The sequence below is a fragment of the Cryptomeria japonica genome, chromosome 8 (assembly GCF_030272615.1).
Source record: "Cryptomeria japonica chromosome 8, Sugi_1.0, whole genome shotgun sequence".
Lineage (NCBI taxonomy): Eukaryota > Viridiplantae > Streptophyta > Pinopsida > Cupressales > Cupressaceae > Cryptomeria > Cryptomeria japonica.
Window position 1 is genome coordinate 709,744,225 of NC_081412.1, and position 72,089 is coordinate 709,816,313.

Sequence of the window (72,089 nt, forward strand, 5' to 3'; positions counted from 1 at the left end):
TCACATAGTTCTCAGACATCTTGGTTTTTGAATGGGCATCCATTATCGGTGATGATGGAACTTGGAATACCATATTTGCAGATCAGATAGTTTAGGATAAAAGAGGCAATTTATTTTCCAGTCACTGTGGTCATTGGGACTGCTTCTACCCACTTGGTAAAGTATTTTGTTGTAGTTATAATGAACTTGTGTCCATTTGAAGACGAGGGATGAATTTTGCCAACCAAGTCTAACCCCCACTGACAAAAGGGCCAGGATGTTGTAAATGGCTGCAGTTCCTATGCTGGTGCATGTATCAGATTGCCATGGATCTGGCATTTAGGACACTTCTTGGTGAAGTGGTAAGAATCTTTCTCCATTGTAGGCCAGTAGTATCCCATCCTTAGAAGCTTTTTAGCAAGAGTAGTCCCACTTGAATGTGTTCCACAAATACCTTTGTGAAGCTAGTGTAAAGCGGAATCAGAATCATTACGATCAAGGCAATGAAGAAGAGTACCATCTAGACCTCGACGGTACAAAGTATCAGCAGTAAGGGTATAACGGGCAGCTTGCTAGATAAAATTACGTTTCTGGTTATGGGATTGGTCAATGGGTAAGATGTTGTTCTTTAGATAATCATATATCGGTCCATACAAAGGGGAATCTGAACCAGTTAAGGCGTAGACGACATGGGATTCAGAGTGGTCATAGGCTGGGAAGAATAGTTGCTCTACCAGAAACTCGTAACGACTCTATTGCTCTAGAATTTGTAGTAATGAAGCAATAGTAGCCATGGCATCAATTGCTTTGTTGTTCAACCTTGGTATTTGCTTGAAGGTGATGTGTACAAAATACTGTTTGAAGTCATCCACCATTCATTTGTAGGGTAGTAGCTTGTCATCCTTTATTTGATAGTCTTGTTGATCTGATTGATGACTAGTTGTGAATCCCCATAGACCATTAACTCTGTGATTTTCCATTCTACGGCCATTTTGATGCCTATAACCAATGCCTCATATTCAACCACATTAATTATGCATGGGAACATAAGCCTATATGATCTTGGTATAGTGTGTCCTTCAGGAGTGATGAAAAGAATGCCAACACTTGAACTGTTTTGGGTGTAGGATCCATCAAAGTATAGAGTCCATTGCGTGGTAGAAATAGCAAGAACGTCCCTATTTGAAAATTCAATCTCCATAGTTTGTTTTCCTGGTAGTGGTGCTTTGGCTAGTTGATCTGCAATTGCTTGTCCTTTGATGGCTCTTCTTTCTATGTATTGGATGTCGAATTCACTGAGAATCATGACCCATTTAGCCAATCGTCCAGTAAGAGCTGCTTTGCTGAGTAGATATTTGAGAGGATCAATTTTTGCTACTAGCTTAATGGTGTGTGCTAGCATATAATGTCAGAACTTCTGAGATGCGAAGACCACTGTTAGACAAGCCTTCTCAATGAATGTGTAGTTGAGTTCATAGCCATTCAATGTCCTGTTGATGTAGTAGATGGCTCGTTCCTTTCCTTGTTGATCTTCTTGTGCCAATAGTGCCCCTAGCGATATATCTGTTGTTGAGATATATAGAATAGGGGGCTTTCCTGTGACTGGTGGTACTAGAACTGGTGGATTCATCAGGTACTGTTTGATTTGATAAAAAGATTCTACACACTTGGTTTCCCATCTGAAAGGGACATTTTTATGGAGCAAATGATTGAATGGTAGACTTTTATCAGCTAATTGAGCAATGAATCGCCTGATTGATTGAAGTCATCCTTGTAGAGATCTGAGTTGACTGATATTCTTTAGTGGTGGCATTTCCATAATGGCTTGTACCTTTGCTGGATCTACTTCAATACCCTTAGCTGAGATAATGTAGCCTAGTAACTTTCTTGATGTAACCCCGAAGACACACTTCTTAGGGTTGAGCTTGACTTGGAATTTCTCCAATCGATCAAAGATCTTTGTTAGGATGCCGAGATGTTCTGCTCTAGTGAAGGATTTAGCTAGTAAATCATCCACATAGTCTTCCATGAATGTGTGCATCATGTCATGAAAGATTGTTGTCATTGCTCTTTGATAAGTAGCCCCTGCATTCTTTAAGCCAAAAGGCATAAAAATTCCAGTAGTACATTTCCCAAGGACAGGTGAACGTGATTTTATCTTGATCTTCTGGGGCTATTTTGATTTGATTATAGCCTGAGAAACTGTCCATTAGTGAGAGCATTGCATGGCCCGCTGTGAGGTCTACAATTATGTCGATACTGGGCAGAGGAAAGTCGTCTTTTGGATAGGCTTTATTGACATTTCTAAAATCAGTGCAGATTCTGATACTGCCGTCTGGTTTTGATACTGGTACTATATTGGAAATCCATTCTGCGTAGTCAATGGGTCGGATGAATCCGACATCTAATAGTTTCTTCAGTTCAGCTTTGACCATGAGTGCCACCTGTGGATTCATCTTTTGTAGCTTTTGTTTGACTGGTTTAACTCCTGGAGAGACGGACAAGTGATGCATGATTTAGTGTGGATCAACTCCGGGCATATCGGCATATGACCAAGCAAAGTTAATTTGCTTTTCTTTAAAGAAAATGATAAATGCTGATCTTTCCTCCTCTGTCAGAGATTCTGCAAGGTGTATGTTTTTGACTGCTTCTGTGGTACCAATGTTGATTGATTGAGTGGGCTCAATCAATATGGGTGATCGCTCATGAAAGTGCTCTGGAAGAGTGTCAAGTCTCCCATCTTTAGGTGCCTTAAAAATGTTTTCACCCTCAGATGCATCCTTTATTTTTACTTTTTTGTGATCTAGAGCTGCCATTGATTGGTTTTCAGCATTAGATCTTTTACTTGGTTCATTTTTGCGACTGAGAGACTTGGCACTCCCTGATTTGCAGATATTGTTACTTTGTTCGCTGGTAGAGCCTGTCTCTGGATTAACGGTACATAGGTAATGGATAATAGATTCATCATCTAGGAAAATTGGTATATCATGTATTTCAGGTTCATCCCAGTCAATGAGGTCAGGAAAGACAAGCGGTAAGGAATCGTTTGGTGGATCAAGTTCTACTACTGTAAGTGTCAAGATAGAGGTTTCATCGTGATTGGTCTTGGTTTTAAAGAAGTTAAGGATTTCGTCGAGGTCTTCGATGGTATTATCTTCCGTATAGACTTGTTCATAATGCTTTTGTTCGCTTTCCTTGGCATCATAGATATTCTGCGGTCCAAATTCAAGAGGTCTATCTTTTGCATTATGTTCTTCCTGAGAAAGGGGTATGGTGCCAGTATTATTAGGGATATCTGCAGTAGCATTTGAGCAAGTGCCCCATTCATATTCATTGGAATCAGTTTCTGAGAGTTCATCCCAAATTCTATCAGTGCTATGAACAGGTATGTTGTATAGTGAAAACAAATCTTTGATGATGGATACTATTTTGATAGTTTGTGTTGATTCGGTGTCAAATCCTGCTTCTACTTTTTGTATTTGTTCATAGACTGTGTCTCCTCGGGGAGAAATACTGGTATCTGGAGATGATATTATTTGTTCTTGAGATATTGGTGTTTGAATATGAGCTACTGCTGCAGATATGGCCTTCTTGTGGCTTAGAAGCTTTTCCTGATGTAACTTCTGTTCTTGACATTCCCGTGCCTTGCGGATTGTTTCTGCTGACTCAAATAGTGTTTCCTACTAGGATTCTTCTTTGTACTTCTTCTTTTCTTTCCATTGAGGTTTTGCAGTTATGCGTGGCATCTTTCTTAATAGGAAAGTGAGCTTACAACCCAATCTTGTTTTGTCTCTACTGGGCTGTGAAGGAAGATCTATGGGTTCAGTGACTCCTTCTTTGCATTTTCCAATAGGTCCTTTACCGTCATATCCCATTTGCTGCATGATTAAGTATCCCTTTCCATATAGGTGTGTTGGTAGAACAATGTCCAGAGCAGCTGCTCTGTTATCTTCTTCCTCATCTTTGTATAACCAGCTAAGAATGTCCTTATCTTCTGATTCATGTGCTAGAGTCCCCAGTTGGATGAGGGTACCATCAAATTTGGTGATGGGCTAAGTTACCAGATGCATTGATGTAGTAGGCAATCTATGAGATTTGGGTGATGTTGGCAATTTGGCCAAACACAGGGTTTCCAAAGAGTATTCTCCCATACCTTGGTCTTTGATTTGCATTTGCTACTTGAAATCTCCAGATAATGAGTCGGGCTTTGCTGTTTGTAGATCTGATGTTGAGGATCTCTGCTTTTCTCTATTATGAGGAACTAAACTGTCCTGGGCTGCCCCCATTGCATTGCAATGTTGAAAGGGGTTGTGATCAATAGATATGGAGATCTCTTGTCTTTCATAAAGAAATTTGCAACACTGGTGATACATAGAAGGCACTGCTTGCATTTCATGTATCCAGGGTTGCCCTAACAAAATATTGTAGGTGAGATCTATGTCTAAGACCTGACACATAGTATCCTTTTGCACTGGTCCAACTTGAATGGGTAACATCACGGTTCCTTTAGATGACCTTTCCTCATCATCATATGCCTTTATGGTGATCTTCTTACGGAGATCAATAGACTCTTCTGAGAATCCTAATGCACGGATAAGCTTTAAAGTACATATATTAAGTCCAGCTCCTCCATCTATTAAGACTCTTTTTACTCAGTGTTTACAAACGATGACTTCAATATGGAGAGGAGTGTTATGCGGATGACTCAAGGAAGTATTATCATGCTCTGAGAAGGTGAGATTATGAGGTCCTGTCATATGGGCGACCATGGCTTGAAATCTGTCTGCATCCAGATCTTGAGGTACATTGGTTTCCAATAGCGCTTGTTCCAATATGTTTTTGTGTTTGGGTGATAGTTTCAGCAATTCTAGTATAGATATTGTATATTGTGAAAATGGATAATAATAATAACAATATTGAAAGGCTAAATGAATTCAACCACAAAACCCTAGCTTAATAACAACAAAGATTCACCATAACATATGAAGATTACCTAAGACGATGCAAATCAAATGAAATCACAAAGATTATACCATCACATGTCCAATAGGGTGTGAATCTCCATTGATCTTGCTTGATATATTTGCTCTCAGATTTTATGTGCACAAGAGCTCAACAAAGAACAGAATGTGGTTGCAAGTAGGATCGCCTATGTTCAAAAGCGTAGTGTAGTCAAGTAGTTAACAGGGGGGTTTGATAATGAAGGAAGCATCTCCTTATATAGAAGACACTATATGAAATGGAGGGATAAGATTGAGAGGTGTAAAAGGAGGTCGGCTATGATTAGAGGGTAGGTAAAAGAAATAATAAAATAATGAAAGGGGTAGGTAGTGTATGAATTAAGAGATGAATGACATGTGTCATGGGTAGAAAAGGCTAATGAATTAATTAAATAAATAAAGATTTATTTAATTAATAGAAGAAGTGGGATAATTAAATAAATAAGATATTTATTTAATTTAGAAAAAGGAAAATTTAAATAAATAAATGTATTTATCTAAATGAGAAATAAGGCTAGAAGAGGAGAAATGAATTAATTAAACAAATAAGGATTTATTTAATTAATAGATGAATTAGGCTAAAGTAATTAAATAAATAAAGATATTTATTTAATTAGATTGGACAGTTTTAGGTGTCTACATTTTGCCCCTCTTTGAGACAATGCAACTTGTCGCGTTGTTTCAAAGAAGATAATATGAACTGATACAAAGTTGCCCCAAGATGGGAATGATATGCCCCCTCGAGAGATTGGATGAAAAAATGTCTGAAAAGATCACAGCCAATCTCTTGATAAGAAAGATGGGATAGAATGGATTGACCGGATAAAGTGACAGAGTCATGGGATAATGAAGACTGACTCGGGAAACGAGGGCTAGGGCAGTCTATAAGATAGACCACAAGGGAAATACGTCCTCATTGTCATCTACACCTCCAAGAGATTAGAGTGCAGAGAGAGAAAAGAGCAGTAGTAGTTAGCAGCGATGGCTTTGGTTCACAGATTCGACCACATTCACCGATTCTAGAGGCTAGCAAAGGCAGGAGAGCCAGTAAGTACCACAAAACCTCCTTGTACTTTGATGCATTTATTGTTGTCATTAATGCATGCTAGGTAATGTAATAAATGCGTGTTTATGTCAGGAAAGCACGTTTGTGTCCAAAAATGTGAATTTGTGTCTTCTAGGTCAAATCGGCAGTTCTGTAATGAACATACACTGTCGATTGGATAAGCTGTTGAGAGGATACACTCAAGCAGGTCCTCTAGGGAAGACTAGGATAACAAATAGGGCTAGGATTGACAATTCTATGATAGAGCATACGTTGCCAATTAGGAAACTTCTCAAGAGGATTCATTCAAGCAGAGGCCCTAGGATAGGATAGATCAAGGTACTTTGTGATGAACAGTGAGTACCAAGATATAGTACTTTGTGATGAACAAGGAGTACTAAAATATGAACAACACTTTGTGATGAACAGTGAGTGCAAGTGTGAGCAGCACTTTGTGATGAACAGGGAGTGCAAGACACGTAGTACTTTGTGATGAAGAGTGAGTACCACTAGGATAAATAGCAACACTTTGTGATGAACAGTGAGTGTGACTAGGATAAATAGTGCCATATGATAAATATAAGCACTAGGATAAAGAGCAGCATTTTGTGATGAACAGGGAATGCCACTATGACTGACATAATTGATTTTCTTGACTGCAGGAGGATCTACCTATGCTGGAGTCACGGGAGAGGTTCCCTCTGACTCAGAGTTTGTGAGTAGAGATGACATTCGAGGATAGAGCGACCGTTGAGGCCATGGACTTGCGATACATTATGTATGTGTTTGATTTCGGGCGAACATGGGATTGCTGACTTTATTAGCTGAGAGATGGCACTTAGAGACTTGTAGTTTTCATTTGCCGATGGGTGAGATGACAATCACCTTAGAGGATGTGTACAGGATTTTGTGGATACCGATCGATGGGGAGCTGATTCCGTACGATCAAGATGGAGATAGGGAGGCCCTGAGATGAGTGTTTCAGGATCAAGGACTAGAGAAGAGGGTTGGACACGTGGCATGGGACACGATGACACATACAGGATTAGCACTACCAGTAGTATTGACAGGAGTGATCAGTGGGTTCCTCTGTCTAGATAGGGCGACACGAGGATTGGCTGCGGGATCGGGAAGGAGGAGGAGAGGAGGAGGATGAGACAACTAGGCTCAGGATACAGAGGGGACAGGAGAGATGATCATGGGGCGGGTCCTTCCAGGGCTCAGACTCTATCGAGGCCAACCGGCTCCGAGGGAGGGAGTTCATTGTAGCCGTAGAGGGCTCCCTATGTATCAATTTTGTGCCATTTTGTATGATGATATAGACACCTTCGGGTGATTGTAGCCATATGATTTTGACATCATTGTATCATGACACTTTATATATATATATATATATATATATATATATATATATATATATATATATATATATATATATATATATATATATATGAGAGATGATTCATCTTTGCGGCAGCTATATGCATGTGTACCTATGTGATGAGATGTTTAATGATGTATGTTTTATGTGATGCTTATGACATGGATGCAAATATATACATGAAATGCAATATTTTTGTTCTTTTATGTTTTTATATGTGTATGCATGATGCAAATGTGAATGTATGTAATGCAGATGAATATGATAATGCAAATGTAAATTGTGCTAACATGTGTTGTGTGCAGGATGTGATGCAGTTGTGATATCTATATGTATGTATGAAATGCTTATATGTGGTAATGCAGGTGCAACTACATGAAATGCAAATGTTTTTGGTGTGTCATTATACTCAGTCATGTGATAGCAGGCTACGCGGACTCGAGAAGGACGATGGAAGTCAATCAAGAAAGGGGGATGAAAGATAGAAGATATGAAAGTGAAAGAGCTTCTTGTGTGTTATCATCATTGAGCTTTATTATGGCAAAATAAGTTATGACAATCAAGGCATATGTTCGACCTAGAAAGTCATTGTACCTATTTGCATGGAGATAAGACAGTCACAAACAAAGAATGCCCCAGTTCATACTAGACTCACAGTGTCCTCATATCCTTGGACAAGTCATAGCATTACTAAGAGACAATCCACAGACAACAAATACAAATAGGTGACGATACCCCATCCTCGCCTTTCTAGTCAAAGACATCCTGGAGATAGAATCTCTAGTCAAAGAAATCCTGAAAAAGCTAAAAGACATGTCACCAAAAAGATAAAATCAAGAGAAAACCAAGACTCGACACCAACATCCAATGTAGTCTTCAAGTTTAGTGTCTCTTGTCACTTGTATAAGTCTTATTTGATTGTGGTCACAATGTTTACTTTCACAGAAATGATAGATAGCACTGAACCATATGTTGTCTGAGTCTGTTGAAAGATTTGATTTGTTGAAGCCCATTGTTGTTGCTGTGTCTCATCTGAAACTGACTAAATCCATGAAACTGATACATTATTGCGGAGAAGATGAAACTTTATTGCAGATCTATGATGCAAGTGTTGCTTTATTGTGGATTGTGTGTGGATAGACTGAAGGAAGCTAGAAGAAACTGTACTCCTCGAAACATGTGATGTTCTCAGTTCCACACCCATCACTAGACGTAGGATTTGCCTTAGCCACAGATAGGATTTGATTTATTATGAATGGAAAGGGGTGAAAAGGGAGGTTTATTATGAATGGCTAACCAATCTTGGGTAGATCAATAACAAGCCATGATGGGAATGTGTAAGTTTTATTGTGGATGAATTGTTCATGAGTGTGTGCAAAGTGAAGTGATGAAAGAAAATCTTGAAGGAGGGAGGAGCAATGTCTCTACGCATGGCGCCGGTGACCTGGTTTTCACCATGGTACTTGCCCAGGGCGCCACCGAAGTGATTTTCACTGTTGGACGAAATGTTTTTCTTTACTTTTTTTACTTTTTTTATTTTTTTGTTGTCACAAGGCACTTGTTTGCCAGGTTTTCACCAAGTAACGATTTTTTTGTTTTATGATTTTTTTTTTGTATTTTTGAATTTTTTGATTTTTTTTGTATTTTTTGTATTTTTGATTTTTTTTTTGTATTTTTGAATTTTTTTGATTTTTTTTGTATTTTTGGATTAGGATACTCTGAAGAGCTATGTGTAAAACCTGCGAAGGTGCATGCTATTGATAGGATCCTCCAAAGGTTCACCCTCTATGGTTGAGAGCTGATATGCACCAGATCCATATGCTGCTGTAACGATGTAATGACCAAGCCAATTTGGTTCGAACTTGCCCTTCTTCTCTCTGTCTTGTTGATTTTTAGGATTCTCTCTAAGAACCAAGGCACCCACCTCAAATGTGCGAGACTTTACCTTGTGATTGTAGCTGCAACATTCCTTGACTGAATGATGTGTATCTCGAGTTACTGTCTTCCTTGATAAAGGAACTGAGATAGAATTACTAGTGTGTGGACTACACAGGCCCGTATGCGTGTCACCTGAAGAAGTTTGGGCATCCCTGATAATAAAGTCCTTTGAGGAAGCTCCATTAAAGGTCCATGATGTATTGTCGGAAGGGAAAGGATGTGCGAAACAAGTGGCTGAGTTATGAAGGCTTATGATTGTGAAAAGAAGTGAAAGTAGGATTGCATGATGGAGACTTAGGATCAACAAGTGTTCTTTTTTACTTGAAATTTTAGAACTTTTGCCCCCAGTTATTTTGATATTAGGGGAGATCAACTCTTGTTGTTTTTCTTTCATAAGAATTTTATCCTTGACCTTGATTTTTTTAGAGTCCAATAGCTTTTGATTTTGATTTGGACTAAAGGACTTTTCTTTAGTTTTGACTTTTAGTTTTTTCTGTTCATAGCTTGATTTTTCATCCCCAATGAGTAAGGGCTTTTGTAATTCTTGTTGATCCAAGTCTAGGAGAGGAGTAAAAATGGAATGAGTGGATGATATGGTAAAGCTATGTGATTTCTCAAGAGGGTTGGTGATACACTCAATAGATTCTTCGTTGGAACCACTCTTAGCACTATTGATATCAAGAGATGCTTGCACCACTAGAGGAGATTTGCATTCAGACTTAGTAGCCACAACACTAGGTGGTTCACACCCAATTCCTTGGCATTAAAAATTGTTTGTAGGTTGTTCCTATTGACTGAATACCTTAGGAGATAGTGGGAGTTGATCAACATGAAAGATATACTCACCACATCCCAGGTCTTTAATCTTGAACTTTTCTTTGATCTCTGCTTGTTTTGATGTAAAAGCTTTCAAGGATTCTAGATCCACATATGCCGATGAAGGAATAGCCTCTCGATTGACTGGGATTGTTATTTCTGATCGAGGTCGTAGATTGTTGCAATATATGAATGGATTTGGATCCGCTTTGATGGTCACTTCGACTCCATTGTGTGGAAACTTGATACATCGATGATATGTAGATGGGACTGCACTCATCTCATGAATCCATGGACGTCCTAGTAATATATTGTATGTGAGATCTAGGTCTAGGACTTGACAAACCACATCCTTTGTAAATGGCCCAACTCTGAGAGGCAAGGTGACCGTGCCTTTGGATGAACGCTCTTCATCATCATATGCTTTGATGGTAATTTTGTTTGTAGAATTCACAGCTTTATCAGAATATCCCAATTGTTTAATTGTGCTCAATGTACAAATGTTTAGACTTGCTCCTCCATCTATCAGGACTCATTTTATTTGATTTTTATGTATGAAGGCTTCAATGTGTAAAGGTGCATTATGTGGCTGACTTACGGAGGCGTCATCGGCTTCTGTGAATGTAAGAGAGTGTGGAATGGAAAGGTATCCCACCATGACTTGAAACTGCTCCACGTTTAGATTAGTAGGAACGACAGTGTCTCTCAAGATTTTATCAAGAATGGCTTTATGTGCGGGGGATATGCGTAAGAGCTCAAGGATGGAGATGAGCGTGGGTGTTTTCCCTAACTGTTCTACAAGGTCATACTCAGGCTTGGTTGATGAGGAAGCAGTGTTTTTAGCTGGAGCACCTTGCAAAGTGAATTTACCTTTACGGGTTGTAACATGACATTCAAAGGTAGGTTCAGAAGAAGATTCAATTCCTTTTAGGACAATCTTGGGTCTCTGGGTAGAATTCTTAGGGTTTTTGTCCTTGATGATAATAGTAGAGACATAATTGTCCATTGAAATGTGATTGATAGTTGAATCATAGTTATAGGATGCTCTGGTATAGTTGGTTTGGTCATCTATGGCTGCAACTTTTCCCTTGTCATGCTTTGGGAATGGTTCCTTAAACATTTCATGTTCTTGATTGGATGAGTTCCCTTCAATCTCAATGTCACCTCTATCAATCAGATCTTGTATGATGTTCTTCAGTCGATGGCAATTTCCTATCTTATGACCTTCGCTCTTATGAAATTCACAATACTCATCATCATTCCACCAATTTGGTTTGACCTTTGGCTCATATGGAGATAGATCTGGGATTGTTATGATTTTGTTTGCCACTAGTTTCTTGAAAACCGACTCAAGTGGTTCTCCCAATGGAGTGTACTTCCTTCGTGATTTTGAAGTTGTTTGGGTATTCACTTGATTGTTTGTAGAGCTTGATCCCAAAAAAATGATTTTGGGTCGCACTGTATTGGCATCAACAACACCATCATTGACTGTGTTCTTGTTTTTATTCCAAAATCTTGGCTTGTCTTTTCCTTTAAAGTCCTCTTTGTTTTCCTTGAATATCTTAATGACTCCTTGTTCAATTAGGACCTTCTCTATTGCTAAGCCTTTTTCAATGACGTCCTTGAAGGTGGACAAACAAGCTTTCCTTAAGTCATAACCAATCTCTTTGTTAACATTTTGGGTGAACATTTCTACCATTTGTTTTTGTGGAATTTCACAAGAGCATCTGCTGGCTAGATTTCTCCATCTTTGTAAAAATGATGAAAAAGATTCTCCATCCCTTTGCTTGGTGTTGCACAAAGTAGTGACTGATATGTCTATCTCTATGTTGTATGAGAAATGTTGAATAAATGCCTCTGCTAAGTCACCCCATGACTTAATTCCAGGTGGAAGTTGGGAGAACCATTCCATAGCTTGATCACCTAAGCTTTGTGGGAATAATCTCATCAAATATGTCTCTTCTGCTGCTACCTCAATCCAAGCTGTGAAAAACTATCTTATGTGTGCCTTAGGATCCCCTTTGCCTCTGTACTTATCAAACTTAGGTGTCACAAAGTGTGTAGGAAATGGAGGCATTGGAATGCTCTTGTCAAATGGATAAGGACACATGTCTCTCATTGTGTAAGTTGGCTTCGGTGCATTTATGTCCTCCATTTTCTTTTGTAAGTCCTTGATTTGTTGTTCCAAATTGTTCTTAGCTGGAGATCGACTTCTTGGACCATACCCCTTGCTTGAGGCACCAATTGGAGGAGAAGCATGTTGCATATATGGATGATATTGATCATACACATGTTCATATGGAGGAGGTCTATAGTGATGTTGCATATATGGACCACTTGGTATAGATTCATGTTGAGGAACGAAATATCTATTTTGTCCATGTATACCATACTCTACAGTCATGTCATGTTCTAATGTGTTGCCCCCAAATTTGACACGGGGTTTCCTTGTGTCCAAATTTGAGCATGCCTTTGAATATCCAATTGCTTTGGTGGTTGATCTGTAGCATTGATATGTGATTGAGCATATTTCTCTGCATAAGACTTCCATAATGGTCTGTGAAGGTGAGTATCATATGTTTGACCATGTGTATGTGGGACCTCTGGTTTTTGAAACAAAGATGATGGTGATTCAGGCACCATATGTGGTCCTCTAATGCCTCCACTATTAGGCCTCCTTTGATCCATGTTGGAGTGAGTTTGTTGCAAAGGTCTATGTTCCATTATTTGAGACATGTCAAAATCATGAGGTATCTTGGCTCCACTTTGTGCCATCATTTGTAAGAAGTATTGTCTATCCCTCCTCATTATTTCCTCAACCAATCGATTGAAACGGGGATCCATAATGGATTCTTCCACATCTACTGAATGTACTGAAAAGTTGTCCATATCATCATTGTGTGTATCATTGTTGTTTGTAGTGTCCATGTTCTCAACATTTGGAATGTTTCTATAGGCATCCATGTCAGGTAATGTAGTATGATCAGAATTGAAAAAGATATCATTGTCATACTCATAAGAACTCATGTTTGCGGACTCTTGAGCCTCTGTAGTTTCTCTCCTAGATTTTTGAAGACGGGTTTCAACCATGAACTAGGTATTGACTAAGATGTGTGAGACTAGATGAAAATGGAAAAAGTATGGAAGACTAAGAGTTGGATGGAATGTAAATGAATCTGAGTTGTACTTGCAATGTCCAAAGTGTAAGACCAAGTATGTATGTAGTAGAGTAGGTGTGACTTCCAAAGAGAGGATAGTTTCTCTTGATGAGGTAAGTTGACCTTGACTCTAAGTAAGACCAAATGAGACCCAAAGGTGATAGACCTTGATGAGGGACCACTTAGCAAAATGTTGTTGTATGTAGTGTGTTGACAAAGTATGATGAGGACAAGCAAGTGACCTTTTGACTCAAGTTTAGATAAATGTGTATGTAATGTAAGGTGTAAAGCAATGATGGACTTTATGAGACACAAAGACAAGTTGAATACTAGATGAAAACCTGGAGAAACAACCGAGGAAGCTCAAGAATTCTAAAATTGATTGCTCTTGTTTGCTAGACTGTAAAATTTTTCCAATTTGTGAAGTTGTTGGTTGTGACCAAATCTGAATGTTTGACTGTTTTTCGTGACAAGAGGACACAATGTTGATGAAGACTCAATGTTTGCAAGTGTTTAGACTCAAAATGACTCCAAGAAAAGTGTGTTGTTTGATGTAAAAATGTTTTGCATACACTTGAAGACATAAAAGACACAATGTTTTGCTGTTTGGTCTTGAATGTTTTGAATGTTTAAAATAAGTCAAGCACAATTCTTATGGCTGGCCAAGACAATAGTTGTTGATCCCAGATGAGGTTTTACCCCCGAGGCTATGCTATTCAAAGCGGATACTTAGATGCTTGACCTCACTAGCTCCACCCTTGGCACTCACTTCTCGGGTCAGCCAAGCATCAGTCTCCACGAAAACTCCCTGTGGCAAACTTTGTATCTCTACTAAGAACCGTATGTGTGTGGGCCGCTACCAGAGGTCCGACCTCCTGTCTCAACAACTAGAAGGATTTTGGCTTCTAAAACAAAAAGGTGCTAGTAAGGGCATCCGCTCGTGTGGCCATACATGTGGCACTTTTAGCTCTGTAAATATAGAAGGCTCCCAGCCAGTAGGGGTTACACCCTACAACTGATCAAATAAATTTGATCAAACGGGTTTATGGGGAGACATAGTTTCGGTATGAACTAATCAGCACACGTTATCCATAGTTTTCACCATGAATATAGTTGTTTATAGTGGTTCGGAAGAGGTGGGTTTTCCTCGCTACCACTTGGGTCATTCTCTTCTCACTAGTAGTCCTAATGACCACACGGGAAGACAGGCCCTCTAAAGATTAAACAAAAAGAGCCTATTGCTCAAGACACAAAAGACAATGATTCAATTTTAGTGCACCAATTGAAGTGTTTGCTAGTCTATGAAAACAAGGCACACAATAAAAATCCAAAAACCCTTGCCAAGGACCTACAACAAAGATTTATTAGTAGTTTGGATTGTTTGAAATAATCACCCGTTCCTGCAAGCACACAAGTTAGGTAAATTTTAGATCCAAAAGACTTTGTGAAATAGGAGCCTTCAACAATGCATTTTGTTGACCAATTCAAAGATTTGATTCATCATAAAAAAAGACCGCTTGTAGAATTTCAAGAGATTTCCAGAAATGTAAGAAAATCCAAAAAAATTGCTAATTTGTTCCAAAAATTAATTTTTTATGAAAAATCATAAAAAATTCATATAAAATGCAAAATCGATCCAAAAAATTTGAAATTTTTACTAGAGAGTCCTAATGGTCTTCCAAACTTGCATAAAAAAATTTCTACAATAAATCCAACCAGTTTGTGAGATATAATTAAAATAATGCAAAACCCTAATTTTTAAAGATTTGATTTTTGAGGAATTATTTTGCATCAAATTTAAAATCACAAAGAATAGATCCTATGTATAATTTTGAAAGATTATCAAAAATGTAAGAAAATCCAAAAAATTTGCTCATTTTCTCTCAAAATTAATTTTTTATGAAAAATCATAAAAAATTCATATAAATTGAACAAGTGATCCAAAAAATTTGAGATTTTTACTAAATCCTTTTGATACTTTTCCTGACTTGCAAAAAAAAGTTTATGCCAAAATTGAAAGCTGTTTGTGAGATATGATTAAAATAAGGAAAAACCCTAATTTTTAAAGATCCGATTTTTAGGGAAATATTTTGCATCAAAATTAAAATCACAAAGAACAGATCTTGTGTATAATTATGAGAGATTTCCAAAAATTTAAGAAAATCCAAAAAATTGTCTGATTTGCTCTCAAAATTAATTTTTTATGAAACATCATAAAAAATTCATAGAAAATGAAAATATTCTCCAAAAATTCTGAATTTTGGATTAAGAGCTCCTGATACTTTCTTCAACCTGCAAAAAAAATTTGGTACAAAATGTCTAAGCTGTTTTTGAGATATGATCAAATCTCTCCAAGATCTTGATTTTGTGTCCAAAACCCTAGCTGCACAAGGTTTTTCTCCAAATTGTTTTACAAAATAGCAATATAGGGTTTGAAAAATCTGCAAAAAACACAGATCTTACAAAAATCCATGTCCCACGGGGCGTGCCAAAATGTATATGGTGAAAATGGATAACAATAATAACGATATTGAATGACTAAATGAATTCAACCACAAAACCCTAGCCTAACAACAACAAAGATCCACCATAACATATGAAGATTACCTAAGACGATGCAAATAAAATGAAATCACAAAGATTATACCATCACATGTCCAATAGGGTTTGAATCTCCATTGATCTTGCTTTATATATTTGCTCTCAGATTTTATGTGCACAAGAGCTCAACAAAGAACAGAATGTGGTTGCAAGTAGGATCGCCTATGTTCAAAAGCGTAGTGTAGTCAAGTAGTTAACAGGGGGGTTTGATAATGAAGGAAGCATCTCCTTATATAGAAGACACTATATGAAATGGAGGGATAAGATTGAGAGGTGTAAAAGGAGGTCGGCTATGATTAGAGGGTAGGTAAAAGAAATAATAAAATAATGAAAGGGGTAGGTAGTGTATGAATTAAGAGATGAATGACATGTGTCATGGGTAGAAAAGGCTAATGAATTAATTAAATAAATAAAGATTTATTTAATTAATAGAAGAAGTGGGATAATTAAATAAATAAGATATTTATTTAATTTAGAAAAAGGAAAATTTAAATAAATAAATGTATTTATCTAAATGAGAAATAAGGCTAGAAGAGGATAAATGAATTAATTAAATAAATAAGGATTTATTTAATTAATAGATGAATTAGGCTAAAGTAATTAAATAAATAAAGATATTTATTTAATTAGGTTGGACAATTTTAGGTGTCTACAGATATCTAAGCTGTAGTTTTGCGTAGTTGGTTAACCAAGTCATATTGGATCTTTGGTGTAGTAGTTGTAGGCGTGGTATGTCCTTTTAAGACATATTTCTAAGTTCAGGTTGTTACATCGACAGATTCATGATCACGCTGATCTCGGATGGTGATGATGTTTACCTGATGATCTTCAGCTGATATGTGATTGATGGTGTTGTTGTAGATATGGTTGATACGAGCTCCACGTGTATCGTTTGAGGTTGAAGCTCCATCTTTGTTGTAATTTGGAAGAGGATTTTTAAAGGCTCTATGGTCACCATTTGTTTTGAGACCATCTATCGTTAAGTCACCTCGATCAATCATGTCTTGAATAATGTTTTTCAATCTCATGCAATCGTTCGTCCGATGACCCTTGTTACGATGGAAATCACAATAGTGTGAATCATTCCACCAAGGTGGTTTGATTTGGGGTTCATAGTTGCTGATTGCAGGCAAGGAGAGAATCTTGTTTGCCAGAAGTTCTCTGAATGCTGATTCTAGTGATTGCCCCAGTGGTGTGAAGACACGCTTTTGGAAATTGTTTGTGTTGTCACGTGAATTGTTGTTAGGTCCTGGATTCGTGTTTTTGCTTTGAGTATCGTTGGTGTTGTTTGTGTTGAGTTGTCCTTGATTGGTGTTTGGTGCATAGGTGTTAGCATTTGGATTAGCACCTTTAGGATTCTTCATAACCTAAGGATTTTTGGATAATGCAAGCACTCGTTGCTTAGATTTTGGATCATGCATTTCATTGCTGCCTTCATTTTTGTTTCGAGTCCAGAATCGAGGCTTGTCCAAGTTGATGTTGTTTTGGTTATTGTAGTTTGATGAGTTTGTTCCTTCCTTGAAGAATTTGAGTGTTCCCTTTTTGACACACGCTTCCTCTACTTGAATTCCGTTTTCAATCAATTTAGCAAAAGACGGTATGCATTGGAGTTTGAGCCTGTAACTCATTTCACCATTCAAGTTATCGATGAAGATTTCCATTTTCTCCTTTTCGGGAATATCTCAAGGATATCGCGATACCATATGTGCCAGCGTTGAAGGAATATGATGAATGTTTCGTTGTTCTTTTGTTTGGTGTTGCAGACGTCTAGCATGGTTATAGCATGTTGAATGTTATAGGAGTATTGTGTTATGAATTTGTTAACCAATTCATCAAACGATCTGACAGGTGGCGTAATTTTGGATAACCATTCCATTGTTTGCCCTCCCAAGCTTCTTGGGAATAACCTCATCAGGTAGGTGTCATCATGAGAAAACTCAAGACTCATGGTACAAAATTCTCTGACATGATCACGGGGATCACTTTTTCCATTGTATTTGTCAAATTTAGGCACGTCTAAGTTTGGAGGAAAAGGGATCATGTGCAATCTCCTGTCAAAAGGATAAGGACAGATTTCGTTTAAAGAGTACCGTACTATTGTCCCTTGTTTCATGTCTTGCATTTGTCTTTGTAACATTTGCATTTGTTGAGTAAGGGCAGCCAAAGGCACATTGTTTTGCCAAGGGAAAAGTTCTTCCCTTGTATTGATCCTGGGTTGAAACGATGTTTGGAACGGTATGTTTTGCTCAGGAATGTATTGTCTTGGTGTATGTTGCTTTGGTATGTTTTGATCTGGGATATTTTGCATTGGTGTATGTTGCTTCGGTATGTTTTGATCCGGGATGTTTTGCTCAGGGTCACGTGCTTCCCTTTCCTGTTGTTGTTCTTGATATTCGTAATACTGAGGGTGTGTCCTAAACACATCTGTGTCAAGGTTTTCAGGAAGTTTTACTCCTTTACTTGTGAGCATGAGCAAATATTTTTCTTTGTCATTTTCCATGAGCCTTTCTACGAGCTTTTGGAATGAAGTGCTTTCCTGACACTCCTGAAGAAGCTCTTCAGAAATTTCAATATCCTCTAGGTGTGGACCTTCAAAAGGATTTGACAACCTTAGATTCATACTAGACTCTGTGTGTGTCTCGCTCTGTTGGTTTTGTTGAGAGCGAGTAACAGGCATTTTAGTAGAAACTTTCAATGACGAAGGGGACAAAATCCTCTTGGATATGTTGCTCGGGGGTTGGTGGTTCATGTCGGGGTGTGTTATAAGTGATACACTCATTGGGTAAGAATGCTGGATTGATCCTTCCTCCACGGTTTATGATTTGATTAAAAGCAGATTTTTGACAATATGCCCTAGTCTTTAAAGGCTCTTTGTCAAATTCGTTGGATTTGTTTTGGATATAACATTTGACGTGATGAAGGAATATTCGATGAGATTTGAAGAGTTGACGATTGATGTATAAAAACTTATTTCTCTTGATGAATTTGGAAAAACTAGGTTGTTGTTTCTTCAACGTGATGTTACGATAAAGATTATTTCTTCTCAGAATATGGGGATTAGTCATGCATGAGTGATCAATGATTTCCTTTGATTTGTTTGGATTCAGTTGATCTTGTTTTGAAAATTTAAGTCTTACTCTATCAAAATGAAGGTTTAGATGCCCCTTCATGACAAAGTGTGTCAAATGATATGGATAAAAGCCTCCTGATATGGAGACTTGATTTGACAACTTGAAATATTTTAAACAAGTGTTTTTGAGATGAAATCCGTGAGATGGTAAAGGATTATTTTGACACTCATGATGAGGTTTTCGGATTATGATAGGATAGATATGTTTTATTATGCGATCAGTTTTGGATTTTTACAATGTTTGTTTTGACACAAACTTGGCTCAAGAAATAGCTTTTAAAGTTTTGTTTTTGCTACTCTGCTTTGATGAAAAATGATGTTGATGGAAAAAGGCTTCTGAAAATGTTTTCAAAATTTTTAAAATTCCTCACTGTTTTGTCCCCTGCCTTTTTGATTTTGGTCACGCGCTAAAACAGAGACAGGATGCGCTACCAAATTTACTTCACGCGCTAAAAGAATGACCACACGCACTAGGCTGCCCCCAGACACGTGCTAAAGTTTTGACTATTTAAAATTTTGTTTTCTTTATTTTGAAAAGCTATGCGCTAGTATGGGTCTGTGACGCGCTAACTGTTAAACCCTATGCGCTAAAGTTTGGTTTCCACGCGCTAAGATGATGCTTCAATGCACTAGAATATTTTTCTGATGCGCTAATTGTTTAACATTGTTTTGGACTCTGGATAAAACGCTACTGTTTTGAACAGACGCGCTAACTTGATGGTTGGATGTGCTAACCGAAATACCCTACGCACTAAGGAGTTGTCCCCATGCTCTGATCTACCTTGATTTTTCCTTTGGTTGGTTTTTCTACAATTTTTAGATTTGATTGTGAGTTTTTCAGCTTTGATGGATGATTTTCTAAAGTAGTAAATGCAAGCACAACACAAAGAAGACAACCATTTTTGCTTAATCTAACAAAAAGTGTATGTTCTGCAAGGATGTGTTCAAATCCTCAATGTTTTAATAGGTTTGGATACAAAAATACACTTAGGAAAGACTCTTTATTCAAAGGTCATAAATAACATCATAGCCCACTAGTCTCGATACTCTGTCAGCTCAAACAGCCATGTCACCCCCTAGAGGGCGCCCGTTTTTTTGCCTTTTGCCAAAAATTAACCCAAAGTGAATTGCTTCACAATTGAGTAGTTATCTTGGGAGATATATGGTGAGTAATCTTGGGGGCGGATTCTTCCCCACCCTTGCACTATGATGTTATAAATGTCTAGTTACTGACTCGGTTCAAAGTTTATATTTCTATGGCTCGTAATCAGGCTTCCTGTTCGGTCGTCAGTAATAAACTCCCTCAGGAGGCTTCCCAACCTTTAGAACAAAGACTTTACGTATCTTGAGGATACTGGGGGAAGGCGAATCGCTGCGCGCAACCATTGAAAAGGACTTTCGTCACCTTCCACTTTTGATTATAGTGGGTTGGAACACTTGGCATCAAAGCTGTTCCCCACTTAGGTCGTTCCCTTCATACCGGCCATAAACGACTTTAAGAGTTGATTCCAACTCCTCGGGAAGGCAGGCCTGCTAAAGGATGTACTGCTTGAAATAAAGAAAGCTTTTAAGAGTGGTCTAGCTTTTTGATCACCCAGTTAAGGGGAGAGCATATACCTTCCACTTTCGAGACAAGGCAAATAAGGTTCTTTTTAAGCCTTCAATTCAATGATTTGCTAACCTCTATTTGGAGATGTTGCTCCAAAAAAAGCATGGTGTTAATTTTACTTCCCCAAATCAGTGATTATTTAATCTAAGGAAATAACCGAGTCAACAAAGCAAAAGGTTCGTTTTGGTCAACAAAGAAAAATCGGTAAACAAAAGGGGAATAACTTCCCTCTTTGATTGCAACAAAGCTTTTTAGGTGAGGTTCTTTCCTTTATACAAAATTTGAAGATGAATCCTTTTATACACCAAAGGATGGTGAGGTTATTTTTATAGCTCTATTTTTGCAAAAAGAAATTTTTGTCTTGTTCTTTTTAGAGCCAAAAAAATAGGTTTTCTCCTATGAAAGCAAGAAATGTTCGGTTTAGTGATTCTTTTTATAGCCCAAAGGATATAAGTGAGTTCAATTTTTTTAAGAATAGCGGGTCTTGTTCTTTTTATAGCCCAAAGGAAATAAGGGGGCGCTAGAAATGTATGCAGGAAAAGCGGGTCGATAGAACTCAATATGTGGAAAATAGAGCTTCCCAAGGATGGTTCCATGGTTCTCTATCTTGCATGATCCCTCAAACCAACATTTTTTCTCTCAGATCACTGAGCAAAATGGCTTAGGGATGACAAATGCAAGAACGAGGGATGCTTTTTGTTGATTTAATATGAGATGCATCCTAAGCAATGCATGATTCTAGAAATGCAATAAACTAGCTATAAGATGACAAGATTAGTAAACAAATACTACCCTAGCATACTATATTAGTTCAATGATTTAAGCTATATGATAAGGAACATACTCTAAATTAGCATATTTAGATTAATTCCTGATTTAAAAGAGAAGCTAAATGATGAGCATAAAATGAGATATGAAAGCTTGAATGGATTTGAGTATAAGTGAGATGCTAAAGTCTTGGATGATATGAAAATGGAGGGATGAGAGCTCTATTTATAGCAAAAATAGGGCAATGGATGGCCAGGATTGAAAGAGGCAATCAAGGGTTGAGTTTGAAAGTTGGGAATCCATGTTTGCAATTGGCACCAATAAAATGGTGACAATTGTCAACATAAGACTGGGTTGAGAGGAGAGGTAGGAAGCATTAAATGCTTGAGAAGACCTCATTGTTACCCTAGGGGTTAAGGGTTAAGGTTAGGTTAAGATTACCCATTGGATAAAGCTTTTACCCAAAGGATAAACTCTTGTGCAAAGGTTTAAGGATAACCATGGTCAAAGCAATAAATGCTTGATGAGACCCTTGGGTTAGATGAAGGTTGAGTTTATGGAAATTTTTTAACCATGTAAGAGGGTTTGAGTTAACCATTAATGGTTATGAAGACTTTGGGGACAAATTTGTAAGAGTCCTTCCAAATTTGGGGGTATTCAACAAGTTAGCTTGTTGAATGGATAAAGACTTTAATGCCTTTTGAAGACTTTACTCCAAATTTGAGAAGTGACCTCCTCAATTTTAGGGGACAGGGATAATGGATGGGTTTTGGGTTAATTGATTAGGTTTAGAAGAATTCTAGAAGAATTTGGAATAGGATTTAGGATGAAAGTGGGAGGTGTAGGATTTTGCAAGTGGGTGAGGGAAAATAGGTTTTATTAAAATAAATTGCTTTATTTCAATTTGGTTGTAATTAAATAAATTAGATTTATTTAGTTTAGGATAACTATTTTAATTAAATTTGAATTTAATTAAAAAGTGGATAGGGGTTTTAATTGAATAAAATGAATTATCCTATTAAATGGTATAGTGAATTTAATTGAGTAATTTACTTAATTAAATAGAGGAATGCAGATAATTTAATTAAATTGTATTTAATTAAATATAGAAATGAACATAAAATATTCATTTAGGAATATGGTCATTTTTATACGTCTACAGATCCTATCAAGGGTCAGGATTGAAAGTTATCTATCCATGTTTACAATTCTCACCAATAAAATGCTGACAATTGTCAACATAAGACTGCTTGAGAGGAGATGCAAGAAGCATTAAATGCTTGAGAAGACCTCATGGTTACCTTAGAAGGTAAGGGTTAAGGTTAGGTTAAAATTACCCATTGGATAAAGCTTTTACCCAAAGGATAAACTCTTCTGCAAGGGTTAAAAGAATAACCATGGTCAAAGCAATGAATGCTTGATGAGACCCTAGGGTTAGATGAGGGTTGAGTTAGGCAAAAAGTCTCCAACCATGTAAAAAGGTTGAGTTAACATTAATGGCTATGTAAGAGAATTAAATGGTTAAGTTGTTGAGGACATAAAGCCTTTAATGGTTATTTAAGACTTTAAGGGTTTGAGAAGTGACTTCCCTTTGTTTAGGTATGTGACAATATTTAGTAGATGGGTTAGGCTAATTTAGAAGGGATTAGAAGAATTTAGAAGGGGTTTAGAGAGGCAAGTGGAAGATGTAGGAAAATGCAAGTGGATGGAGGGTAATTTTAATTAAAATAAATTGCTTTATTTCAACAAAATAGATGCAAGTGGAGGATTTAAATAAATTAGATTTATTTATTTGAAGTGAACAATTTAATTAAATGTAAATTTCATTAAAAAGAGTAGAAGGGGGATTTAATTAAATAAATCACTTTATTTAATTAAATGATATGAAAGGCCTAGGTGAATTTAATTAAATAAATTGAATAATTTATTTAATCAAATAGATGAATGTGGACAATTTAATTAAATAGATGCATGAGAATAAAATGAACATTAAATATTCATTTATGAAAGTGGTCATTTTTATATGTCTACATTTTGCCCCTCTTTGAAGTGACGTGTGTGCACATGTTGATTCAAAAAAAATTGATGTGTCGCCAAAATTTGATTGATGTGATGTCGTGTCTCGAAATGTTGATGCCGTGCCCCAGATTTGATAAATGGTGTTGATAATGCCCCCTTGGGAGATGAATCAAAAAAATTGAAAATTTTATTGATTTGATAATTGTTTGTAGATTTGATTGCATTTTGAAATTTTCTTTTGTGTTTAATGCGTGCCAATTGATTCATCTCCCAAAAAATGATGTTTGCTAGGGTTATTAGCGAGAGCACAAGCAAAATACATGCCCCACCTACTAACCCTAATTTACTTTTACCCTATAAAAAGGTGAAAAGTGGTTTTATTTGTATCATTTGTGCCTTTTGACTTTTGGTGAGAGTGACATTTGGAGAGTGACAAAATGTTGGTTCCCTATGCTTCGTACCGATTCAAGTGCGCTCGTCAATACCGGAGGCCCACCACGTATGGTCCACCTGTAAGTCATCTAAATTTTGCCCCTTTTGTTTTTTGTTTTGTCGATTTTGATCATGTTTTTAATTTTTTGTGTCGGGTTCTCGTGGTTTAGCGCATCGGGTCGTTTGCGTAGCGCACACGATAAAACAATTAGTGCGTAGGGCTAGTAAACTACGATAGCATGTAGGTGTCATCAGATAGTGCATTGCAGGTGTAGGGTAGCGCATAGGACCAACAGGGTAGCGCATAGGACCAATAGGGTAGCGCATAGGGCTAACAGGGTAGCGCATTTGGGGAACAGGGTAGCGCATAGGGTAACCTAGCGCATAGGGTAAAGTTCGTAGCGCAAAGCTGAGTTTAGCTAGCGCATAGGTGGCAACTTAGTGCATGGGGGAGATTACTTAGCACGTGGCCCAAAAATGTAGCTAGAAAAGTTAGGAAAGGTGATGCTACGAGGGAAAATAGATGAAGGAAGATGGGTTGGGATGGGTACGTGTTTGCCAAGTGTTCCTGGATGGGTGTTGTAGCCAATTTTGTGTCTGCTGTGCTGATGTGTGATTGTTTGATAGATTTTTTTTTTGAAATTGTTTTTGTTGTTTGAAGTTCCAAGCGGATTGATTGAATGATGATCCTAATTTTCTGTTGATTTGGATCGTTGATTTCTGCTATTAATGTGATGTCCGCTATGAGTTTCGATCGATGATTTCCAATATGGTTCCTAATATGAGTCGTGCGATATGGACTTTTGAGTTGTTGATTTTTATATTTGATATGAAACTTGATTTGATATGGATTTGTTTCAAGTTGATATGGAATTTTGACTTTGATATGGATTAGCTTTTCGATATGAAACTTGATTTGATATGGATTTTAATTTCGATATGGATTTGATTTTCGATATGAAACTTGATTTGATTTTCATTGTTTCAAGTTGATATGGAATTGTGATTTCGATATGGAATTGATTTTCGATATGAAACTTGATTTGATTTTCATTGTTGCAAGTTGATATGGAATTTGATTTCGATATGGATTTGATTTTCAATATGGAACTTGATTTGATTTTTGTTGTTGCAAGTTGATATGGAATTTGATTTTCGATATGAAACTTGATTTGATTTTCGTTGTTTCAAGTTGATATGGAATTTGATTTTGATATGGATTTGATTTTCGATATGAAACTTGATTTGTTATGGATTTGTTTTCAAGTTGATATGGAATTTTGACTTCGATATGGATTTGATTTTCGATATGAAACTTGATTTGATTTTTGTTGTTTCAAGTTGATATGGAATTTGATTGGATATATCGGATAGATGCGGGAACTGATATTTGGACCTGTTTTGCTTGTTACAGGAACTACTTGGTGTTCTTTAGTCGCGAGAGTGATTTCCGAGGCCATGGTCTCTGATTCCGTGATTGACACAAGCAGATAGAGATATCATTGAGAGATGTGGGTTGTCCTCTTTGTTAGACATGCCTTGGTATATCATTAACCGAGGTTTATTGATAACATTGGTAGAGAGGTGGCATAGTGACACCAACACCTTTCACTTGGCCATGGGCGAGATCATAGTCACTCTAGAGGATGATTATCGGATTCTACAGATCCCTATGGTAGGGGCACTATTGCCTTATGAGCAGACTAAGGAGGATGGGACAAAGGCACTTCGCTGGATTTTCCATGATGAGCATATTTGCGAATATGAGATCCCGTGGTAGGAGTTCATAGATTTCGATTATTCCTCACTACCATCGGTACTGACAGGTTTTGTAGGTGGTTTTTTGTGTCCCAACCGTAGGTCTAAGGGACTGGCAGTGGGATGGGGATTATTTCTGGAGGATATGGTGACACAGGGTCACATGTTTTCTTGGGGGTCTTGCATGTTGGCCCATCTGTACAGAGATTTGCATCAGGTGGTGTATTTAAGATACAATAGTTTATCAGCCGAGGTCACATTATTACAGGTGTGGGCTTGGGAGCACATTCCCGCAGTGAGGCCACTTGCAGATAGGGATAGGCCAGTTGGTCAGGTTTATGTATATGGATACAGATGGATAGTTGTCCAGCGTAAGCTTGGCAAGCTATAGCAATAGAGGAGGGTACTGTATGACATTGATATAGTTATCTGGAGACCTATATGGAGTGTGAGGTGTGGGCTGAGGATGGGCTAGAGATACCCTATGTATATATGTCATGATTCTTGATAGGGCGGACACCTTTTGTCATTGAGAGGTTCTTGCACAGTCGAGTTCAACGGAAGTATGGTCGACAGTAGGGTATACCGTAGGGAGCATGCTTATATGCTTGTTGGAGGCAGGATGTGCCAGAGTGGGGTCCGACTATTGATAGTGTAGCGGCGGTGGAGGAGTACATGCATTTGGCTGGATAGATATGGGACTACGAGTTCGGGGTGGTAGATGCAGGGATGATGTAGGAGTTTGCAGTGCTCTTCATGGCCCATGTTGTAGCACGGATATCAGATCCAACATAGATGATTCCTGCTTTTGATGATGATGAGGATGAGTAGCCCGAGATGCTACGGAGACAAAGAGATGAGGGAGAGGAGCTTGAGGAGGGATATGGGGATGGTGGAGGAGATGACGGGAGAGATGGGAGGGGAGGTGGTAGAGGGAGATGAGGAGATAGAGAAGGGGATGGAGGAGATAGAGGGAGATGTGAAGGTGGAGATGGAGGGAGGATTGGAGTAGTCAGGTGAGCAATTGGTGAGGGAGGAAGGGGAGATTTGGTGGTCGGAGTTGGTGGAGCTGGCCGGGCGGGTGAGGTTATAGCAGCTGTGGGTGGGATGGATGAGTTTAGGAAACCGACTCAGAGGAGGAGATTAGATGTATTACCTCCACCAGCGCCCATGATAGGGACAGGGATAGGGGGTACTACGACACAGGTACCTATTCAGATGCGGGTACCCACCCACCAATAGGACACATAGATTAGGTCCCTACAGTTGTTAGTGCAATAGCTTCAGGCATAGGTACTGGCTCAACATCGCCAGATTATGCAGATTACCACAGAGCGGGATACAGTGATAGAGTGCTTAGGTCGAGCAGAGGCTCAAGCGGATAGCCTGGAGAGAGTGGTGATTGGTGGTTCTATGAGAGACACATTGAGAGAGATGCAGTATGCAGCCAAGGAGGTTGAGTACTATAGGCGCTTATATGAGGAGGTGGTTCTTGGAGATCATAGAGCTCCTAGCTATACTGCAGTGAGATCCAGTCGATCCATGCAAACTCATTCGAGGATAGAGAGTAGAGGTGTGACCGGGCTGTCTTGACATGATCCACCCAGAGATCTAGGTGTCGGGACATCTGCTGCGAGACCATCAGCCTCAAGAGATAGTCATAATTGAGAGACTTGTCTCCATTTGTATTTTGATCATTGTGTTGTATTTGGATAGACATGACATCTTTTGTATATTTGACCATTTTTGAGATATATATATATATATATATATATATATATATATATATATATATATATATATATATATATATATATATATATATATATATATATATATATATACAACACCGATTTTTTGATCCACATGTGATGTTTTTTTATGGATGATGATTTATACATTGATGTGATGGTTCTATGATGATGGTGCAATGCTTAGATAAATGTGTTTGATTTGATGTTGATTGATATGATTGATGATGCAATGATGTGATTTGTGAGATGTATCTTGAAAATGAGATGTATGATAATGATATGCTATGAGATGTATCTTGTAAATGAGATGTATGATAATGATATGCTGTGAGATGTATCTTGAAAATGAGATGTATGATAATGATATGCTGTGAGATGTATCTTGAAAATGAGATGTATGATAATGATATGCTGTGAGATGTATCTTGAAAATGAGATGTATGATAATGATATGTTGTGAGATGTATCTTGAAAGAGAGATGTATGATAATGATATGCTATGACAAAATGCAAATTTTACATGATATGCAACTAATTTGTAAAATGATATGCAACTAATTGACCATCCTCATTCGGTCGTTTGTCAAACCTGAATAGTCACATGTTTTTGCTTTCTGTGGGTTGATCATCATTGAGTGGTTGATATGTTGAAAATTTATACAAGCATAATGGTATAATTGAACCATAATGGCCTGAGAAAAATTTACATGAATTTTGATATTGCAAGATGACACAAGCGTCGAGGTATAATTGAACCAAGACGTCCTGAGTGTTGGTTGCATATAAACAGACAAGATTTAACCATTTGTATGCGCAAAGTGGAACAATATCTTCAGTGATATATTTTGAATCACTTATCGAGACAAGTCTTTGCACAGGACAAGTGATCGCCTCACATACAAAAAACTAAAAATATTGGAGTCCCCAACCACTTTCTCTAGCTCGATGCATCGTTGAGAAAATTTAGGGGATCCAATAGTTCAAAAAAGTTTAAGTGCAAAAATAGTCAAAAATTCATGCAAGATGTAAACAAATTATACTTCAGAAAATCATCCATCATGTGTTTTTAAAGTTGTTAAGTGGATCAATGTTTTGTTTTCTTGGCTGCTGGAGATTTTCTTGACATAATTTTCTTGGCATGTTGCGATTTTGTGTGCTTGTTTGTTGAAATTTATTTGAAGCGAGAAGAATGCTGCCCCTAGTTATAGATACCAATTGATGTGGATATGTACAGTGATTACCAAGCCATGGTGGGATATGACGAACTGATATTTAGATAAGCAAGGATAGTGACTACGCTAAGTATGTCCTAGATAATGTTATTTTGATAAAGTGTTGGGCGATGGCTAGGGGTTTTTGACTTCGGATAAAAAGATATGATCAAAGATAGATAGGAGATGTCCCCTCACAAGTAGTGCCTATTGCCAGGTTTTCATCATTTGTTTTTATTGCACCTTTTAGTTGTTTTGATTTTTTTTGTATTTTTCTAATTTTTTTTTTTTTTTTGTATTTTTCACTTTTTCCGTGCATTAGACCACTCAAGTATAGTATTTCTTCAGATGGATGTTGTTGGTTGGTTCATCGAGCACATTGCTTTCTGAAGTTGTTAGCTGATAGGCACCTGATCCATAGGTTGAGATGATGATATAGGGACACAACCAGTTAGGTTCAAACTTCCCCTTCTTTTCTCGATCCTGTTGATTTCTAGGATTTTCTTTGAGAATGAGATCACCGACTTTAAAATGCTGAGGGATGACTTTGTGGTTGTAGCTTCTGCACATGCGCTACTGGTATGCTTTGAGGTGATTATAGGCATGTTGTCATTTTTCATCTAGAAGCTCTAGTTCTTATAATCTGTTTACGCGATACTCCTCATCCGGAATGAGGCCTTTCAAAGATACTTAGAGTGATGGAATTTCTACCTCAAGAGGTAAAATTGCTTCTGATCCATACACCAATGAATATGGCGTAGCTCCTGTAGGTGTCCTGATGCGAGTTCTGTATGCCCAAAGTGCCGGATTGAGTTGCACATGCCAATCCTTTCCTGCATCATTTATTGTTTTCTTTAGGATTTTCAATATTGTTTTATTTGATGCCTCTACTTGACCATTCCCCTGTGGGTAGTAAGGTGTAGAGAAACGATGTTGGATTTTGAATTGTTCACATAGTTCTCGCACATCCTGGTTTTTGAAGGGATGTCCGTTATCTGTGATGATAGAACTGTGAATGCCGTATCTGCAGATCAGATAATTGAGAATAAAAGAAGCAATTTGTTTTCTAGTTACTGTGGTCATTGGGACGACTTCAATCCATTTTGTAAAATACTCTGTTGCAGTGATAACGAACTTATGTCCATTTGAAGATGAAGGGTGTATTTTGCCTACTAAGTCAAGTCCCCACTGAAAGAAAGGCCAAGATGTTGTAAATGGCTGCAACTCCTGTGCTAGTGCATGTATAAGATTGCCATGGATTTGGCACTTAGGACATTTCTTTGCAAATAGGGGAAAACATACTGGGCACCAGAAATGTATGCCGGAAATGTAGTGTCAGCCTGCAATAGGGGAAAACATCTCAAACACACACATGAAACATTGCATTAGAGGTTAGAAATCAATCAAAGCAAGTTAAATGAATCTAAACTCTTTAAAATCATTCCATGTTCCTCTATCTCCAAGGATCTTCAAGATTCAAGGTGGCTCTCAACTTGGAAGAGCACTAGATTCTTTAAGATGACAACCTAAAGAATGAGACTTTAATGATTCTACGATCTAAATGGAATGCATCCAAGATCCCAGTGACGATTTAGATATGAAACTAGATGATGATAGGATGCAAGATATTGATATGAAGCTTAAACTAGTATGAAAATGATACTAAGATGAAGCTAACACGATATGAGATTAACATGATATATCTAAGATTATAATGCTATCAAAATGATCTAAAATTCTATTCTATCAAAGAGATATAATATGCTTAATGCTATGAGACTATAAGTTTGATGCACAAAGACTTGATTATTTTGAAGAAGGAATGGGCTCTATTTATAGGGAAAATAGGGCAATGGATGGTTTTTGGGTTCATCCCAGTTTGTGAGATCAAGAAAGATGAGTGGTAAAGAGTCATTGGGTGGGTCGAGTTCAGCTACAGTAAGTGTCATGATAGAGGTATTGTCAAGGTTGTTTGGGATATTGAATAAGTTAATGATATTTTTGAGGTCTTCGATGGTATCATATTCCATGTAGACTTTCTCGTAATGCCGCTACTCATTTTATTTGGCTTCATAGATATTTTGTGGACCAAATTCAAGTAGTCTAGACTCTGTGCCTTGTCCTTCTTGAGAAAGGGGTGTATGAATAGTACTCTTAGGAATATCTTTAGTAATATTTGATCAACTGCCCCATTCATAGTCATTAGAATCAGTCTCATAAGTGTTGTCCCAGAGTCTTTCAGTGCTGTGGACAGGTATGTTGTAGGGTGAAAAGAGGTCCCTGATGATTGATACCAGTCTGATAGTTTTCTTTGATTTTTTATCAGATCCCGCTTGTACTCTTTGCATCTATTCATATACTATCTCTCCTTGGGGAGTAGTGATTTCCTTAGGGGGTGATTCTGCCTTGTTTGGAATAGGTTCCTGAATGTGATGTACTTCTGCATAAGATGCTTCTTCTCTTTGAATGAAGAACTCCTCTTGTTGTTTCTCTTTTTCCTGGTGTTCTCGTTCCTTATTGTTTCTGTTGATTCATGTAGTGTCACCTGCCATGAGTCCTCCTTGTATTTCTTCTTTGCTTTCCACTGAGGTTTTTGATATTTATTTGGTTTCTTCTTTGGGGGTAGAGTGTGTCCATAGCCCTATCTTATTTTGTCTCTAGAAAATTGTGAAGGAGGATCCAATGGCTCTGTGATGCCTTCTTGACGCTTGCCAATAGGTCCTTTTCCATTGTACCCCATTCGTTGCATGATCAGGTATCCCTTCCCATACTGTTGTGTTGGTATAGATACTTCCATAGTAGCAACTTTGACTTCTTCTTCATCCTTGTATAGCCAACTAAGGATGTCCTTTTCTTTTGATTCATGTGCTAGTGTGCCCAATTGGATAAATTTGTCATCAAACTTGGTGATGGGCTATGTTGCTTGATGTGTTGATGCAGAAGGTTGCCCATGAGATTTTGGCGATGCTGGTAAGTTGGTTAGACAAATGGGTTCAAAAGAGTATTCTCCCATGCCTTGCTCTTTGATTTTCATCTTCTATTTGAAATCCATGGATAGAGATTTGAGCTTTTATTGATGATGATCTGGCACTGAGGAATTTTGTTTTTCCCTATTATGTGGAACCAAGCTATCTTGGGCTGCCCCCATAGAATTGCAATGTTGAAAGGGGTTATTATCTGCTGATATAAAAATCTTCTGCCCAGTATAAGGAAATTTAACACATTGGTGGTAAGTTGAGGGTACCGCTTGCATTTCATGTATCTAAGGATGACCCATTATATGTGAGGTCTATGTCTAAGACTTGGCACATAGTGTCCCTTTGTATCAGTCCTACCTGAATAGGTAATATTACTGTTCCCTTGGATGATCTTTCTTCATCATCATATGCTTTTATGGTGATCTTTTTGTGTGGATCAATAGACTTCTCAGAGAAGCCTAATGCATAGATAAGTTTTAAGGTACAGATATTGAGGCCAGCTCCTCCATCTATTAATAATCTTTTAACTTGATGTTTGTAGACCAAGACTTCAATGTGAAGGGGAGTATTATGTGGATGGATTAATGAGATATTATCATGCTCAGAAAAGGTGAGATTATGAGGCCCTGTCATGTGAGCCACCATGACTTGAAATTTGTCAATATCTAGATCTTGAGGTACATTTGTTTCCAATAGTGCTTGTTCCAAGATGTCTTTATGTTTTGGTGAAAGTTTTAATAACTCAAGTATGGATATTTGAGCAGGAGTTCTGCGCAGTTGACTTACCAAATCGTATTGAGTCTTGGGGATAGTGGTTGCTCTTGATGTATACCCTTTCAAGACATATTTTTGAGCTCTAGTGGTTACATTGATCGATTCATGTTTGTTCTTGTCCTTGATTTTAATGACATTTACTTGATTGTCATCTATTAATATATGATTGGTGGTGTTATTGTATATGTGATTTATGCGAGCTCCTCGTGTATTGTTTGATGATGAAGCTCCATCTTTGTTGTAATTTGGAAGAGGATTTTTAAAGGCGCCATGATCACCATTTGTCTTGAGACCATCGACCGTTAAATCACCTCTATCAATCATGTCTTGAACAATGTTTTTAAGCCTCATGCAATCATTTGTTTGATGTCCTTTGTTTCAATTAAAATCACAGAAGTGTGTCATTCCACCAAGGTGGTTTGACCTGGGGTTCAAAGTTGTTTATAGCTGGTAATGTGATAATCTTGTTTTCCAGGAGTTCTCTGAATGCTGATTCTAATGATTGCCCCAATGGTGTGTAAATGCATTTATTTGGAAAGTTGTTGGTGTTACCCCTTGAATTCAGATTAGGTCCTCGATTTGTGTTGTTGTTTTGGATATTGTTGGTATTGTTCGCATTTGAAGGTTCTGGATTGGTATGCGGTGCATAAGTGTTAGTGCCTTGGTTAGCACCCTTTTGATTCTTGGTAGCCTGAGGATTACCTAATAAAGCTAATATTGGTTTTTTGGACTTTACATCATTAGCATAGTTTCCTCCTTCATTTCCAATATTTTTGTTTCTGGTCCAGAACCTGGATTTGTCTAAGTTGTTGTTGTTGTTTTGGTTATTGAAATGAGAGTTGGATGAATTAGTTCCTTCTTTAAAGAAATTCAATATTCATTTCTTGATACATGCTTCCTCTACTTAGATTCCATTTTTGATCAATTTGGCAAAAGATGGTATGCATTGGAGCTTGAGTATGTAACTCAACTCACTATTCAGATTGTCGATGAAAATTTCCATATTTTCCTTTTCAGGCACATCTCTAAACCATCCATCTCCAACATTGAAGAAACACCATGAATGTTTCATTGTTTTTCTGTTTGGTATTGCAGACATCTAGCATGGTGATTGGATGTTGAATATTATAGGAGTATTGAGTGATAAATTTATTGACTAACTCATCAAAGGATCTGACAGGAGGTGTGAGTTTGGATAACCACTCCATTGTTTGCCCTCCCAAGCTTCTTGGGAATAGCCTCATCAAATAGGTGTCATCATGGGCAAATTCAAGGCTCATGGTACAAAACTCACGAACATGATCGCAAGGATCACTCTTACCATCATATTTGTCAAATTTGGGAATTTATGAATTCGGGGGAAAAGGTATCATGTTTAACCTTCTGTCAAAAGGGTAAGGACAAATTTCATTTAAGGAATACCATACTGTTGTCCCCTGTTGCATGTCCTGCATTTGTCTTTGTAGCATTTGTATTTGTTGTGTGAGAGCAACCAAGGGTGCATTTGTTTTTCGAGGGAAGAGTTCTTCCCTTTTGTTATCTCTAGTTTGGGTATGTGTGTGTTCTGGTATGTTTGGCTCAGGTATGTTTTTCTTAGGGTCACATGCTTCCTCTTCTCTTTGTTGTTCTTGATAAGTATAATTTCAAGACCTTGTTCTAAAGGTGTTAGTATCGAAGTCTTCAGGGATCCTAACTCCTTTGCTTGTTAGCATGAGCAAGTATTTTTGTTTGTCGGCCTCTATGAGTGTTTCCACAAGTTTTTGAAATGAAGCACTTTATTGACACTCTTGGAGGAGCTCCTCATAAATCTATGTGTCTTCTAGATTTGGATACTCGAAAGGATTTGATAATCTTTGACCCATACTGGACTCTGGTTGTGGTTCTCTTTGCTTGTTTCGTTGACAGCGAGTGACAATAGGCATCTAGTAGAAACTTTCTATGACAAAGGGGATGAATTCTTCTTCTGCGTGTTGCTTAGGAGTTGGTGGTTCAAATCGAGGTATGTTATAAGTGATGCAAACTTCTGGGAAGAAAGCTGGATTGATCTTTCCTCCACGATTTAAGCGTTGGTTGAATGCTGATTTTTGGTAAAAAACTCTACTTCTCAATGGCTCTTCATCAAATTAGTTTGACTTGTCTTGAAGATATAAGCGCATATGATGGAGAAATGTGCGATGAGATTTGAAGAGTTGACGATTGATGTAGATAAATTTATTCCGTTTAGCAAGTTTTTGAGAACTAGGTTGTCGTTTCTTCAACTTAGTGTTGGGATGAAGACTTTTTCTTCTCAAAATATGAGGAGTGGTCATACACAGGTGATCAATGGTTTCCTTTGATTTGTTTGGATTATGATACTTTGTTTGAAAACTGAAGCCTACTTTTATCAAGTGAAGGTTTAGATGCCTCCTCACGACAAAGTGCATCAAATGATATGGAATAAGAGCCTTCCCGATATGGAAACTCGGTTTGACAACTTAGGTTTAAATTAGGTATGTTTTGATGATGGAATCCTTTTAATTGGTAGACCTTTTGATTAGTGTGATGATGTTACCCGATTTTGATAGGAGAAAGTGTTATCCTTAGCTAGTTTCAGATTTTTGACAACTTTTGTTCTAAGAATGACTTGTTTGATTGTTTGGAATAGTTATGATGTTCTGACTTGAGTTTTGCCTGATGAAGTCTACTGAAGATCTAAAAGAGTGTTTGAAACTAATATTTAAACTTTTTTAAGAAGGTTCAATTTTGCTCTCTATTTTCACAGTTTTATCTATGCGCTAAGACAGAGACTAGATGCGCTAAAGTTTGACTCAGACACACTGTTTAAAACCACCAATGCGCTAAGCTACTTGTGTTATGCACTAAACCAATGTTTTGACTTCTATTTTTTTAGGAATAGTTATGTGCTAATCTGTCCTGAGTATGCGCTAACGTTTAGACTCAAAGCGCTACAATTTGCCCCCAATGCGCTAGGCTGATGCTTCAATGCATTAATATGTCCTTAAGAAGTGCTAATGTTTTAGTTGCCAAATGTTTAGACTGTTATGCGCTATTTTTGAGAATGAATGCGCTAAATTTCAGCTTCCATGCACTAAAGTTTTCTCTAGATGCGCTAGGATGTTGTTCCTACGCGCTAAACTGCCATGTTTCGTTTTGCTTGTGAGTTTTTCTAGAAATTTTAACACTTTCTTAACTTTGATAGATGATTTTCTGAAGTATAAATGCAAACACAACATGAAAAAGATGACCATTTTTACTTATTCTAAACAAAGAGTGTATGTTCTGCGAGGATGTGTTCAAATCCCCAATGTTTTCACAAGTTTGGATACAAATAATACAACGCAGACAGACTCTTCATTCAAGGGTCATCAACAATATCATAGCCCATTAGTCTCGATACTCCGTCAGCTCAAACAACCATGTCACCCCATAGGAGGCACCCATTTTTTGCCTTTTGCCAGAAATTAACCCAAAGTGAATTGTTTCACAATTAAGTAGCTATCTTGGGAGATATATGGTGAGTAATCTTGGGGGAAAATTCTTCCCCACCCTTGCATTATGATATTGAAGATGTCTGGATACTGACTCAGCTCAAGGTTTCTATTTCTAAGGTTCGTAATCAAGCTTCCTGTTCGACCGTCAGTGATAAACTCCCTTGGGAGTCTTCCCAACCTTTAGAATAAAGGCTTTACGTATCGTAAAGATACTGGGGTAAGGCTAATCGCTGCGCAAAACCGTTGAAAGGGACTTTTGTCACCCTCCACTTTTGATTTTAGTGGGTTGGAACACTTGACGATAAATTCATTTCCCACTTAGGTCATTCCCCTCTCACCGACCATTTAAATGGCGCTCGAAGAGCAACTCGGGAGGGCGGGCCTGCTAAAGGTTGTAAATGCTTGAAATACTGAAAGTGTAAGAGTGGTTTGGCTTTTTGGTCACCCAGTTAAGGGGAGAGCATATACCTTCCACTTTCGAGACAAGGCACAAAATGATTCATTTTAATCCCATAATTCAGTTATTTGCTAATTCTAGTGGGAGATGTTGCTCCAAAATGGCACGGTGTTCTTTTTAACTCCCAAATCAATAATTTTTTATGCTAAGTAATGAAATCCGGGTCAACAAAACAAATTTTTGAGATGGTCAACAAAATGAATTCGATAAGGGAAAGATTTCCCTCTTTTGCTTTATCTAGAACTTGAAAATGAGGTTTTTTAACTTTATGAAAGAAATGAAATGGATCCTTTTAAACACCAAAGGATGGTGAGGTTCATTTTAAAACTTTGCACAAATAAAAGTTGTTTTGTTCTTTTCAAAACCCCAAAATGAAGTGTTTTCTCTTCCTATGCAAGTAAAGTAAGGTTTTGTTTGTTGTTCTTTTTAAGTACTCCAAAAGAGAATGAGTTCAATTTTACTAATGAGGAAATGAAGAAAACTTTTAAATAACTAACTTAACCAAGTTAGCAATAGAAAAATTTAATCACAAACCTAACTTAGTAAAAGGAAAATTTCCTGATCCTGCAAACAAATGTTAGTTACTTGCAACAAAAACTAGTTAGAAAAGAACAATTTTAAGGTGGACTTCTACAAGTCTAATTTTTTTTGTTTTTGTTACAATTCTATTTTTCTTTCTGTATCTGTCATGCGCTAATCTACATACCAGATGTGCTACGTTGTTTTCTAAATGCACTACACTGGTGTTTTAAAGCGTCGAGACCTACAGGAAATAGCATAATTGATATGCGCTAAAGTTAAGTCTGTATGCGCTACAGAATGGTATCAATGTGCTAAACAGTCAGCCAGATGCGCTACAGAATGGTGTCCACATGCTGATTAAAATTTTCTACGTACCTGCAAAGTTAATCCTGCATCATAAATGATTTGATAAATGGGGTTATGCCCCACAGTGGGCGTCAGAAATGTATGAGGGAAAAGTGGCTCGATGAAACGAATATTACAAATTTAGGACTAGTCCACACACCAATGGGACTCTTGGTGCAAGTTATGGAGCTGTATGGAATATCTTAACTTCCCAAGGGATGTTCCATTGTTCTCTATATCACAAGACCCCTTAAGACAATGCCTTTTCTCTTAGATCATTGAACAAAGTGATTTAGGGATGACAATCATGAGAATGAGGGATGTTTGATCAATCTAACATGAATGCAATCCTAATGTGCATGATATTATCGAAAGATGAACTAAACTAGCATGCATATGATGATAAGATGAAAGGATTAGTAACAAAACTATCCTAGCATGCTATACTAGTTTGAGATGATTATTATGTGATAATACAAATGCCTATTTTAAGATGCTATGAAGATTATCAAAGAGGCTAAATGCTTAATTAAAATGATTTAGATTAGATGCTTAGTAAAATGTCTATAAGTTTGATACTAAAGACTTGGATGATAAATGAAGGAAAGAGAGCTCTATTTATAGGAAAAATAGGGCAATGAAGGGTCAAGATTGGATGATCCTATCAAGGGTCAGGATTGAAAGTTATCAATCCATGTTTACAATTCTCACCAATGAAATGGTGACAATTGTCAACATAAGACTGCTTGAGAGGAGATGCAAGAAGCATTAAATGCTTGAGAAGATCTCATGGTTACCTTAGAAGGTAAGGGTTAAGGTTAGGTTAAAATTACCCATTGGATAAAGCTTTTACCCAAATGATAAACTCTTCTGCAAGGGTTAAAGGAATAACCATGGTCAAAGCAATGACTTCTTGATGAGACCCTAGGGTTAGATGAGGGTTGAGTTAGGCAAAAAGTCTCCAACCATGTAAAAAGGTTGAGTTAACCATTAATGGCTATGTAAGAGACTTAAATGGTTAAGTTGTTGAGGACATAAAGCCTTTAATGGTTATTGAAGACTTTAAGGGTTTGAGAAGTGACTTCCCTTTGTTTAGGGATGTGACAATATTTAGTAGATGGGTTAGGCTAATTTAGAAGGGATTAGAAGAATTTAGAAGGGGTTTAGAGAGGCAAGTAGAAGATGTAGGAAAATGCAAGTGGATGGAGGGCAATTTTAATTAAAATAAATTACTTTATTTTAACAAAATAGATGCAAGTGGAGGATTTAAATAAATTAGATTTATTTATTTGAAGTGAAAAATTTAATTAAATGTAAATTTAATTAAAAATAGTAGAAGGGGATTTAATTAAATAAAGTGATTTATTCAATTAAATGATATGAAAGGCCTAGGCGAATTTAATTAAATAAATTGAATAACTTATTTAATCAAATAGATGAATGTGGATGCTTTAATTAAATAGAGGAATGAGAATAAAATGAACATTAAATATTCATTTATGAAAGTGGTAGTTTTTATATGTCTACAGTAACTGCAAATACAACATTGGACAAAAGTCCTCCATTTTATTTTATTTTATGTTATGCTTCGATGGATCTTTGTAACTTGTCTTGAACCCACCACCTTTCGACAACCATTTTATGCACATCTTGCAATCATTGGATTCCATGAGTTACTATCTCTTTGAAGTGGACTATCAAACAAGTTGAGGGCCTTTTCTAAGCTTCCACGATTTGCATACATGCAACATTCTGTCAAACATGTCACATGCATTGTCTATGCTTCCATGATTTGTATTTCTTAAATCATGGCATGCCGTGAGATGAAATTGATTTGAGGCATTTGTCAACCAGTTCACTTGCCTTGTCTATGCTTCCATATTTTTCAAACATGTCTACCAGAGTAGTTGCAACTACAACGTCCGACGAAATTCCTCTATCCTTTATGCTTTGATGAATGTCCATACCCTGATCTAAAGCTCCCATTTTGACATAGACTAAAAGGATGCTTCCAAAGGTCTTGGAATTCGGCCTTACACCTACCAATTGCATTTGCTTGAGAGTTTCTATAGCGTTTTCAAGAAATCCATTTTGTGCATATCCTGCAATCATGACATTCTATGAGATCACGCTTCTTTGATTTGGTCAAACACTTTAATAGCATCCACCAAGCTTCCACATTCATCACATTGTCTATGCTTCCATGACTTGCAACATTATGTGAAACAGTGCACGTGCATGTCACTTCTCTTCCACAGGTTGCACAAGGAAAAGTGGAATTTGGCTTCACATGAACTAGTGCATTACGTATGGTTGCTCACAATAACAAACGTATTATCGAGGCATGACAATCAACCAGACCAACTCGATAGCCGATAAGCATCGATCAAATACTTAGTTGATCTTCATCATATACCATCGAACATCTATGCAATACATCTACTTCATGGTTCATACGACAGGGAATATGCAGAGCATTGTTCATTTATTGGATTATTAATACCCACGATAACAGGTCTCCATGCTAAATGTTTACTGAAGCATTTTGTAAAATAGTTAATATGCAACCTTCAAACTTGGTGAAAGCTATCAGACTATTGCCCATGATATATATATAATCGGTCACCCTATTTTGTTTTTATACAATCACACCTTCGATACCTAGTCGCTTCTCCAGTATATGTCATGATTGTAAATATATCATGATTTCCACATCAGCTATGGTGACTATACAACATTTTTGCTGGGCATTTTGTAAAACAACTATTGTATAATCATCTCCTTGGCAAGATTTGAACTTAGCCAGTCAAATATCATATGCTCTTATATCACCTCTTGTACATTTGAGCAAATATGTCTGTCAACATCATTACTTCAAACTCATGACAGTGTCTTGCATTTAAAGCTCTGTTTCAAAATTCCCAAATTGCTCCAATTCTACCAAACTCCCAGTAGCTAACATGGAGGTTAAACTTGCTCAAGATTCAAGCATTCTTAACTTTTGGTTTGTTATATCAATTGGTTAATAATGCTCGAGTTTAGAGCATTTTTAACCAATAAATCAACCTCAAAACAGATGGGCCCACAAAGGTTGGAAAAGTGAGTTAAAAATGCTCACTTTTGGAGCAATCCTAACCTTTTTTTTTGGTGTGAGAGGTTACAAATTTGGGTTAGGAATGCTTGAAATCGGAGCATTCTTAACCTAAACTTTTAAAGGTTTTGATTTGGACTTTTGGAGCCGTGGACCACGAAGTGAGAGAAAAGGAGATGAAAGATATTTGTAAATAAATTTTTCCCCATTCATGATCTCAATAGGAAATATATAGAAACCTCATTTAAACTATTAAATTATTTTTGAAAAATAATTTAAATATTTCTCATTAAAATTCAATACCCAAATTTAGGAAAAATAACCATAGCTTTCAATTGGTAAGGAGTTGGGCTCCGAAATTAGAAACATGCCTTCAAGGTAGGAGGGTGAGCATATACCATCATTTATTCCTCATTATGATACCTCAGGTGTGGGATTTTAATTGATTTAAATCTAGGGACATCAAAAGTTGAAAGTTTAAAATATGGCAAACTGTGAACTGGGTTTAGACAAAAATTGGTCATATGGTATAAAATGATGCTTAGGACATGTTCACAAAATGATTTCCCTCAATTATTTGTAATTTTCAAAACTCATCTATTTTTCATATTTTGACTAACAACGACCTTGGATCATATGTTCACTCGTTACACACAGACACATATTTGGGCCTTCATTAAACATTGGGACCAATTTGAAGTTCAAATTTTGGGTATGTCCAATATGGGGCAACAAAATGCAAAACTTAATTAAGTCTAAAGCCATTCCGTATAACAATGGGAGCATGGATGAAATGGGGAGTGTGTATATAGCTGTACCTTAAATATGTTGATGGAATACGTATTGAAGTATATAGCTATATACAAAAACACTCCAAATTCCACCTAAACAATCGAAAATAGAATGCATAAAATCTGTGAGCTATGATGAACAATAAACTCAGATCTTTCCTCTATTGTCTGATATACCATCTTTAAAAATAATAAAAAATGCCAATCCCAATCTTGAGCCATGACAACCGTGGATCTATCAGAGATACAAGCCATGAAGAAAAATCCAAAATCACACCACAAAGAAATATCTGTATACCTATGCACACGCACACACACACACATGTATATATGTATATACATATACATATACATATACATATACATATACCTATACATATACATATACATATATAAAGCCATCATAAGTCTTTAAATGCACAAGGGTGATACTAGCTATACCTAAAGAGAATATATATATGAACTTAGTATATATTTCTATCTATAAATAAATATGTATCAATGAATACATCTATACACATATGAGTATGTATATATTATTATATGTAAATTCAATTAAAAATATATTTGAATAAAAAAGCATATGTATATATATATATATAGATGGGAGGAAGTAGATACTAGAAATAAATACCGAGGTTACGTGATTTGAAAGTAATAATAGGTGCAAAGATAGGAAAGGGAATACATTCGTGTATAATTTTGAGAGACTCTGGTAGTAGTAAGAGAAGGGTGGGGAGGAATCTAGCCTTGCTATCTATTAAAAAATGACCTTAACAGATTAACCAACGCCTACTCTTTCTTCCCAAATACCATCAGCTCCTTGATTAGCTAGGGAATCTGCTGTCTTATTGCCTTCCCTATAGATGTGATTGACCGTAGTATACTTGAAATGTTTTAATAGCTCTGTGGCTCTTAGAACCATATTATTTAGTTTCCAATTTGGGGTCTTACCTGTTCTTAGAGCATTGCTAGTTATTGTCGAGTCTCCTTCAATCTTCAGCCTCTTGATACCTAAGTCTTTGCAAAGTAGAAGACCTTCAGTTAGTGCTTCTAATTCTGCCTCATTATTTGTGGAGATCCCTATAGGTTTTGAAAACCTTTCTACGATCGATCCATCCCACAAATGAATCACACCCCCTATCCCAGCAATACCCGAGTTGCCTCTCGAGGCCCCATCAAAGTTGAGCTTAAAGCAACCTTTGGCCAGAGGGGACCATTTACAAATTTTCCTCAGGTGTGCCGATTTATTACCTCCAGAGCCATAAAAGGGAGGGATGATAAGTCCTGGCCAATTTTTTCCTAATATTTTCATCCCTTGGAGTAAAAGGAAGGTTATTGGAGTTTCCACTATTTAATTTTCTATTAGCTACTTCTATAATAGATGCCCTAATTTTGTTTCAAAGTTGTTTGGGAGGCATGGCCTTATCTTTGAAGATTCTCCTATTCCTTTCCTTCCATATTTTCCATAAGAGGATCGATGGGGAGATGATCCAAAGTAGACCATAAAGACTTGATCTAAGGTAGGTTGGCCATCTTGACAATAATTCTACCAGATGATAGGAGAGAGCAGTAGCCCAATTTAATTTGCAGTTCAACTTCAACCAACATGTATAAGTGAAGTTGCAGTTGAGAAGCAGGTGGTCCACCATTTCTTCAGCACTGAAACATAGGGAACACCTGCTAGGGCTAGCATATCCTAACTTCTTAAACCAATATGTAGTCAGAATTATCTTCTACATTTCTACCCATAAGAAGAGACCTACCTTTAGAAGGCATAGTTTATCCCAACATAAGGATACAGGTAATTCTATTTTGTTAGGAAAAAAATCTATTACAAAGGGAGTTATACCCATCCTTGACCTTATATTCTCCAGTAGTTGAGGTGGACCATATGAGGATATCCCTGTTATTACTGAGCGTAAATTTCCTTTGGTTTAAAATTTCTCTAAGTTTGTTATCACCTTCTTTTGATAAACCTAGTTCAACTAGAGATTTCCACCTCCAACCTAGCGCTGGATCCTCCAGCTGACTGACAATCTAATCAACCACAAATTTGCCAACTTTTGTCTCCAGAGTATTTTTTAAATTTTGGTCATTTATAACCTAATGTATTGGTGGGTAACCACCCCATGAGTCATCCCAAAATAATGCTTGATCACCTTTCCCTATATTCCAAGACAGATCCTGGATGAGAACATCCTTGCAGCTGACTAGGAATTTCCAGATTCATGAACCTTTAGGTGGATTTAGGGTTCTGAAAACACTAGTGGGATCCTTAGAGTCTATATATTTTCTTGATAGGACTTTCACCCATCTCCTATGGGGTTCCTAATACATTTTCAACACTAATTTAGCCCCTAGAGCCCTATTTTGGAATGCCTAGTTTCTAAGCCCTAAACCCCCTCGCTCTTTAGGTCGGAAAAACGTCTCCTAGGCTATTAGCACAAATTTATTCTTATCTACCAACCCTTGCCAAAAAAAGGTTATGAGTTTTTGATCAAGTTTCTTCTTGACCCCTACTGACAATGGGAAACATGTCATCTGATATTGGGGAAGAGCAGAGAGTACTGATTGTAACATGATAACTCTACCTGTCGCTGACAACCACTTGCCCTTCCAGTTTTAGAGTTTTTGATCTAGCTTGGTTAGAATGTGACCCCAGAGATTGAATGATCTCTGAACCTTATCCATTGGGAGGCCTAGATACTTGTAAGGTAAAGATCCTATTTGAAAACCTAACATATTGACAATAGTTTTCCCAACCTTAGCTTCTTTGTTAAAGAAGAGCAGGTTTGATTTATCCTTATTGACCACTTGCCTAGATGCTCGAGAGAACCAATCTAGGATTAACTTTAAGTTTCTAGCTTCTATCAGACTGCTCTCCCCAAATAGTAAAGTATCATCAGTGAATTGTTGATGGGTGACAGGAGGGAGACTACTGGTAACTTTTACCCCCAAGATATTGCCCAATTCCTAAGCTTTTTGAATGGTCCTTCCTAAGGCCTCTGCCATAATGATGAAAAGGAAGGGAGATAAAGGGTCTCCTTGCCGCAAACCCCACGAAATTTCAAAGAAGCCTTCAAGCGTTCCATTGACTAAAATTGCGACCATGGGACTAGAAATACATTCAAAGATTAAGTTAATCCAAGCTCTATTAAAGCTAAAGACTTCTAGGCATTTACAAAGGAATCTCCAATTTACCATGATGTAAGCTTTCCTTATGTCTAATTTCATGAGCATACACGCTTGATGATTGTGCTGGACAGAGTGTATAGCTTCCTGTGCTATGATGAGTACTCCATAAAAAATGGATCTACCTGAAACGAAACCAGTTTGCTCCTCTAATATAATAATTGGGAGAAAAGGCTTAAGTCTGTTGGCTAGTGCTTTTGAAAATATCTTATGAATAGTGTTGCAAAGTGATATGGGCCTAAGGTCATTCATACTATCCACATTCTCTTTTTTGGGAATGAGAGCTAAAAAGGTGTGATTAATTTCTTTAAGGAATCTGCCAGAGCATCGTGCCCCTTCTAAAGCTTCTACCAACTCATCACCAATGAAGTGCCAACAAGCCTAAAAGAAGCATGCTGGGAATCCATCAGGACCAGGGGGCTTATCTGGATGAAGCTGAAATAAGGCCTCTTTTATCTCCTTCTTGGAGAAATTATGGTTTAAAAGATGGTTTTGACTATCATTAATAATTTTGGGGATGTTGTTAATTAGATTGGTTTGTGTTGTCAGATTAGAGAGAATTTCCTTACTCAGTAGGTTTTGGAAGAAAGACACCGCCTATAGCTATATCCTCAGGGTCATTAAGGGTGACCCCAAAATCACCCCTAAGAAAGAATTTTGTATTTTGGTATCCTTCAGAAATCCAAGTAGCTCTGGACTTTTGCCTCTAGTAGATTTCCTCCTTTGCCGGAATATCTTCATATTTATGGAGCAACTCTTTTTCTAATAAGAAACTATTTTGATCCATCCCTTCCTTAATGACTTTATCATTCAGATGGGCCAAGGCAATATCTATGTCTTTCTTAGAGACAAAGATGTCGCCAAACCAATCCTTGTTCCACTGTAGAAGTTTCCTCTTAACATATTTAACTTTCGTAATGAAACAATAAAGCTTTGACTCTAAAACATCCAAATCTTTCCACCATTTTTTATACATTCTCCAAAAAGGATTCACTTTTCATCCATATTTTCTCAAATTTGAAAGGGCATTTTTTAGGTTTTAAATCCTCCTCAATGGTTATATGGACCGTAAAATGATCTGAGTTTGAGATGGGAAGGATGGAGGCCTTGAAAAGATAATTGAATTCTAAAATGTTACCTCTGAAGAGAAACCTATCTAATCTTTCCGCAATATTGCTGAAGCCCTGCCTTTTATTATTCAAGGTAAAGGTGCCATTGTTAGTTCTAATATCTATCATATTATGGAAATTGATCCAATTCCAGAAATCTATCAGAGCTTGGAGTTCTCTTCTCAATCCCCCCGATTTTTCTGAGAGGTCAGCAATGGCATTGAAATTCCCCCCAAGAAAGCAATTCCATTCTAGGTGGGATGTTAAAAGCTGACCAACTTCATGCCACACTAATAGCTTCTCATATGTGGGTATGGGGCCGCAAATATTGAAGAGGATAAAGTTTATGTTACAACTAAGATGTTTGATCGAGAAACACATCTAGAACTTATTGCTAGAGATATGTTTGATTGTAACCCTTCTAGGATCCCAGATGACACCCAAACCTCTTGAGGCTCCTGTCGTAGGTACCGCTTTTCACTCTAGGTAGCCTGATTTCCTTTGGAAATATCCAATCTTAGATTGATTAAGCTTGGTCTCCTGGACTAAGGTTATTTCAACTTTAGAAGTAAGGATGCAACACTTTAGAATGTGTTGCTTGTTAGGGGTATTTAGGCCCCTAACATTCCACGTTATGACTTTCATGGCTGGGTGGTAAGGTACTTCCCCTTCCCTGCATTCATAATTGAGGTGATTTTAGCCTGCCCAACAGCCTCTCCATCCATATTTCTAAGTTCGACTATAGATTTCCTGCCTCTCTTTTTCAGGATTGAACCACAATCTAGTTTATCTTTACCTCCTAAATAGACACCTTACCCCATCTTACTAGCACCTAATTATGCAGCCTCAACCTCAAGAGGTTGATTCCCTACCAAAACTACCTCACCCTCTTCCAAGGCCATAAATTGATCAAAAAGGCACTCAGCCCCAGAACCAGGTTTTCCAAACTCATCCAGAGCTGGGCAGTTAGCTATTTTATGTTCTAACTCTATGTGTTGTTCCAATAAATCCAACTGCTCTGCACATTTGCTTTGAATTCCTTTGCTCCTATCAACAAATTTTGCAATTCTTCTCTGCTTTCTAAAACTACTTGCCTCTTGTCCCTGTTCTTAGAAGAGTTAATACTTCTTCTTATGCTACAATTTCCGGCAACACTATTTACATATCTTGAATCCTTACTTGTTAAGGAGGGTGATTTAGCTGGCTTTGTAGAGGGGGTGTCGTTTGGATGCACAGGGGAGCTTTATTAGCTTGAGGGAATCTTGGAATCCTACTCTTTTATTGGGACTTGCTCTGATTCTCATCTGCCCTATCTTCCTTTGAGGGAGCCCTAAAAGATGATTGATAATCTACATATTTCAATTTATATTCTCCCCTATTGTCTGAGTTTGAAGCAGGGGTATTATTATCAGAGGCATGTTCGCAATCCTGGGGTACGCATAGGAAGATATTAGAGGTGTCAATTTCACCCTCATAAAATGAGGAGGTTAAACACCAAGTGCCCTTCTTAGTTATTAACTTGATTGGGCACAAAAGTGGATTTTTAGTATCAAATTGAATGAGGAGTTTTATATCTTTTGCCAAATGCTTATACAAGACTTCTACTCCTAAAAAGATTCCTAATTGTGAGCCTAAAAATTCCATAATTTTGGGGCAATGGAATTCTACCAGCAAAGGACCTATATTTATCCATTTAACAACTTTCTTGGGCTGAAAGGTTTTAGGATCAAAATTTGGCATCCAATCAAAACATTGAAATACATATCCTTCTATCAATTTTACTTCACAATCCAAAATTTCTTTTTTTAATATCAAAGTTAGCACAGGTGATGAGGAAACAATTTGAACCTAGGTTGGTAATACTTACCTATTCCTCTTTCCACCATTCTTTCATATCATCGAAGATCCGATGTTGCCCATTCCAGAAGACGATGATGCCCTTGCTGTAAAAAGAATCACATTAGTCAAGCAGAGGATCCGAAGGTAGCTTAATGCTTTTCTTGTTTTGCTGCTTGTCGTGAATCACACCTTTCCCAAAAGAGCTTTCCATCGGAGGTGATATAAATTTATCTATTTTAGATGGTTGAGTAGGAGGAGAATTCTTGTGAGGGTTGGAGGAAACCCTAGGGCTATTGCATCTGCCCTATGGTAACCTATACGCCTGCCAATGAGGGTTTGGTCTTCACGGAGGGAAACCAAGTTGTTCTGATTTTAGCCATCTATCATTCAAAATCTTTCTATAATTACGGACTTTTCTCACAGAGCCATTGGCGATGCCAGACGAGTTGGTGAGAGATGATGGGAAACTTGCATATTTAGTGCCACTCAGAAGAGGTCCATCTTTATTTGCAGCCATGGAAGTCGGGAGGATCCTCTGCAAGTTCCATCACCTCTTATCTTTTTTTCCCAGAACCACCCGCCACTCTCCTTCCTCATTTCTCTATGTCAGAGCGAGCTTGGGCACAGGAAATGTCAAAATTTGCATTTTCACAATCTTTTTTTCTAGAATAGATTCAAGTTAATTATATGTTAGTTTTTCATTTTTGTATTGTTATCATACATTTTATATATTAAGAACCTAATTAATATCTATTGTGAAATAAAAACTATTAAAAAATAATTTTTTAAATTATGGTGCTCTATTGAAAAATAATACAATGTTTTTGAAATATATATTCAAATTTTATTTTTCAATTGCCATATCATGGTTGTGACTTGGAATGTGAATCATCAAATCATTTGCATTTAGTTTTGAATCCTTAAATAGTTAAGACAAGAGATATACTTCTCATTTATCTATAAATATACACTTTTAAATTAATTAATTTTTCAAAGACACCTTTAAAATTCCTAGTAAAACAAATACATTTTAAAGTTTCTCTTGAAGAACACGAGCAAAAATTACCATGTTAAAAATAACACATATCCTATTAGACCCTTTCTATTTGATACATTTTAAAGACATCTAAAATTTAGATGTAAAATTATATGTTCTAAAATCTTGATCTTTCTTATTTGGTTTTCAGAAAAATAATCTTAATCAACTATTTTATTAGATGAAAAGTTATTTTTAAGGTTCATAAAAGGTGAAGAGACTATCGATAAAAAATTAAAGGAACACAAGTTGTATTAATTTATCCATAATTAAGTTTTAAATATTTGAGCTTATTGAAGATAGAGAAAAAATGTAAAATAATTGGAAGTGAATTACCAATATATTAAGAAATTTTATTTTATGAGATAAATTTTTTTGTGTGGATATGTGTACATAATTATAGATTAATAGAAATTGGTGCACATATTCATAAAAAATTAAAATCAAGTGAATAATTTAAAAATTCTATCTTAACTAAAACCAAACATTGTCAGCTTTTATTTGAAAGCATTTTATCTTTTTGTTATGAATAACATGTTAAAAAATATAGACTTTTATTACAAGATATCTATGAAATTAGGACAAGATTGAGAAATTTTTTCAATATAGAGAAGAATAACAAATTAGTTTGAATTAAATCTGTAACAAAAATATGTGATTCTTTCAATTTTATTTTATGATAGTCATTCACCACCTAAAAGTTAATGAATATAATTAGTTAAATTTTTTTACAATAATGAATAATAGATTGCTTCATTCAATTCAAACATTATTAGAATTTACGATAAAATATAATTAGGACTAAAATATATTTATATTAATTTACCTCAACAAAAGAAACAAATTTCACAATTTCAAATTGCGAAACCGTGGGAAAATAAGCTTCAATACCAAATCAACTCTCTTGAAGTATATGTGTTCCATTCCCTTTTTAACACAATAACTGCCACCAATGCTGCAAAACCTACTCCATATGACAACCCTACTCCAATCTCATACCACATACTTTCTTTGCTATGTTTTTCTTCATTAATAGATGTAAACATGGGAGGAGTTGAATCAAATTTTGGCCACGAGCATCTTTTTCGTAGTGGACATCCCCATAAATTTGGATTGCTCAAATATGATGATATACTAAATGATGTCATGTGTCCTACTTGTGGTATACTCTCTGAAAGATTGTTACTAGAAAAGTTGAGGACTTGCAAGTAGTTCATAGAACCAAGCTCTGAAGGAATTTCTCCAAAAAAACAATTTCTGGAAAGGTCTAATGTTTCTAGCCAACTCATTTGTACTATACTACTTAGAAGGAATGCCTCCATTCAATTGATTGTCTGAGAGGTCTATGGATGCCATGGTAGGGAAAATATATGCATAGTTCTCATCTCTACCTTTAGAATCCATATTCAATCCATTCTTATACAAGTAATAAGAATCATCATTCATAAATGTGTGATGGGCCACTGACATGGGTAAGAAATCTATAGCCACACTAAATTCTTGCTGTGGTTCTACCAACATTGCTTGTAAATTGAAAATGCTATGTGGTATCAACCTTGATAGGAAATTTGAAGAAAGGTCCAAGATTTGAAGGTGTTTCAGTTGTGCAATTTCTATAGGAATACTACCATTGAAATTGTTCCTCATTGCTAGCACTCGCAACTCTGAAATATTTCTTATTGACTTTGGAATCTGACCATTCAATAAGTTTTGCCCGATATCTAGAAAAAACAATCTTCTACAATTTGATATGGAGGGAGGGAATGGCCCACTCAACTTGTTATTCTTTATTGATAGTGACTGTAGTTGACTTAGCATACTAAGCTCAGATGGTATTGCTCCACTCAAATGATTATCCCCCAAATTCAAGACGCGAAGCTGAGAACAATAGGCTAAGCTTGAAGGGATGATTCCATTCAAACCATTATTTCCCAGATTCAAGACTTCAAGCTTAAAGCAAGCTTGCAACCTTAGAGGAATATTTCCCATGAGTGAATTGTTGTTGAGCAATAATGCTTGTATACCAGATGGCCAAATTGATGGTATTTGTCCACTTAATGCATTGTTAGACACATCCAAGGCCTGTAAGTAATTCCAAGTTGAAGTATTTAGCAAAAGGCGGCCTTGCAAATGATTTGTTGTGAGATTAAGAGACAAAAGACTCATATATAGTAGCCAAGAAGGAATTTCTCCAACAAGATTGCTTTCAACTAACTCCAATTCTTCAAGTGAAAATTGAGTCGAAATCCACAATGGGATTTGACCATCAGTCTTACATGATGTCAAGCTTAGATACTTTAATTGGAATGAGGGAATCCAAGTAGTGCTAATATTAAATACACAATTGGATAGGCTCAGTTCCTCTAATTTGTGAAGGTTGCCAAAGAAAGCCTTTGAAATTATATGGCTATCATTTAATGTGAGAAAGAGGGTTTTAAATGAAGAGGGTAGATTTAAGGAAGAGTTCATCAAACTGAATGCATTCCTATCAGCAAGGAGGACAAGAAGGGAGGATAGCTTCGAAAATGATGAGGGAAGAGTTCCATTTAGCTGGTTGGAGGATAGATCTAAGTAACCTAGTGAAGTGAGATCATCCCAAGACTCGGGGATACAACCACTCAAGTGATTACTTGAAAGATCCAAGTAATTTAGAGAAGGGAGGCCAGAGAGAGAAGAGGGAATGCTTCCCGTGAGTTGATTATGAGAGACAAATCTAAGTAAATTAGAGAAGAGAGACTAATGAGAGAAGATGGAATACTTCCTCTGAGTTGATTATGAGAGACAAATCTAAGTAATTTAGAGAAGAGAGACTACTGAGAGAAGATAGAATACTCCCTGTGAGTTGGTTATTATGAAGATATAGATTAGTTAGAGAAGAGAGATTAGAGAGAGAAGAGGGAAAGCTTCCTGTGAGTTGATTGTCATCAAGATATAGCTCAATTAGAAAAGAGAGATTAAAGAGAGTAAAGGGGATGCTTCCTCTGAGTTGATTATCATGAAGATCTAAGCGAATTAGAGAAGATAGATTAGAGAGAGAAGAGGGAATTATTCCAATGAGATTATTATCATGAAGAATTAATTTCTTTAGAGAAGACATGTTTCCGAAGGACAATGGAATGTTCCCAGTTAACCTATTCAAAGATAAATCGAGTTGTGTAAGAGAAGAGAGGTGTCGAAAGCAGTGAGGAAGAGTACCTGTCAATCCATTGTTAGGGAGTTCTATGGTTGCAACAAAAGTGAGGGTGCACAAACTCTCAGATATGACACCACCTTCAAGTGAGTAGCAAATTTGAACAGCGACTACATGATGGGTTGTGTTATGGCAGGTTATGCCGTCCCACAGGCAGCAATCTCCTCCCTTCTCCCATGTACTCAGATTTCTTGGGACCATCTCCAAGGAATCTCCTCCCTTCTCCCACGAACTCAGATTGGTAAAAGAGTAATTCAGGCCATCTTTGAAATGAAGAAGAGCTTCCCGTTCCCTCTCAATACATCCGCAAGAGAAGCTAAGAAAAAGCAGGGGAAAAAGAGCAAACAAAAATGACTTAGCCTTGAGCTCCATGATTGTTTGTGTAATTTGGCAGGGTGATGAGAGGGCAAGCCATTATAAAGGAGAAGAGGTTGACTCGGGGTCAACAACGTGATCTATCAATAATTTCGATGCAACGACACTCACATAGATATTTCATTAGAATATGTGTGTTGTATTGACTGGGGATCAACAAATAATTTCGATGCAATTGCACTCACACGGACTTTTCATCTCATTAGAATATGAGCGTTGTATTGACTGGACTTGCCCGGAAACGAAGCCAGCATCATAAGAGTAAATTTCGCGTCTCTTTCACTTAACATTCTAGATGCATAGAACATCCAACTTTTCTATTGATTAGATTTTCTATAGAAAATTTTAGAAGACTATTCAAATTTTTGTATAGATATGAAAACATATAAATACTTTTCATTAGATACTGGAAACAGATGCGAAACAGCTACAAAGAAGCAACCCAACGGATATGAAACGGCAAAAAAATATACATATTATAATTTTTAGGTGGGGTTAAAGGGACGTGTCTATTCTGGTTCTAAAATGGTAGTACGGATTGACTAACATGAGTGTTAGTAGTACATTTTACATTATCGATTTTGTAATAAACGGTTGCAATTGACTAACATGTCGCTATCACGCTGTACCAAAAATCTGTTTTAGAGCCAGAATAGCTTCAACCGAATTGAAAAATGAAGAAAGATTACCAACAATTTTAATGCAAAACTTTATATAGAAATATTCACTACACTTCCAGACTTTTGACAGGTAAACGAAGTAAATTTCGCTTCCCACTTTTCTATTGATTAGATTTGCTATGGAAAATTTCAGAAGACTTCAAATTCTTATATAGATAAAGAAAAAATATACATACTTTTCATAAGATGCTAAACAGCTACAAAGTAGCAACGGAACAGATATGAAAGAGAAAAAAATATGCTGTTGAGTGGGTTTGAAGAGTGAGGCGTACGTTACAAAAGTAAAGGGAGAAGGGTTACTAACAATTTCGATTGCAGACTTTTTAAAGAAATATTCATTACACTTGCCGTATAAACCAACGTGAAAATGTGAAACCAGAAAATTATTTTGGAAATTAGAAATGTCTATTCACATTTATAAATAGAAATTTTTCCCAGAAAATTAGAAATGTCTATTCACACTTATAAATAGAAATTATGTTTAGCAGAAAATTAGGGAAGGTTATTTATAATTTTAGATTACAAATGTTAGTTTTTTACATGTTCATAAAAATATGAAAAGATATAGATTTTTATTCTAAAATTTGTATTGAAAATTTTGAAAATTATTTTCTTATCCAATTATTTTAATTTTTGAATGAAATTGATTGTAAAAGTTATCTTCTTATACTTTTTATCAGTTAAACTTCTAAAAATAATTATTGATAATTTTTGAGTTCCCCAATTAAAGATTAGGATGGAGTATAGTGAATGAAGTATCACGTTCTCCAATCACATAATGAATTCTAAATGAAATGTAATAGAGTTGGAGAAGCATCTCAAGGGCAATGGTTAACATCTACCATGCAAACCCTAAAATCGTATACATCTCATCCAATGCACCTTGCAAGTTATTACATGATACTAAATAAAAACTTATGGGAAAAGTTGTACAACTATCCTAGCTCTACAACCATATGAGCATCAAATATAAATTTGATATCTATAATAGTGAAAATCAACATGATAATGACACCTCTCTACCATTCCATAGTAGCAATATGTTTTCCTCTTTATAGGTACCTACGTTTGAAATGTTGGCCCTAAATATCAACACACTCCTCAACACTCTACTTCAAGAAATGACAAATATTTACCCATATACAATGAATCTTTACATAGATCATAAAACTAATATCTAGACATGAGTTTTCTTTAGAAATATTTCTACATATTTTATTTATTATTATTTTTAATTGAGATAGATTATAATTTAGAAGCATGTTTTTTATTAAGGCAAAAACAGGTTTTGAAGGGACCCAAAACCCTTTACAAACATATTTTGAATGGATCTGGAACCCTCAACCAGAAAGTTGTCCTAACATAAGGAACATGAAAGCACTAGACAACCATGGGTAAGAAAGGCACTCAAAGACAAATACTTAGGTTTTTTTAAAAAAAAGGCTCCCACAACCTACAAAAAAGCTGCCAAAAGAATAGCCAACAACCAGCCTAAAGCTATCCCCCAACCAAGAACCATCAAGATTTACATTTAGAGCTACTCTTGTGGGATCAGAGATTCATGTCAAAGGAAGGCTTAAAGAGCTTAGCTTTCTTGCCCTTAACAAAAATCCAACCCTCTTCCACTTGCGCTGCCTTATCATGCCAAGCCTGTGCACTATTATCCTAAGAATGAATGCCTGCAACCACTGTCTCAGAGATATCAACAATTTTCCTCCCTGCAGGCATGGTTGTATAAAAAATGCCACTAGATTTGATAGCCGAAGCACTATCACCAGAAATTGCAACTCGAGGCATTTCCTCTCTCTTTAGGGGTTTCAACATGATAATCTTGCATAGCTTCAACACCCCCACCATTTATGACATCCAGAGAGGATGCCCCAAGATCCTATGATTCCCTCGCAACCGCGTCAGAAAAACTCCTATGCTGCTCAGATTTCTTCTCAACCGTATAATGTTATTGAGAAGCACCTTTCCACCATGTAGCCGTCATTGCCTTTTTCTCAAATCCATATTGTGCATCTACATGACTCATTTTAAACATCTTCTACATTGGAAGAGAGTCCCTTCATAGTCCAAAGATTGAACCCAAGAACCCTTAGAAGATTTAAGTAAAATCTCAGCAGGTAACCCTTTTGAAACATCCATTTCAACCAAAATACGGGCAAAGGTGGAGTGAAAAATATCACAGGATTCATCATCCACCATCAAAAAATATCCAAGGGCATCACCCACTTCCTCTAAAAGAGGATCAACCCATAAATGAAGGGGGAGATTAGGAAGCCTAACCCAAATCAAGATCTTGTTAAATGTTTTAGAAGAAGGGTTGAAATCAAAGTACCAAGGCTTAATCATCAACAAAAATCTATCCTCCCAGCTAAAATAATGATCACATAAAATTTTGTTTCTATCTTAAGCATTATCAAACTTAGCAGTAAAAATCCCCTTAGCCATGGGGAAAATATGAACTTTACCAGTAATAGGAGGCTCCCACTGTTATGAGATCCAGGTGTGCAGCTAAGGGAGGCTAGGCTAAAAAACCCTAAACTGACAAATCACACCATGTAAGGAAAGAACAAAAGCATTATGATCTATTTACTCTTCCATCTCTGCTTTCAGATTAACGAAAATGGCATTTGCAACATGAATGAATCCAAAATCAAATGACCATCTCCCTTGTCATGAACACGGAGCCTTCTGCCTACCAGAGACAACTGCGACAGTGACGACATTCAACTGCTTACAAGAAGGCCACACACCCTACAGACCACTAGCAAAGGGTCGGGATGAAACATGGTTCACAAAAAAGAACTCCGCATCACCCACAGGGGAGGCCGAGGCACGTGAAGTGCCTAATGCAGAAATTGAAATCGTCCCCTGGGTGGGAAGAGCCGTTGCAGCCATAACCTATCTTGTGATAACAATTGGGTGAATCGAAGCAATTTTTTGTTTGTATGTATGTATAATTTAGATGCGTGTTTTCCATAGCATGATACAACTAATTTTTTAAGGGGATAATTATAATTTATGCTTACAGTGCCATTTGGGATGAATACACAAAGAAAAGATCAAGTATCCTCGTAACAAACTTCTAGGAGAAAATTTGCAAGGGGATTTGAAAGAAATAGGCCTAGAGGGTGATGGTGTTGCAACCACCTCATTTGATTAGCACTACATAGCTTCTAATTTCTTTTTGTTTCCATAAAATTTCATGTAAATTTAGCTTCATACAAGGATGGTAATTATTTAACTAGATATTAAATTTGCATGTCAGTCTAGTTTCTTTATTGTGAAAGTTCAATTGTTAGCAACACTAATAGGATTGAAATATTTTAATTTTTCATAAGGGTATTTTTGATGATCAATATGGGTAAGTACAATATGTGAAACAAAAAGGTTGTCTTAAAATGCCACATTTTTTTAAATCATCAAAGTTTGATCTTCAATGATAAAATGAATATAGTTATGCTCAAAATTTGAAGATGTGACAAGAACAAGAGTTGTAATACTTTGAATATACTTTCTAAATTGCTAATTAAAAAAAATGGTGAAGATTAATGGTTTAAAAAATGGAAGCACACAAAGTGGTCCTTTTTCTTAAAAAACACCATATCATAGCATCTGGTGTGCTCCCCCTATAATGTTAGCTTTTTAAAGAATTTTAAAACTCCCTTTGGTGAGAAATTACCTAGCACCATGTAATTACCTCTCCATCTTCCCCTCCCTCCTCTCTCTCTCTCTCTCTCTCTCTCTCTCTCTCTCTCTTACCTTTCTTCACAGAGCTATCTCCTCTTTCTGTAGGTTTCTCACTCCCTCCATGTCTACCTCTCTCTCTATTTTTTTCTTTTGTTTCTCATCTTCTCGCTCCCTCCCCTCACTTGTTCTCTTTGTCCCTTTCTTCCTCTCTCCCTTTTTATCTCCCACTCCCTCCTTACCCCATCTCTATCCATTCCTCCCTCCCTCTCTCTTATTCTATCTCCCTCTCTTGTTGTTTCTCTCTCCTCTCTCCATTCTCTCCATAACTACCTCTCTCTCCCCCTCTCCAAGTCTATCCTTCCCTCCCTCTTTATCTCTCCACTTATCCCTCCTTGTCTCATTACCCACCTCTTTCTCTTTCCCTCTTGCCCACTCACCTCTATCTCTCACCTCTCTATCCCCAAGCTCTAGATCTCACCACTATTTCTCTAGCATCTCTAGTTATTTCCTTCCCTCTCCAGGGCTCCCCCTCCCTCCTTACTCATCTTTCCCTCTTTATGAAATTCACTCTCTCATTTTCTTTTCCCTCTTTATCCCTCACCTCTTTACTTCTACCCTCTCTAAGTGTCTCAATCACTCATTGTCTACCTCTCCATCCCTCCTCAACCCTCTCTTTCTTCTCTTCATTATTCTCTCTCTCATTTTCTCTCTCCCTCCCCTCTCTACATTATCATCTCTCTACCACCTCCTTCCCTAAGTCTTCCACTCCCCCCATTTCATCCTCTCCCTCCATCCCTTGTTACTCCTCTTTCTCTTTCTTCTTTTGTCTATCCTGTTCTCCCTTCCTCCGCTCTCTAGGATGTCTCCTCCCTTTCTTCCTCCCTCCCTCTCTATATTCACCTTCCTCCTTACCCTTATTTCTATCCCTACCCCACTTTGTCTCTCTTCTATAAGTATCCTAGAACAATGATGGCATGCATGATATGGATTGTTGAACAAGTAAAGATATTGAAAAATTGATGATCAATTTCAATAGATTTAGGACCAAAGGGATAAAAAATGACAAAGATTCTATCAACTTAGAAAAATTTATTACTCTAATGTTGGTCCACTTTATTGGTATCCTATAAGAGTCCCAACACTTTGTACAAAAAATTTAGAGCCCAACCACACTTCTAGAGGCAAAAGGACATAGCATATTTAAATATTCATATATGTATATGTGTAAAATGCAAAACTATAGAACCTACTGATATACCAGAGCTAATCTAAAAGTCTTACTTTTACAAATATAGCAAAGAAACTATGAATAAAATAGAATAAAAAATAAATTAAACATATACTTGTAATCTTCAATGCTGTCTCATTGTCTTGTATTTCCAAGGATCCTTTTATCAATTATTTTTCTCTTAGAATTGTAGGACTAATGATTTCAAAAATGACAACTAAGAGAATGAAGCTTGTGGTTGTGCAATACTATGATAATGATAAGCTAAATGGATTTATAATGATGCTAATGAAGCTAAATGGATTGCAATGATTCTAAAATATGTTATTAATACTAAAATGATTTTATGAAATGTTATGATTCTTAAGCCAAAGGCACACAAGATTTCTATGCAAATTCAAAATGAAAGCATAAATCTCAAATTCTCACTTGTTCACTAGCCTAAAATGAGTGCAAATTATGTCCTTTTATAGAAAGTCCATATCTCAAATCCTAGGTGGTATAGATCAATGACTAGAGTTAATCTTGGGACAATGAACAGTTGAAAGGATATTGGCTGAGATGTGATAGAAAAAAGGGGGAAAATGTTACTCCTACGATGATAATATAGAGGATAAGGTGGAAAGAGAAGACACATAGAAATATTCTCACCAGTACCAAGGATGAGGACTCCAAAGATATAGGATGGTTGGAGGGAATATAGGTTCCCTAAGACATGAAGGAGTCAACAATATAGGGAGGTTGGAGAAGATTTAGGTTTCCTAGGACAAGTGGACAATGAGTCACTTGACTAGATTGATGTGGACAAACCACCCTCTAAAATCTAGGGATGTGAGGGGGAATATAGGGCATAGGAGGACACATAAGTCTCCTCCTCCAATTGAATAGGAATAATGGTGACGATAAATGAGGATTTAAATATTAAAAATATTTAATTTGTTTAACCACATGAGAATGAGGTGGCAGGTGAGTTGGCATTGACATGGTTAGTGACATGGATTTTAGAAGAATTGACTCTTATAGAATTTAATAAATAAAGATTTTAGGAGATATAGGATTAGAGGAATAGACTAGGTGAATCACATAAATAAATTTTAAATAATTTATTTATGGATAGAAGAACAAAGATTAATTAATTGAGATATAAATTAGGAGTACTAGTTTATGGCATTAATATTGTGAACCCCATGATTGAAATCAATTTGGTATATATGTGTTGTATGCTTTCTAATATTGACTTTGTAACCCTAGATAGGCACCAATTAGGAATCTGTGTCTTCATTAGATGGAATCATATTCTAAAATGATAAATCTCAATTTTTTTTCTTTGAAATGAATATATGCTCTTAGGACTAACAACGTGCATTATCCAAGATTTAAGCCACATTTGTTGTAATTGTTGAAGTTTTTTGGTCTAATGGAGTGAGATTGTGTCTATTTTACAATACCCATGCAGTTAAGTAATCTCATCATAAGGTATTTCCATAAAATCACCCTCCTTGGTCTTATGGATCGAGAAGTGCAAAGGAATTCAACTCAGTAGTTGATTCCTATGTGTTGGCCACTATCTTGAAGTCATTAAATATAAGAAATTGACAAATCTTTAGATGATTGTAGGTAGTTATTTGGAAGAACTAGCACAAACCTTAAATGAAGCTTATGTAGGTTGAAAAACACAATGTGTAGTTCAATCTGCAATTGCATATATTTACAATGAAATCCTATCACAACCCTACAAAAACATAAAATGAGGAATACACTTTTGTTGGAGTGCACATTTATTTATTATGTTAAAAGAGGAAGTTTGTGAAATCCAATCATTTGTTAGAGAAAACACTAAATGAGTAGAAAAATACATCTTATCAACTATGAACTTAGCTTGTGTATATTGAAAAATGCAATGGGTAGTTTAGCTTGCAATTTCATATATACAATGAAATCCTATCACAACCCTATAGACACATAAAACCAAGAATATACTTTAGTTGAGATGCATATACCTCCATTATGTGAAGATAAAGGTTGTGTAATCCAACTATTCCTTTGAAATATCCTCAAATGGGCAAAAAAACACATCTTATGAACCATGAAGTAAACTTTGTAGGTTGAAAAACACAATGTGTAGTTTAACCTACAAATTTAGTATATTTAGAATAAAATCCTATAACAAACCTACAACAACATAATTTAATGAGGAATACAATTTTGTTGGGGTGCACATGCCTCTATAATATAAATAAAAAGGTTGTGAAACCCAACCATTCCTTTGAGATAACATTAAATGTTTAGAAAAATACATCTTATGGATCATGAACTAAACTTGTGCATTTTGAACAACACAATTTGTAGTTCAACCTACAACTTCATATTAAGAGTGAAACCTTATCACAACCCCACAACAACACAAAATAAGGAATACATTTTTGTTGGAGTGTACATTCCTCTATTACTTGAAGATAGTGGTTGTGAAATCCAACCATTCCTATGAGATAACCTCAAATGAGTAGAAAAACAAATCTCATGAACCATGAATTAAATTTGTGCAATTTGAACAATATAATATGTAGTTCAACCTACAACTTCATATATACAATGAAATCCTATCATAACCCTACAACAACATAAAATTAGGAAACAATTTTGCCTTTGTTACATGAAGTGAAAGGTTGTGAAATCCAACTATTCCTTTGAGATAAAACCCAAAATTCTCTATTAATTGAAAAGAAACCCATTACTTAAAACCAAATTTATGTTAAAACCTAAAATACTTTATTAATTGGTTAATTTATTCGCCTTGTTACTTGCCCATCAGCTAGATGTTGTTTGTTTATCAGATCGTCACTTGCAACTCCTCCCTACTCAATTCCATTGAATCCACCCTTCCTTTTCAATAGCAAAAACAAAAAATTAATTGGTTGGGCTCATCTAAAAAACTCTAGAAGATTTGACAAATCAAAATTCTTATTTTCATATTTTTCCAATTTGGTCAATCATTGTCATGATTATTGCTCCTTGTTAATTTAGTGACTTTTTAAAATCCCTGTCCTGCCCAACTAGAAAAGCGCTAAGATTAGGTAGATCAAGCACAATGAACATCACTAAAGTTATCATAATTTCAAAAATATTATTTTCATGTTGTTCTTTTATTCTTTTTTAATATATCATATTTACAAATAAGTAATATTTTTATTCTTTTATTAGTATTTTTATAGTACTTATATATTATATTATAATATAAATGAATAACATAATATATTATAATTCAATCTTCTCTATCTTGCCATATATATATATATAATTGTTTATAAGTGTATATGGTAAAAAGTGGAAACAACAATATTGAAAGACTAAATGAATTCAACCACAAAACCCTAGCCTAACAATCAACAAAGATCCACCATAACATGTGAAGATTACCTAAGACAATGCAAATCAAATGAAATCACAAAGATTATACCATCACATGTCCAATAGGGTTTGGATCTCCATTGATCTTGTTTGATATATTTGCTCTCAGATTTTATATGTGCACAAGAGCTCAACAAAGAATGTAAATGTGGTTGCAAGTAGGCTTGATCGTATATGACAGTTCGAATGCTAGAAGACTTGCTTAGGCTTAGTAATGAAGAAAGCATCTCCTTATATAGAAGACACTATAAGAAATGGAGGGATAAGATTGAAAGGTGTAAAAGATAAATGGTCGGCTAGGATTAGAGGGTAGGTAGAGGAAATAATAAAATAATGAGAGGGTAGGTAGTGTAGGAATTAAGAGATGAATGACATGTGTCATGGGTAGAAAAGGTTAATAAAATAATTAAATAAATAAAGATTTATTTAATTAATAGAAGAATAGGGATCAATTAAATAAATAAGATATTTATTTAATTTAAGAAAGGATAATTTAAATAAATAAAAGTATTTATTTAAATGAGAAATACGGCTAGAAGAGGATAAAAGAATTAATTAAATAAATAAAGATTTGTTTAATTAATAGAAGAATTAGGCTAAAATAATTAAATAAATAAAGATATTTATTTAATTAGACAAGACAATTTTATGTGTCTACATTTTGCCCCTCTTTGAGACAATACAACTTGTCGCGTTGTTTCAAAGAAGATTAGATAAACTGATACAAAGTTGCCCCAAGATTGGAATGATATGCCCCCTTGAGAGATTGGATGAAAATGTCTGAAAATATCACAGACAATCTCTCGATAAGAAAGAAAGGGTAGAATGGACTGACCGGATAGGATAGAGTGACAGAGTCACAGGATAAAGAAGACTGACTCGGGAGACTAGGGCTAGGGTAGTCTATAAGATAGACTATAAGGGAAAACATCCTCATTGTCATCCACACATCCAAGAGATCAGAGTGCAGAGAGAGAATAGAGAAACAACAATCAATAGCGATGGCTTTGGTGCATAGATTCGATCGCGTTCACCGATTTCAGAGGCCAACAAATGCAGGAGAGCCGGTAAGTACCACAAAACCTCCTTGTACCTTGCCGCATTAATTGTTGTCATAAATGTATGCTAGCTATTGCAATAAATGCATATTAGGTAGGTCTAGAAAAATGTCAAGCAGGAGGAAAAACATTAAGGCACGTCTGCGTTGGTGTCAAGCGCATCTGGGTAGGCTACGTGCGTTTGTGTCATGAATGCACGTTTATTTCTTCTAGGTTGAATCGACAGTTCTGTGATGAACATACACTGTCGATTGGATAAGCTGCTGAGAGGATACACTCAAGCAGGTCCTCTAGGGAAGACTATAATAGCAGATAGGGCTAGGATTGACAATTCTGTGATAGAACATACGTTGCCAATTAGGAAACTACTCAAGAGGATACACTCAAGCAGAGGCCCTAGGATAGGATAGATTGAGGCACTTTGTGATGAACAGGGAGTACCAAGACATAGTACTTTGTGATGAATAGGGAGTACTAAAAAAGAGAAGCAGTTTGTGATGAACAGGGAGTGCAAAACACGTAGTACTTTGTGATGAACATGGAGTACCACTAGGATAAACAACAACACTTTGTGATGAACAGGGAGTACAATTAGGGTAGAGTGCCATATGATAGATATAAGCACTAGGATAAAGAGCAACAGTTTATGATGAACAAGGAATGCCACTATGACTGACATGATTGATTTGCTTGACTGCAAGAGTATCTACCTATGCTGGAGTCATGGGAGAGATTCCCATCGACTTAGAGTCTGTGAGCAGAGTTGACAGTCAAGGATAGAGTAGCAGTGATTGAGGTTATGGGCTTGCGATACATTATGTATGTGCCTGAGTTTCAGGTGAACATGGGATTGTTGACTGCATTAGTTGAGAGATGGCACTCAGAGACATGTATGTTTCATTTGCCGATGCGTGAGATGACAGTCACCTTAGAGGATGTATACAAGATTGTGAGGATACCGATCGATGGGGAGTTAGTACCCTACGATCGAGATGGAGACAGGGATGCACTGAGATGAGTGTTCCAGGATCCGGGATTGGAGATGAGGGCTGGACACGTGGCCTAGGACACCATGACACATACAAGATTGGCACTATCGGTGGTGCTGGCAGGAGTGATCAATGGATTGCTCTGTCCGGAAAGGGCGACACGAGGGTTGGCTGTAGCCATATGTATTTTGACATCATTGTATCATGACACTTATGATTTTGATATATATATGAGATGATTCATCCTTGCGGAAGCTATATGCATGTGTACCTATGTGATGTTGCTTCAATGTGATTTATGATGATTATTTTATGTTATGGATGCAAATATGTACATGATGGAATGCAATATTTTTTTTCTTTTATATTTTATATGTCATGCAAATGTGAATGTATGAAATGCAGATGGATATGATGATGCAAATAATTATTTACATGATGAGAATGTAAAATGTGCTAACATGTGTTGTGTGTAGAATGTGATGCAATTGTGATAGCTATATGCATGTATGAAATGCTTAATATGTGGTAATGCAGGTGCAACTACATGAAATGCAAATATTTTTGGTGTGTCATTATACTCAGTCATGTGATAGCAGGCTACATGGACTCGGGAAGGATGATGGAGGTCAATCAAGAAAGGGGGATGGAAGATAGAAGATATGAAAGTGAAAGAGCTTCTTGTGCTATTATCATCATTGAGCTTTATTATGGCAAGTAGGTTATGACAATCTAGGCATATGTTCAACCTAGAAATTCATTGTACCTGTTTGCATGGAGATCAGATAGTTACAAATAAGGAATGCCCCAGTTCATACTAGACTCACAATGTCCTCATATCCTTAGACAAGTCATAGCATTACTAAGAGACAATCCACAGACAACAAAGAAAAATAGGTGATGATACCCCATCCTCGCCTTTCTAGTCAAAGACATCCTGGAGATAAAATCTCTAGAATATATTGCCTATCTAGTGAAAATAGGGCGATTTTTAATTCGGGTTACGAAAAATATAATATTTGGTGAAAATAGGGGTGTTTTTAATTTAGGTTATGTATTGGGAGGGGGTGACAAAAAAGGAGTTTAGGGCAATATTTTAAAAAAATAGGGGGATTCTTTAGTATGCCATGAACACATGTGCTATAATCCAAGTTCACAAGTGAAGCCCCCATGAAAACACAATTTGTAGTTCAACCTACATATTTAATATATTTATAATAAAATTCTATAACAAACCTAAAACAACATAATTTAATAAGGAATGAAATTTTGTTGGGGTGCACATGCGTCTATTACATAAATAAAAAGGTTGTGAATCCCAACCATTCTTTTGAGATAATATTAAATGTTTAGAAAAACACATCTTATGGATCATGAACTAAACTTGTGCAATTTGAACAACACAATTTGTAGTTCAACCTACAACTTCATATTTAAAATGAAACCTTATCACAACCCCACATCAACACAAAATAAGGAATACACTTTTGTTGGAGTGTACATTCCTCTATTACTTGAAGATAATAGTTGTGAAATCCAACCATTCCTATGAAATAACCTCAAATGAGTAGAAAAACACATCTCATGAACCATGAATTAAATTTGTGCAATTTGAACAATATAAATGCAGTTCAACCTACAACTTCATATATACAATGAAATCCTATCACAACCCTACAACAACATAAGATTAGGAAACACTTTTACCTTTGTTACATGAAGCAAAAGGTTGTGAAATCCAAGTAATCCTTTGAGATTACCTTAAATGAGTAAAAAAGTAAATGTTATGAACTATAAACTAAACTTGTGTAAGCTGCAAAACACAATGTGTAGTTCAACCCATAAATTTGATTTAAATCCAAAATTCTTTGTTAATTTAAAAGCAACCCATTACTTAAACCAAATTAATGTTAAAACCTAAATACTTTATTAGTTGGTTTAAGTAGCTTGTTAATTGAACCGTATTTATTTTAAAACCCATAACCCTCTCTTAATTGGGAAGAAACATGTCAATTGAACCAAATCTATTTAAAAACCCTAAACAGAAGTGAGAAACAAAAAATAAAAGAAATTTATTTGCCTTGCTATGTGCCCATCAGCTAGATGTCATTTTTTTTTTATCATATCGTCACTTGCAACTCCTCCCTACTCAATTCCATCGAGTCCACCATTCCTTTTCAATATAGAAAAATCAAAAAATCATTGGTTGTGCTTAACTAGCAAACTCTAAGATCCAACTAGTCAAAACTCTTATTTTCATTTTTTTCCCATTTGGCCAGTCACTGTCATGGTTATCACTCCTTGTTAATCTAGCGACTTTTTAAAATCCCTCTCCTGCCCAACTAGAAAAGATCTAAGATTAAGTAGATCGAGGACAATTAACATCACTAAAGTTTATCATAATTTAAAAAATACTATTTTCATCTTGTTCTTTTATTCTTTTTTCATATATCATATTTACAAATAAGTAATATGTTTATTCTATATATTCTATATAAATAAATAATATAAAAATAAAATAAAAAACATAATACAAATCATTTATGAAATTGTGTTGTGCACGAGAGAGGGTGGTCAAGAGAAGGATTTAAAGGAAAATTGTGAGTAGAAAATAAGTGTCATTAAATTCAATGGTGATGTCATTTCCTCTGTGCACGTGGGTTAATGTTGCTTATGGATGCTATTTTGTATGAACATCCATTTTGTATGGTGATTTGTATGTCATTATTTCTTACCCATGTCATTTTTAGGTAGAATAACTATGTCCACTACCTCTTGCTCCCTCTTTATAAGTCCAATTCTACATCCTATTTTTCACTTTCCTCTTCCTCATGATGAATCAACGAGTATGATTTACAATATCGATAAAAAAACATACACAACAAATCCAAAAACAATTTTATCAAAATAAATAACACTTTTACTTCCAATTACCTTATATTATTTCAAGACAAATTCATTTAAAGACATGCCAAATCAGGCCAAACCTCAAAACTTCTATAATAGAAGCCCACTTGCAATGTGTGATGGAGGCTTCTATAGAAGAATGACTCAAAATATAACATCTGGAAATACTTTTATCAAAATAAATAATACTATTACTTACTATTACTTCCCATTGCCTTATATCATTTCAAGACAAATTCATTTAAAAACAACTTTGTCCAATGAGTATCCCTCCATGACAACATCAAATCATAGAGATTCTTATCCCATGCATGTGTGCATTGTTGCACCCCTTTTCAGTCATAGATACTTTCTTGCGAACATTTATATTCTCCTACTTGCGCTATTTCCTAGCACTGTTTCAGTGGATTGGTTTTGCTTTGGAGTGAGCTATGTATACAATATTTGTTCCTATTTACTAACTAGATGGAATCATTGTATTTTGGTTGGATGAAGTTTTTACCATATAGACTCTTGCGTTTCATTTTTTGGAGGTGGCTTATCCTTGGTTGATCAATGTTATTTAGACTATTGGTACCTGTATTTTCGACTAACATTTTACTCTTGCATAGTTGAGTAGTGTTGTTGGGGTCACTCATGTAGATTCATATGCAATTTGTATCTTCAGTTGTCATATATTTTTTTGGTGTTTGCCATCTAATTGTTCAAGTTGTTTTTTTGGGAGCACTCATACAGATCCTTGTCTTCTTGATCTTGACCATCATCTTATTTTTAGAGGAGGTTATTCATTCAATACTATAGCAATTATCATTCAATAGTTTTCTATGGCTTCTTCATATTTCAAAGGATGTTCTTCATGTTTCTATTCTTTCAGGACATTGATTTGGAGGCTTCTTAGTCCTTCATTCCTTTTTAGCAGTTCGGGCCTTTTTCATGCATTGCATCTCTTGATTTTGGAGAGGAATTTTTTCCCATGTGGTTTTCTCCATTTCTTCACTTAGAAAGACCTCTTTTTTGTACATGGGTACCTAATCAAGCCACTAGTTTCTAAGACCCATCTCGCATTCATGCATTTAGAGGTTTTCCACTTCACCCTAAGTTTCACGTAGGGGGTGTTACAATATTTTAGCTATTACTTTTTAACAACTAGTTACATGTTTTTTTCTTAAGTTCACTTAGGAGAACTTGCTTCTATTTTATTTAGTTGTGCACATTATAGATCATGGTTGCCTTTAAAGTATAAGTGAAAGCAATTACAACATAAATGCGAGGTAGCAACAGTAGAAACATATGGTCTTGTTACATGGTCATTTGTTGAAGTACAAAATTGACACATATGTGTGACATGTTGTATAAGGGTGTTCATGAGGCTAGCAACCACATGGATAATAGGTGCCTCCATAGTCTCCCTAATGAATGATAGAATCAAATCACATGATGTATAGTTTTTGTGCTAACAATCTTTATTGATTGTCTCCTACTTGATGAGCTCATATTGTATCTTGGGTAGAGTCTTCACCTCTACCATGAAACTTTCATATATAAAAATAATTAAAAATATTATGAAGGGAAAACTCACAATAATTTTTTTCAAAAAAAATGATGGAATCTAATGTTTGTTACAAGGAGATTGGTTAAATACCATACACTACTTATCCAAAAAAATAAACTTTTTATATCATTATTAATGGACCAGTGGATAAATAATATCTTTAAGGTCACAATAATAGATGCATTGACTTTGGGATAAGTAAAAAGAGCAAAAATTTGGCCTATTGTTATCTTATTTTGTTTCACGTTATTTTAAGATAACCTTGCCATACAAAGTCAGGAATATAAACCTTTATGGGCTTTTCATTGATGGATTTTCAAAAACATTGAGTTAATGCACTTCATCAATAATTCCAATGATGGATGGTGGGGGTTTTGTATGAGTTCCTTCAACTATTTTGTAATTTATTTATTTATTTTCTAAATTTCCAAATAAATCCTCTAGGCTTTGTCTAGGGTTCATTAGAAGTACTAGAGGGAATTTAGGTGATGCAGGGTACTTTTTAGGCATTCTTTCATCTAAATTAGGATTTAGGATAGGGTTTAAAGAAGTTGGTAAAAAATAATAAATAAGAATTGTATTCTAAAATATTAAAATTTATGAAAAATGCAAACATGATTTGATTGACAAATTGAAAATCTTGACTACTTACCTCTTATGTGACTTGCCATGAAAAAAATTGGGGTAGGGTGTGCAGATTTTATCAAATGTACAAATACGGCCAAGTTTTTATTAGTTTTGCACAGTCAACCATGGTTCTTTGTTTACTTTTTTATTTCTTTTTTTTATATGGCTACAATGTATGTGTTATGTGTATTTCAAAGTAACATGATTGCATTGTCAAACTTGATGCAAACACCTTAAAATTTTCAAAAGATAAGGAATCCCCCACCATTTATTCACAACTTTAATTGAAGAACACTTGTTCATTGCAACCCCAATCCTTGCTTTTATTCCTACCCTCGACTATTTCTTTTCATGTAGAATCTTCGAGTTTTCTCTTTTTACTATTTTCTTAGTCTACGTTATCTTGAGCTCATAAAATTGTATTTAGGAAAAAACAGTAAAGCTCTTTCTTTACACTCTCATCAATTAAAGTTAAGTAAAATATATATAAGTTATTATTAGCTTCGATAAAGCTTTCACTTTATTTTCATTTCATATTAAACTATTATTTATGATATTCTCTTTTAATATTCATGAACTTTTCTTGGATAAAATCATTTGATTTTAAAGTTCAAGCTTGTGCCTTTATCAACAAATCACAAACCCATCTTTGGTGCACAATAAAATGGTAAGAAAAAACATTAATCTACTCCCTTCATAGGAAAATAAATTATTAACTATATATCTTTTCAAATATTTATCCATTATCTCACCTTATTAAAATAATTGATACCTTTTGGATGACCAATGTTGAAGGGAATAAATATTGACACTCCATTTATCATGAGGGATCAAATTTAAATTCAAGGTACTTTTGTCATTAAATGTACATATAGAAGTATTTGAAGAATAGTAATCATTGGCTTCTCTAGCTAGGAAATGATTTATACAATGGCCTTTCAATCAAGCAACAATCTATTCGGTAGTATTATTATCTCTCTTGTTGAGACCACCCTTTAGAAAAAGTGCCATGGATTCACACCTTTGTCAAACGAGACACTTTTCTAGATCTCATTCAAGAGTCAGGGATATTTTTTTCTTCAACAAAGATTAAAACAAAATTTAGGTTGTCAAACCAAGATTAGCAGACTTTTTGATCTATTATTAGTGACATTCCTCTTCAAATTATCCATAAATTATTTACAAATTTCTCCTCACTTTCTTATGGTTGGCTAGCTAAACCATCATTAACAAATTCAATCTTATTTAGGAACATGGCATCACAGATTCCATGCTATCCAATCAATTATTGTTGAGCCTTAATTAACTCATATACTTAGTACATTTTTTTATCAAGGCCTTCTAATTGCCTCTAACTTAATACATTTTAGAGCTTAATTCCTGAATGCATGCAAATGTAACCAGCGGAATATGCATTAACTTAGCCTATTCAAACAAACACATGCAAACCTCAAAATGATAAGTAGCTTGATATGATGATGATTGGTTGGATGTGGTTTCTCATTGATCCAGCAACATGACAACGTGATAAGGATGATTGAGTGATGAAATAGACATTATAAGGATGGGTAAGTGCACCAAGATGGTGTGCAAAAAGGAGGGTATAAGTGGACACTTTTTTTTCTTCTGAAATCAGGTAAACCTGAACTTGGAGGAGAAAGTTGAGAGCCATCCAATCAAGATATGAAGATACTCAAAGAAAAAATATTGTAGTACTCCGAATCTAGTTTCCAAACTACTAAATTATTTCAAAATTAGATAAGATTAAGGGGGTCAAATCATTCACGCACGAAAAACAAACCCTGATTTTTTTTGAAAAACATAACATAGTGTCTGACGTGCGCATCAAAAAAGTCATAGTTTGATTTAGTATTTTGACAAATTCTTTGGTAGAAAGATAGGTAAGAGTGATCACTAGAAGTTATGTATTTTTTTGCAATTTTTTGTTGAGTATTTTGTTTTTAATATTTTTCCAATCGAGCACATCCTGAAAAACAGGTACCTGTTCGTGCGCGAAGCATAACTTGCACCAAAACAATCAAAAGTGCAATTTTAAAAATTTTGTAAAGAATCAAGTGCACTATAATAATATATAGAGACTTTTAAATTTTGATAAGTAGATCAAAAGTTATTAAAAAATGGTACACATATGTCTCTGAGAACTATGGAGACACTAGTAAATGTGATGGGATCCAAGAACACTGAGAGGGGGGGGGTGAATCAGTGTTCTGCCAGTTAGAATATTTTTAACCTTATTAACAAATCCACTTATTAATAGGTATGCATAAAAGAAAGTAACATCAAGTAATAGAAATGCAACCACAAGAATCAACACAATAACACCAAGAGTTTTATGTGGAAAACCTCAAAGAGGAAAAACCACGATGGGATTGGTGACCCACAATATCTATCCACTGGCCAAATGAATAAATATTACAAGAGGGGATTACATGTACAAGAAGGCACACTGCTTATCACAAAGGAGCCTCACTGACTACAGATATGAAATACTAAATTACAAACAAAATGTGAACTCTGAATGTGCATCTGACATGCTGGATGAGTTCCGGTTAAATAATTGTTTGTACCAGTTTATACTGTAACCTCCCTTACCAGTAACTTAGATCGCTCTCTAATCCTCTAGACAAATAACCAAGACTGACTACAAATCTTTACATTCACATTCTGTCGATCAAGATCTCACTTGCATAACATCACATAACCTATCGCTTCTCTGTATCTCCAAAATGACCTAACCGGACTGACTTTTATACCCATTTACATGTATAAACATAAATGCCTTATGTCGGCTTACAATCATATACCAAAATTTAAGAGACATGTCGTCCCAAACAAAATATAAACATAAAACTATATGATCGTTGCTGCTTCCACGTTTGCCGGATCAATCTCCTATGTCATCCTTAGAATACCGGTTCCAAGTTTGTCGATTACATGCCTGCCACTTCCATGAATGCTGGTTACTTTGATTGTCAGATCTACCATGAAGTGTGTTGCCATCAATGACAACACCTAGAATGCGAATGAGTGTCAATTGCCAACAATCTCCCCCTTTGGCATTGATGGCAACACTCATGTGAAAAATGGATCGTTGAAGTGTTGTATCGGTTCCTGTAAAAAATCTAATCTCTCAAAGCTGATCTCAGAAGGCTACTCCCCCTGAGCTATACATTACTTCTTATGTCCCTTAACATTTTTCACATCCAACCTCTCCCCCTTTGACAACAATGCCAAAGGCCGAGGCAAAAAATTGGAAACCAATGAAATTCTGTACAAATCAAAATTGTGAATACTGGATCTAGATATACTTGAAAATATTTGGATAAGCACCCTTCAAAAATGCCAAATAAGTATCCTAGTCGGTCTTTAAAGTTCCCAAAATTGATACAAACCCGTTCAGAATGCAAGCATGCAATTCTTCTTCTGTTAGGGTTGTTGGTGTGGACATATTCATCTATTCCATACGTTCCCACTTATGAAGTAACAAAGTATTAAGTTGGGGACTAACCAAACCTCTTAATTCTCTGGCCCGCCGGATTAACTTGTCCTTTTCCTTCTCCAAGACTAAAATTTCTGACTGTAAAGGAAAAATTTGACCATCAACAGAGCTGGTCAAAGACTTAGTACCATCAAAACTAACTACAAGTTGTTCCAACTTGTCCTTATCTGCCTTAATTTTATTATCCAGGCCAGCTGTTAGTTTGGCTGTGTTAGTGCAAGACCCGTATATACGACTACATTGGTGAAGTGCTTCATCAATCCTTATAATTTCTTCTGTCAGCTTAGCTTTGTCTGATGTGATCATATTATCATAGGTGATCTTCCTAGCTGCATTATATATTTCCACCAATTGCCGGTTTGACACTTGTTGAAGAGTTTTGTACTCTTTTGCAATGTGCTCAATCAAACCTTTCAACTTACCGAAGGGACTTGCAACCTGATCTATCTTGCATTTTGGTGCAAGCTGCTGCAAAATTGGAATTTCCTACTCAATAAATTGCTTATCCTCCAATCCTTCTTTCTTCAATTTCTAAGCTGCAACAAACATTAATTCAAAACTGCTCAGCTGCTCAGTATTCTTTTTCTCAAACTAACCAAAATTTTCTTGACTGGATGAGTCAAGTGCCAACA